Source organism: Malaclemys terrapin, chromosome 3 (genome assembly GCF_027887155.1).
Source record: "Malaclemys terrapin pileata isolate rMalTer1 chromosome 3, rMalTer1.hap1, whole genome shotgun sequence".
Classification (NCBI taxonomy): Eukaryota; Metazoa; Chordata; order Testudines; family Emydidae; genus Malaclemys; species Malaclemys terrapin.
Window position 1 is genome coordinate 48,674,969 of NC_071507.1, and position 72,089 is coordinate 48,747,057.

The window sequence follows — 72,089 nt, forward strand, 5'->3', positions numbered from 1 at the left end:
CCCGGGCTGCACCTCCCAGCCCCAGTACCTGCACAGGCTTTTATCAAGGCCTCAGTCTGGAGCATTGCCAGACTGGAGCTCCCCAGCACCTCAGCTCCTCTTGCCCTTCCCCAGCACTGCTCTGCTTCAAGTACCCTATTCCCAGGCAGCTAAGTCCTGCTCCCTCCATGGCTGGAGAGAGACTGTAAACCAGTGCCTCCCTTAGGCCGTCTTATACTCCCAGCCCGGCCCCGATTGGTTGCCTCAAGCCCGTTCCTGATTGGCTCCCTGGGGCAGCCCTTTCCCCAGGGCTGTTTTTAACCCCTGCCACACTGGAGCGGGGTGACTGCCTTGCTACACCAACATTTTTTTACCAATACAAAAAACTGGGGGTAGACCAGGCCTAATTAATATCTAGCAGTATTTTAAAATCCTAGTACATTTACTATCATCAATGGTACAGCTCAGAAAAACAGAATATGGGATTGAGAAGCAGCATTGAGCCAGTGCCAAGGGTTTTTGAAAATCCCATTTTGAATTTTTTTAGCCCTTCCAGTTCTCTTCTCCCTACTATCCTCTCATCTTTGAAATCCTCAAGACCCACTTCTGCTCTGATGCCAAAAGAAATCAGCCAGCCAATGGTGGCTACGGTGATGATCAGTAGTCAGGTAACTGCATTATCTTGTTACAGTTATCTCACTTGTGTCTTGTTTCAGATTTGATTATAAACACTTCAGGACAAAGGTTATGTCCTGAGTGTTTGTACACTTCCTAAAAGATGGCCGCCAAGCTGGACTGGGGCATTTTGAAGCTACCACAATAAAATAATGATAATTATGGCCTTACTAGAGCTGAGCGAGAACTAGAATGTCTTTCCATGGGAAATTTCACATTTCTGCAAAAAATTCATTCTGGTCTGGGAGCTTGTAGTACTGGGGGCCCTGCCTTCACAGCACCTACCTGCTGAAATTGAAACCTTCCTGCAGAAAGTGGTTTCAACAAATCAGCATTTTCTGATCGAAAAATGTTCCATCAGAAAATTCCAGACAAAATGTAGCCCTCATCATTCATCCTATCAAGTTGATCTTTCAAAAGAAAATCAATATATTGTTTCCATTTTGCTGAGCAAAAGCAGAATTTGGGGCTTTGCAGGTTAGTGTCTTTTTAGTACACCAAATGTACACAAGTTCTGTTACTTTGAACAGGGGTTGTAACAAACAGTACACAGGCAGTTCCCTCTTGCAGAAACCTCATGTCAGGCACCTCTATTCTGTCCCCAGAAGCAGCTGTCTTTCTCCAGGGTCTTTCCCACACCCTCTGTCTGACCTGTCTATTTAGATTGTAAGCTCTGTGGTGCTAGAACCATCTACTCCTTTTGCCTAGCACAATGAGGTCCCCCACTCTTGGTTGACTCTTAGGCATCACTGTAATAAACATGTTAAATAATTGCACCATTGTGAATATTTTTCAAATTAAAGCACACTCATACTTTTATAATAACCTTATAATAACCCTTTTGAAATAAGTTCACTAGAGCAGAATTTATCCCTTATAAGCAAATGATTCAGACTTATGATTTACATTGTGATGTATTAGTTAAGACTATATTGATGCATAGTGGAAAACCACCATGAGCTAAAACAGCCCCACTGAACCCCCCACCCCACTCCCCAGTGTGGGCGTTTGGGGAAAATAGTTGCAGGTGTTTAGTCCTGCTTTCAGTTACCACAGCTGAAGGTCAGTCTAATTACCTCAGCTCCTACCAGAACTGTAACTTGAATTCAAACAGACCCCTTACAGCTAGACAGCATCTACACCCATAGCTGAGCAAGTGGACTATCAAACTCTAAGGCCCCTGCTACTCTAGGGAACTATGTGCTGAAAACTGCAATGGACCTCAGCTCTCTCACCTGGCATTAAAGCACCATACTAATAGATTTCTAACCTGGGGAAAACCACTTTACAGCAGTAAACATAGTTTCTTCTCATGTCAATAGCCTAAGAAGGTCCTGTGCTAGAAATGGAACTCCTATGTAATAAGGTTATGAATTCAATAGGAGCTGATATGTAAGAATAATGAAAAGTAACCTAGTTATTGCATGAGATTGTATAACTTACATTGGGGTAGTGGAATGTTTATTATATGTCAGAATGTTCTCCCCAAAGCCCCTATTCAAGTCAACCAAACAGGGAAGCAACACAATAGCTTCCCAGATAAAAGCATCTAGGTACACACTTGAGGGAGATGGGTCAGGCTGTTAGCTTTGAGGATCTTGTCTCCGGTGAGTTTCAAACCTTGTTTTGCCAGGCTGAGAGGCCGGAGTCCAAAAGAAGACTGAAGCATTAAGTCTTTCTGAGGGAGGGAAGACTGTCAAAAGCTGTTCATGGTGACATAGAAAAGAGAGACTCTGGACGGGAGTCTAAAGTAGTTGGGCCTTCCCAGAGCCAGGGAATGGTAAGCCTTAGGGAAAAGCTAGATATGCTTACAGTGACAGGCTACTTTATTGTTTTTAAAATATGTTTTTTTTTCTGACATACTTTTGTTCTAATCAAATAATGCTTTCAGGAGGTTGTTTGATCACTAATTACCACCGTCATTGCCTGGAGTGCGGGACAACAAAATGCAGGGTGCATTCATAAGTCAGACCTGCTGAGGTGGTTATGATTGAAACACAAGGGACTGCATCCCAGCCTTTGGTATGAGAGTGGAAGAATCATGTGATTCCATCATGAGAAAGGAGACAGGCCAAGGCCTGAGACCTAGTGGGATGTACTCAAAGCCTGGGAGGTCAGAGGTGAAGTTCACGCTGTAACTGTGAAGGACCAACTTGTTCTTTCACATTATTAATATTCTTTATTTTATTTATTAGCATAGCACTAATACCATGAGATGTGTTTTACTGACTGGTATGAAGACAAAATCCTAGCCTGGAAGATGTTGCAGTCTAAACAGATCTTGTAAAGTCAAAAGATGGGGGAATATGGCAAGCAGGGATGTGGTTGAATGTGCATCTTGTTAGTGTCAGGATTTGTCTGTGGCGGCCCAGCTAGGTTGTGTTGCCCCATAGGAAGAGGTACATTTTAAAGGTAACCTGCTAAGGATTTTTTTAAAATTGGAAATATGTCCTTCATTGCTTGTTTATAATGTAGACATGAAGGGGGTTGTTGTGCTGTTTGGTATTTTTTTCTTCTTTTTAAAAATCTGCAGAATTATAAAGAAAGCAACGTCTGCACTTTCCTAGCATTCTTGGGTGACCAATAGAAGTAATAGGGGAGTTTATTGCAGGTATTTAACATGACAGTTGAAAAGGTAAAGGTGTTGAATCTTTAACAAAGGCTTCCTCTATTGAAAATATTAATTAGCCATTGACAACAAATGCATTTTAGATGATCAGACTTGAAATCCTTTCCCTGGTCAAAAGCTAAATTTTCACTTATGATTTCACTATTAGGTTAGTTGTCTAGTTATTGAAGAGTTTTCCAGCTTAGAAAAGACCTAAATTTCTAATAATCAAGCAGGGGAAAGAAGGGAAGGGGAAAATTAAAAAAAAAAAATCTTTTACTAGTCCTTTATAGATCATAAAGAAGCAAAATAAAAGCCTGTGTTCCCTACCCTTTTGCAAGTCAGCTTCAAGGCGGGATTTGCAGGAGGCGAGGGTGAAGGTATAGCAGACCAGTACAAAGAGAGAGGTTTAAAATATTCATTTAATAATAATCACTGGGCAAAAGGAGCACTGCTTTATATATTCATTTCTCTCAGTGCCCCTTCAAGGCTGACCCATACATTGGCTCAAGAGTTTTGTAAAACGTGTTCCTGTGTGTCAAGAAACCAGACAGAAAAATCACTGTTTTGAACAAGCTGCTCTTATTTCTTTTCACAGTTATCAAAAGCATGTTAAGAAGTCATGTATTACTACACAGGAGCATACTTATTTAGTCTAGTGAGAGCACATTGGTTAATTCTAGCACACATCCTGTAACAAGTAATCTTAACTGGAAATGTATCAGAGGGGTAGCCGTGTTAGTCTGAATCTGTGCCACAGGACCCTCTGTTGCTTTTAACTGGAAATGTTCTAGTTATTTCTAAGAGATCATTTCACAGCAAACAGTATACGATTAGGTATCTGTGTTAGTCTGTATCAGCAAAAACAACAAGGAGTCCTTGTGGCACCTTAGAGACTAACAAATTTATTTGGGCATAAGCTTTTGTGGGTTATAACCCACTTCATCAGATGCGTGGATTGGAAAATACAGTAGACAGGTATAAATACACAGCACATGAAAAGATGGGAGTTGCCTTACCAAGTGTGCGTGGGGGGTCAGTGCTAACGAGGCCAATTCAATCAGGGTGGATGTGGCCCATTTCCAAGAGTTGACAAGGAGGGGTGAATATCAACAGAGGGAAAATTACTTTTTGTAGTGCTAACAAGGCCAGTTCAATCATCGTAGATGTGGCCCATTCTCAACAGTTGAAAAGAAGGTGTGAGTATCAACAGAGGGAAAATTATTTTTTGTAGTGACCCAGCCACTCCCTGTCTTTATTCAGGCCTAATTTGATGATGTCAAGTTTGCAAATTAATTCCAGTTCTGCAGTTTCTCGTTGAAGTCTCTTTTTGAAATTCTTTTGTTGAAGAATTGCCACCTTTAAGTCTGTTATTGAGTGTCCAGGGAGATTGAAGTGCTCTCCTACTGGGTTTTGAATGTTACAATTCTTGATGTCTGATTTGTGTCCATTTATTTGTTTGCGTAGAGACTGTCCAATTTGTCACAACAAAAACATTAATCCAGGAACCAATCCCTGCAACAAACCGTGTTGCCAACTCTGTCCGCATATCTATTCAAGGGACACCATCTTAGGACCTAACCACATCAGCCACACCATCAAGGGCTCATTCACCTGAACATCTACCAATGTGATATATGCCATCATGTGCCAGCAATGCCCCTCTGCCATGTACATTGGACAAACTGGACAGTCTCTACAAACCGTTCCCAGAGAATAGTTATCAGTGGTTCACAGTCATGCTGGAAGGGCATAACGAGTGGGGTCCTGCAGGGATCAGTTCTGGGTCCGATGCTGTTCAATATCTTCATCAATGATTTAGATAATGGCATAGAGAGTACACTTATAAAGTTCGTGGATGATACCAAGCTGGGAGGGGTTGCAAGTGCTTTGCAGGATAGTATTAAAATTCAAAATGATCTGGGCAAACTGGAGAAATGGTCTGAAGTAAATAGGATGAAATTCAATAAGGACAAATGCGAAGTACTCCATTTAGGATGGAACAATCAGTTGTACACATACAAAATGGGAAATGACTGCCTAGGAAGGAGTACTGCAGAAAGGGATCTGGGGGGTCATAGAGGACCACAAGCTAAATATGAGTCAACAATGTAACGCTGTTGCAAAAAAAGTGAACATCCTTCTGGCCTGTATTAGCAGGAGTGTTGTAAGCAAGACACAAGAAGTAATTCTTCTACTCTACTCTGTGCTGATTAGGCCTCAACTGGAGTATTGTGTCCAGTTCTAGGTGCCACATTTCAGGAAGGATGTGGACAAACTGGAAAGAGTCCAGAGAAGAGTGACAAAAATGATTAAAGGTCTAGAAAACATGACCTATGAGGGAAGATTGAAAAAATTGGGTTTGTTTAGTCTGAAAAAGAGAAGACTGAGAGGGGACTTAACAGTTTTCAAGTACATAAAAGGTTGTTACAAGGAGGAGGGAGAAAAATTATTGTTCTTAACCTCTGAGGATAGGACAAGAAGCAATGGGCTTAAATTGCAGCAAGGGCGGTTTAGGTTGGACATTAGGAAGAACTTCCTGTCAGGGTGGTTAAGCACTGGAATAAATTGCCTAGGGAGGTTGTGGAATCTCCTTCATTGGAAAATTTTAAGAGCAGGTTAGACAAACACCTGTCAGGAATGGTCTAGATAATACTTAGTTCTGCCATGAGGGCAGGGGACTGGACTAGATGACCTCTCAAGGTCCCTTCCACTTCTATGATTCTATAAAGATACAGATGGGCACCTAGTGGGATTTTCAAAAGGAGCTAGGCACCTAACTCCTTTGGATTTCAATGGAAATTAGACACCTAGGTGCTTCTGAAAATTCCACCAGGGGCCTGTCTGCATCTTTAGATGCTTAAATACCTCTGAATCTGACCCCTTGTTGCTACTAGAGGCATCTATGTATAAATCAGGCTCCCATCAGCGACACTAAATTCACTTCAATAAATAATATTAATTTTTCCACCTCGCCAGAAAATCATGAAGCTTGCCACCCTGTTAGCTTCCCTAACAGAGCACTGCACCCAAATGCCTTTGGCAGACCCCACCCTTTCTTCTGCAGAAACGTTCCTAAAGCTGCAAACACACATGCTGCTCCTGCAGTTGTCTCAAAGGCTGGTTAAAAATCCACATCACTTTTTCATGCAGCCGTGATGCCTTGGCAGGAGTTTAATTCCAAAATCCTACTGGTGATGGATCCTTCTTAAATTTTTCATTTAAAAGAGAAAACTCCACTTCAGTATTACATATTGTAAAATATCCAGCCCCTGGAGCACCTGGAAATGTAAAGGCTGAGACTGATCATGGTATTAAAACATTATTAATTTTCTCTTTAAAAAGAAAAGAGCAAGCATCTGTTGGCAACGGTTAGCCTATTATTTTCTTTGGCTTACCCTGTTCTCGCTGTTGTGGATGCACTTCCTAAGGGCAGTGACCAAGAAGAATCCTCTTATTGGTAGGTCAAGGTTTAACAAGAATGGGGTTAATGAATTACCAAAATGAATTCTTGATGTAAAAATCTGAGACCTGCACACATTGTTTCCAGCACGATTACAGAAGTGGAGTGTAGAATTTGCAAGGATTCAGCACCTACATAAGTATGTGAATGAATTACCATAGTCAGGAGCAGCATTGGATTGGGGGCTGGAATTTATTGCCCCCGAAAGTCTAATTCCTAATCTCTTTTTGCTGTGGGATATTTTTAAAGTAACTGGTGAATGCAATGGAAAGGAACTTCAAAAGAGTGCAGTCAGTCATCCAAAAAGTTTGCCCATTGAGGTCTCTTTCTTTCTGTTGTCAGTTTCTGTTAATGTGTACATGTGCATTTAGTCATTTCCTGAGCATCAGTCTGGTTTGTCAGGCAAACTATAGGTCTAGATTCATAGGTCCAAGTTCTGTTTGCCCAACAGTGCAGTATTGATATATTTAACTACATTATAAACTCTCTAGGACGGGTGCCATCTTTTACTCTGTTTGTACAGTATTTAACGCCTGGGGGCCTCACTCCTGATAGGCATCTCTACATGCAATCTTAATTCAAATAAGTATATAGAGCCTTTCATCTATGCATTCACCGTGCCTTACCAACATTAATTAGTTAAGCTTCACAACACCCTTGTGAGATCAGTATTATCCATATTTCACACATGAGGAAAATATGATACAGACACTTTGTCTACTCTAGAAAAATATTGCAAATTTGGCTTCCCGTGTTGCTATCACCAGGGGAAATATTTGCAAACTTTCCTGAGCAAAGAGAGGAATAGAGAGGCTACAGGCCTTATCCATGATAACACTGTGAATTGGTAGAAGAACTGGGAAAGGAACGGAACCCAGGGGAGTCTAGTTTTAGCCTCATACTCTAACCATAATACCTGTTTGACACATTTCTCAATACTGTGCTTTTCCAAAAAAAAAAAAAAAATTCTAGAAACTTGTTTCAAGTGTCCTTGTAATCGTTAATTTTTTATTCATGATTTTATATAGAAGTAAAAATAGACATCAAGTGCATCGTGCCTTATTTTGGACCTAGATTTCCCTCTGGGGCCCAGGGTTATTGTTGTCCCACTTTTTTTCTGTAATAACTAAAACAGGGTTAATTTCCCCAGGCCACAGTAACTAAGTTGAAACACAGAAATATCATCCTTTTGCTGAGTTAAGTTCACTTAAGCACACAAAATGTTGGACCGGAGTTTCACAAAACTCTTTTTTTGCACCCCGAGTCCTATCCCTATTCAGCTGCAATGTATACCATGCACACTAACTGGCCACGGTGTCTGCGCCCGCCCCCTTCTTCAGGACAGGTTTTGAGGGGATTCAGCAGCTTTTCTTAGAGTCTGTGCTAGAAGCCATCAACTGCACCATGGCACCTACTACACCTCTACCCCGATATAACGCTGTCCTCGGGAGCCAAAAAATCGTACCGCATTATAGCTGAAACCGCGTTATATCGAACTTCCTTTGATCCACCGGAGTGCACAGTTTCCCCCCACCCCCCGGAGCACTGCTTTACTGCGTTCTATCCGAATTCGTGTTATATCAGGCCATGTTATATCGGGGTAGAGGTGTATTTACCTATTGTGTTGGAGCTCACTTCAGCCCCAGGCCCAGATCCAGACCCTAACAATCAGGCTCTCTTATGAGATTTCTAGTACTTCCTTCTTCTGGTTGGGCCAGAAGGATCACACCATCATCCCTTCTTGTGGTATTTTGAAAGTTCTCTGGCTGACCATGACCAGAAATAGCTTTTCCCAAACAGCTTTTCCCATGAAATTATGGTATTTTCGGTCCTGACCCAAAAGTTAAAAGTGAAAACTTATCCCCAGATTTCAGAAATTCAGTTCAGTTCTAACGGGTAAAGGCTGAGGAGGGGAAGCTCTCACTATCAGAACTGTATTACCCCAGTCTAATTACAATTTTTGTTATGATCAGAGTTTTTTTTTTTTTAACCTATCACTAAATGCTTTTTAGCTGATAGTCTATACATGACAATAGAAGGAGAGGTTACTTACCTTGTTTAGTAACTCAAGTTCTTCAAGATTGCGTCCCTATTGGTGCTCCACATCAGGATGTGTATGCATCTGTATGGTCTAGATTGGAGATTTTCATCAATAGTGTCCTCATGTGTGCCCTAGATAGCCTCATGCTCTGGTAAGAAGGCATATGGGGGGAAGGGGAGGTGGACCCGCTGCCATTTCAGTTTCTTCTCACTGTTGGAAGTTCAGCGAAGGACTCAGAGGCAGAGAGGAAAGGAGGGGAGGTAGTGATGCACCCCTCGAGAGAGACATCTCAAAGAACTCCAATTACTGTACAAGGTAAATCACTTCTTCTTCGAGTAGTGTCCCTGTGAGTGCTCCATGTTAGGAATGGTACCTCAATTATGCAGGAGGTTGCTGAGGAGGTGGATTCAGTACAGATGGTAAAAAAAAAAAAAAAAAATCACCAAAGCACATCAGTTCTGGTAGCAGGCACAAGAGCATAATGTTGGGAAAATATGTGCACTGAAGGCCAGGTGGCTGTCCTGCAGATGTCTAAGATAGATATGTTTTTCAGTAGATAGATTCAGCCCTGGTGGACTCAGCAAACACCTTTGGGACGGGGGTGAATCCCCGAGGCTTCATAACAGGTTAAGAAGCATCCTGCAAACCATTTTGACAGTCTTTCAGTGGAAATCAGATGTTCTTTCAATTATTTCTGCACCTGAGATCAAAAGCCACTTGGAAGCCCTAAAAGGCATAGGCCTGTCAAGGTGAAAGGCAAGAGCTCTTGTTTACATCCCATATATGGAGGCTCACTTCTTCTCTCAAAGAGTGAGGCTTGGGAAAAACACCAGTCGGTAAATCTTATAGATGAATGGGGAATTCTGAAGAAACTTTAGGTAGGAAGAGAGCGTGTGGATGTGGCATCACTTTATTGCAATAGAACACCACATATGGCAAGTTAGCCATCAAGGCTCCAAGCTCCCCTACTTTCCTGGCCCAGGTGATAGCTATGAAGAATGAGGTCTTGAGGGACAAATGAAGGAGGGAACAGTTCACATAGGTTCAAATGTAGGTTTCCTCAGTGCTTTGAGGACTATGTTGAGGACCCATTGTGGAGTTGGCTCTTTGATGGGAGGGAAAAGATTGAACAGGCCTTCGATAAACTTCACAGTGGGTGAAGACAGAAAACCCCTCAATGGGGGCAATGAAAAACTGTGATGGCAGCTAAGTGAACCTTAATGGAGCTCAGTGATAAAGCTGTGGTTTTTAAATTCAGCAGGTAATTGAGAACGTATGTCAGGTCTCGAGACAAGGAATAGATCAGTGGTTGCACCAAGTCTGGAAGCATTTCCACTTCTGCAGGTAAGTTTTCTTTGTCATGCGTTTTCTACTATTAAGCAGTACTGTTCGTACACATGGAGAGCAGTCTTGTTCTACACCCGCAAGCCATATGGTAGCCACATCTTCAGGTGAAGTGCCAAGAGGTTGGGTGGCTGATGGATCCTAACTCCTGCCTGAGGCGATTCACTGTCAGGGGAAGGTGGAAAAACTGTTGCAGATGTCACAGTTCAGGGCAACTGCACCTATATTTCCCCACAGTGGCCCAGGAGAGTATCCACTCTCAAGCTTCCAGCTCCCCATCTGTTGACTCTCTTGAGTGGAGACGTGCGTCCCTCTCCCTTCTGATTGGGGTATTCCCAGGCTACACAATTTTTTGCCTTCACTGTGTATTTCCCAGAACAGACAGGTTGCTGAAGGACACCTGTTTGCTTTCTCTATAGAGAAATTGCTACAGTTATAAGTTACCATCCAGACTTTATTCTTAAAGTAAATTATTATTGAGAAAACATACTAAAAACAATAAAACAACCTACATGTATGCTAATAAGCTTACCAGAATTAACTCCAACCCTAACATAGATTCTGACAGAAGCAGTCCAAACTCCCACTCTAAGGTTTGTGGTTACCAATTCATCACAGCTTCAGCTCAGAACAAGCATGCTCATGACATGTTCAATACATCCTTTCCAGTTCTTGCGGTCTTTGATCTGGTATGTAATGGATCTCTTGCTCCAGGGAGTATCTTCAAAAGGTTGGCTTTGAGGGGGGAGAATTTGCATTCCCATCACTGCAAAGTACTTCCTAGGGAATCCAATTCACATGTTTTGTTCCAAAAATATCTTTGAAAGTCCTTATACCTTCCAGAGATTGCATTGATCTTTTCTTTCCACTAAAGAAGTTCCATACAATCACACAATAGTACATGAACATTTGTATTTTTAACACAATGAACTCCAAAGGTGTCTTAACTCAAGATATTGCAGGAAATTGTCAGTCTGTTACAGCAGAGACATGTAAACCAACTCTGCAAACCACATTTGTCTTAGCTATGCTGGTGCTATGAAGATGGCTACTTATTCTTCTGTTTCAATTTGTTTAGGACCTTGAGCAGTAAAGGCACTGGGGGATAAGCATATTGCAATACTTGAGTCCAAGAAATGATTATGGCATCTCCTATTGAGTTGTGGCCATGCCCTCCCCTTGATCAGAATAGTCTGCACTTCCCCTCGGATGGTGTCATAAAGAGATCTACCTCTGGATGACCCCAGGTAAGACATATCTCTTGGAATACCTTGCTGTTCAGCTCCCACTCATTGATTGATGTGGAAATGCCTGCTAAGGGAGTTTATCTACCAGGACTACAGAACACAGTGAAAAAAAGCTCAGCTCTATATGTGGTTTGATATACACCAGTTCCATAGGTTTATGGATTTGGCGCCATGACTGAGATCTTGCTCGTCATTGTCAATTGATGTAATACATTGCTACTCTGTGTCCAGCATTACTTTTGTTGGGTGATCTCTGACATGGGGTAGGAAGTGTTGGCAAGCATAACAAACAGCTCTGTGCTCTAATATGTTAATAGGGAGGATTGCCTCTTGAGAAGTCCATTTGCCCTGAGCTGTGAAGTTCTGAAAGCATGCATCCCAGCCTGTGATGGAGGCATCTGTAACAATGATCCTCATTGGAGGAGGCTGCAAGAACAGAACTCCCACACACGCCTTTTGTGGATCCTTCCACCAATTTAGAGAATTGAGGACCTTCCAAGGTAGGGGCACCTGCTTGGATAGATTGTGCTTATTGGTGACAGTTCTCAGCCAGGCTTGAAGACACCAAAAGTGTAGTCTTACTAATGTACGGGCTGTTGTATGACCCAGGCAAGCCCTTGCTGTGGTTTGTGGGTTCTGTCATATTGTTAAATTGAGGCTGGACATTGTGGCAAATCTGTATGGTAACTGGAGTTTGCCACATCATATATGCTGGGGCCAGCACAGCATCATTGATGGGCAAGGCAATTTTGTCCTGAGGAGAGAGATCAAGAATGTCCAAGAGGGAATGTTGGGGTTCCTGTATCTTCTCCAACACAATTTATAAAGTCTCCACTATTCTGGCCACCAGAATATCATATGAGAAAATTTGGAGACATTGAAAACTGGAGCAATAGAAACAGGATGAAATTTAATAGTGCAAAGTGCAAGGTCATGCACTTAGGCACTAACAACAAGAATTTTTGCTATAAGCTGGGGACATATCAGTCAGAAGCAACAGAGGAGGAGAAAGACTGGTCGATCACAGGATGACTATGAGCCGCCAATATGATGTGGCCATGAAAAAAGGCTAATGCAATCCTTTGATAAATCAGGCGAGGTATTTCCAGTAGATATAGGGAAGTGTTACTACTATTATACAAAGGACTGGCGAGACCTCATGTGGAATAGTGTGTGCAATTCTGGTCCCTCATGTTTAGAAAGATGAATTCAAACCGGACCAGATGTAGAGAAGGGCTACTATGATGATCAGAGGAATGGAGAATATACCTTATGAGAAGAGACTTAGGGAGCGTGGCTTGTTTAGCCTAACAAAACAAAAGCTGAAGTATGATTGCTCTCCCTAAATACCTCAGAGGGATAAACACCGCAGAAGGAGAGAAGTTATTTAAGTTAAGAGCCAATGTTGGCACAAGAAGAAATGAATAAAACCTAACCATCATTAAGCTTGAAATTAGATGAAAGTTTGTAACCGTCAGAGGCGTGAGGTTCTGGAACAGCCTTCCAAGGGGAATAGTGGGACAAAAACCCAACTTTTTTCAAGACCAAATTTGATAAATTTATGGACGAGATAGTATGATGGCCTTGCCTACAATGGCATATGGCTCATATGCAACTGCTATTAGATGGATGGGGAGGACTCTGAGCTACTACAGAGAATTTTTCTCCAGGTGTCTGGCTGGTGGGTCTTACCCACATGCACAGGGTCTAACTGATCACCATGTTTGGAGTCGGGAAGAAATTTCCCCCCGGATCAGATTGGTGGAGACCCTGTTTTGTTTGGTTTTTGTTTTTTTGTTTTTTGCCTTCCTCAGCAGTGTGGGGGCACTTGTTCATTTGAACTAGACTAGAGTAAATGGTAGATTCTCTTTAATTTGAAGTCTTTAAATCAAGATTTGAGGACTTCAGTAACTCAGCCAAAGGCTATGGGCCTATTACAGGAGTGGATGGGTGAGGTTCTGTGGCCTGCAATGTGCAGGTTAGACTAGATGATGATTATGGTCCCTTCTGGCCTTAAAGTCTATGAGTCTTACAAGGTCTAAGATGGTGGGGGAGGCATGACAGCCTCATCTAGTGAGGAGGAGGATTTGTGGGAAGGAGGTGTTCCTTCTTCCTCAGCTGGTTCTTTGCAAGATCCTTCTGTGGAGCGGGACCCAAGGGTTGTTGCTCCTGGCATGCCCTCTGACAAGATGGGACCCTGTATAACTGATCTCCATAAAGTGCCCACAAGTTCCAGTAAGCCCACTGTGATAGGGCATAAGAAAAGAGGGCAGGGCCCCAAGGTTGTCCTTGCCAGGGTTGCTAGGTATAACTCCTGCTGGGAGTTTCCTCCTTGGGGTGTACCTGAAGGGAGGGAGGCTGGAATGGGAAGGTGGAGGAACCTTGTATAGACACCTAAGAATTGGAGGAGGTGTCATCCCATGTCCACTAGAGGGGCAAGTGGCACCAATATCAGTGGTTGAGATGGTGGTAGGACCTGGGAAGGGTCCTGTAACTACATTGATCTCAAAGGTCAATAGTTGATTGGCTGGTGAAATGATACCAGAGGACATGTTGATACCAGCTAGAAATGTCTCTAGGTAAGCTCAAAGAGTTTGTGTGGGGCTGGTGACCGTGCTGGCACTGGAGGATGAGTTGCCATTGGAGATGGTAGGAGCGGAGGGAAAGTAGGCTCTAGAAGGTGAGTTGGTACTGGCAGAGTGTCTCTTCGTACCCCTCAGTAGTGGTGATTCAGGCTCTTCCAGGATTCAAAGGTCCTCATGGACCTGAATGGTACCAGGGACTCTGGACAGGGGCCCTCAGGAGTCAGCATGTTGAGTGGTAGTGGAGGTGATACTGAAGTGCAATCAGTGCACCCTTCTCGGCTGGCTACAGAAGACAGTATCAATGGTTATTTCAGCTTGGCTCTGGAGTCCTTGTGTTTCAGAACTCACAGAGGCCAGTGCTGATACTGGTACTGCTCTAGGCCGTTTTATGGGGTGTGGTCTTCTTAGATAGTGCCATGGTCTTGATACTGGAGGGGATAAGAGCCTCAGCTGTATCAGCATCAGGATGCAAGGTCTCCTGAGACCCAGAATGAGGGGGTGACTTTCCTCTTCTCATATCCTATTTGAGAGAATGGGGTATTTTCTTCTTTGAGAGGCAGGAACCTCTGGGTGTTTGTGTAGCGCGTCAGTGGAGACATTGTGGTGAGAAATTGTGAAGAGAGATTGTGGTGCAGATGCTTCTTGCAGTAAAGTTGAAAACCCAATTTTATGCTGAAAAACAGTTTAGAAACAAAATTTTCAACCAGCTCTAGAAACTGGGAAAGTCAAGCAACAGGAATTATTGTTCTATGAAAAGGAGAGTTAGGAGTCCAGTGTGTTATTGCTATAGCCATGAAAAAAGGATGTGAACAACAGTAAGTAGAGAAAAGTGAGGAAAGAAATAGCATCCAAACTTTACAAAGACCATGGAGACAGTCTGCCATCATTCAGGAAGCCACTTGTATTCTATGTCCTCAGAGCATCAGAGTATTACTAATCACTTCTGGGTTCTAACTCCACCCACTTTCAGGAGCCATCTACATTAACTCCAGCTAATAGCTATAGGCCAGAAGAAGCAATGTGTCTTGACATAGGATCTGAAGGAAGTCATGGAATTAATTTGACACAGTGAATTTATTCCAAGTAATGACGGTGAGGAGGAGGGTGGGATTATGGGAGAGAAAGATGGCAACGTGGTTGAGGGAAGAACAAATGGAGAAAAGACAGGAAGATGGGATAGAAATCTTCAAGGAATGTGAAGAAAGGATGAAGAACAAGGTGACATAAAGTAACAGAAACAGGAAGAGTGCAAGTCCAAGGAGAATTTTGAAGATGAAGAATGATAGAACTGGTTCCAGAAATGGAGAGGAGGCCAGTGAAGAATTCCAAGGATCAAGATGAGTTCCTGTGAATGGATGAAAAGATGAGCCACCATATTTTGGATACCTTGAATTTTGGAACAATCTGACAGACAAATCTTGAGCCAAGCAATTATATAAAAAAATCTGCATTTTCAGGAAGGCAGACTGGATGATCTTACAGACATCTTCTCTCTTTAATGCCTCTGATTACATTATAATACCTAATGCGGCCAGGTATGCAAACTTCCAGCTGAGAGAAGCTTAGCTCCTATGGCTTTGGCCAGGGAAGACTACTTTTTGGCTCACTCAATAGATCTAGTGCCTGTGGATATTTGGAACTTGCTTCCTCTCCAGATCTGTAATAGCTTGAGTTTGTTAGCCTTTAGAGAGTGCTGCAAAGTTCACTTTTGCTCCCTTGTGCATTAGCACATGGGTGTTGAGTAGGGCCGAGTAGCAATGGCATAAGAGTCAGGTGGGGGTTCTGTGGGGAGGCTTGCTATATTTATGCTGATGTTGGATTTTTTAATCTAATTTGATTAAAAAATTGAAAGATCTCTATATTCAACAGTGTATTTTCAAAACTGTCAAGGGAAGCTGGATCATTGGATGGGTGCTCTTTTACTGTAGTTTGTGAAAGTCCAAATAACAAAATATATCAGATAAGGACCACAGGGGTCGCTAATCGAGTCTCAGTCGTGATAAGGTGCAAGCCACAAACACAGATAAGGGATTCCACTAAGGAGCTACACCTACTCTAGTGTCTGGCAGTCACATCAGTACCAAGTCATGAAAGCATGAAGAACAGTTTTGGCAGCTAATGATTGGTATGCTTAGGATGTTGAGAGATGTTGGATACAATATAATGCATTGGCTACATTCCCCCACTGCCACCCCCTTTTAAACACTCTGCCTATGACTTCTACAAAAGAAGTATACAGTAAATCAGAAAACAAATACAGTGCAAATTCAAATAGATGGGGAGGAAAAGACACACACTGTACAACTAATAGCACTGAATGAAACCAAACCACCCGCTAATAGCTTTTGAGTCTTTATTAATCACTTTTTTACAGCCTAGCTTAGACAATTAAACAAACAAACAAAAAAAGAAAGGATTCAGGTAGCCTAAGGAAGGAAATCTATGCATAGTTCATCTATTAGTTAATATTTGCTGAAAAATCATATGTTACAACAAAATTAAACTCTTTGGCGCTACTACAAGTTTGTCTGGCCCACTAAGTTAACAAATTTGTTGCTACTCATCATTTATAACTGTTGTTTTCCCTCCAGAGTAGCTAAAGCTCTGACCCTTTGGTTATGTGTATTCCTTGAACCTTCCTCCATGAAAAGTACCATGGAGTCAGTATGTTGTCACAATGCACTCACTGAAAATGTCCACTAATGACTGAAGAAAGTAAAACAGCCCTTTGAATGGTTGAGGTGAATATTTAGGAATTCCTTCATGCAAAGTTGGGCACCCTAAGAGAAAAATGCTTTCAAGGTCAAACTGTTGTTTATTTTGGAGCCTATTTCTCTTTCTGCTTTCCTGGTGACCTAGGAATGAGCTCACAATTGGAAGCAAATCTCTCTTCTGTTTCCACTCCTAAAGAATTACCTACTCTCTGGAATCTCTCAGGATTATCGATGGCCTTGCACCAAAAATACGATTTGGAATCCTGTGGAAAACATACACACACGTGTGCTTGTGTATATATGACACTGACAGATTTAAGTTAAAAAAACCAAACTGTAGAAACATTAAAATGAAAAGTGATTGAATTCCTAGTAAATAGAAAGCTTCCCATATTCACAAATGCTCTGCTTTATGCTTAAAAGTGAGACTACCTAATCTCGCATGACTATACAGGACAGCAAAACATGCTGTTTTGTAACGTGCATATAACGTTCATACTGTTTATTAATTGGATCTCAGTTTGAGATGCTGCCAAACAAACTTTACTCAGGCTTTGAGTGTGGTTGTTGTAATATGGGTTTCTACAAGTAGGTACTTTTGACTATTGATTGCAATTATGATATTGATGACATGAACCAAAGCACTGTCTGTTTGCCCACCACACCCACACACAGGAGTCCTTCTGAGGCAAATCTCACTTGCCTCACTTCTGTCAGCCTCCCACTGGGAATTTGCAGACAATAAGGCAAGCAGGATTTGGCCCCAGCAAGGTTTGTATTAGGTATAGACCACTCTGACAACCATGTAGGGCAGGGGTTCTCAATAGGTGGACCATGGGCCAAATTCAAAATCATCCACTTTTGAATGGACCACAAAATCTTTTTATTTACTTATTATTGTTATTGCGATGTGTAGTCTGGACCTTGACTATATATTGACCAAGGAATTTGGACCTTGAAAAAAATAATTGACTTCCCTAACCTAGGGAGTTGATTTTTCAGGGGTATATCCAGCTTATTCTTCTCCCCTGCATAGCTTATGTGGGGGCCTTCCTTTTTAAGGAAACCCTGTCTTCCTTCCAGTCCCCCACAGAGCTGCAGCTAGGGTCAGGGGCCACTGCACAAATGCAGCTCCAGATCAGCCATTCTAGCCTCGGCCCCAGATAGTTTTCAGGGGACGAACGCCTAGGGTGGCTTAATGTTTAGCTCCAGCTGGCCCTGAGGAGGCATATGAGGAAATTTGTTTAAATATGAACTGAACTTGGGAAAGGTCTGACTGCATTTTTCTTTTGCAACAGTCAGCCCATTAAAATAAATCCTGACAGGAAGACTGGTATCCCAGTGATGGGCATGCTGTGTGAATAGAATAGAAACAGGAGAAAAGGCTATAACTACTGTATTTAGGAAATGCGTCATCCTACTCCACTTACCTCCAAAATCCCTGGAAAATTACTTGGTAACTGAATTTTTAAAGTTTGCTTTGGTTCCTCCTTATACACACCTCTCCTTCCCCCTTTCCTGTCTTTATGCCTCCATCCTTCAGGCATTCCAGAAGGAAGAATTATAAAACATAAAACCCAAATCTACAGATGCAGGAGAGACTTCTCTTAAGTCATTCCTTCTCTTTTTTCACTGATGTATTCTCTCAAGAGTGATAATAATCTTTTTTGAAATGCAGGTCTAAGACGGAAGGAATTTTTATCTGGAAGAGTAATATAAATTAGCTTTGACTGCCAGTTTCCACTGATTATTACTTTCCAGGCGGAATTCCTACAAATTCTTGAGGCATGACCTCTGATGAAAAAATAAACCCCTTTAAAACTTGTTGAGAAATTCCAGATAACTTTCACAAGAGATTTAATTTTAGAGCATTAACACAATCTTGGTTGGAAAGATAAAACTACAATGCAGTTATTTGGTAGGAGTCATTACTTAACAGTGAAGTCATTTGAGCTTATTTTACTGTGCTTAACTTTTTTTTCTCTTTTTTTTCCCCAACCTAATTTTATTATGCATTACTTAATGCACTTTGGATTCACCCTCATAAAAGGATAAAGTACCGCAGTAGATAACCAGTCTTATACAGTCCGTTTGAGAGTAAACTTGTGAGCATTAGCTATCTACCACCAAAAAGTCAGATTACAGGATATCATCTACATATTGTCAGTTAGCATTCATTAGCTTGTAAATCTTGGTTTTGTGAGGCTTAGGAAAAGGTAAAAGCTGCCATAGATAGAATGGAACTGTTTTAAATACCAGTGCCAAGCAGTTACTAATGGCAAATACATCTCTGAATCCTACTTTAGCTCTCCTAAGCAAATAAATAATAATTATTAAAAAAAAGGCAAACCAAGAAAGCAGCTCTATTTGCTCCGCAGCCACATGACAAAGTGAGAAACAAAGGCTGGAAGATGTTTATATTTTAATCATTGTTATTGTTTTTAATACTTAGGTCTTGAGCATATAATCCTCTGCAGGCAAAGCTTCCGTAGGCTTCATTGAGCATTACACGGATGGGCTCTGGTTCTGCACGTGTCTTATGCAGGCAGATCTTGCAAGGAGCCCTACTGCTATCAATGGAGCTGCATGCAAGCATCGGGGTCTGCCCTGATTGGGGTTAGAGAGGAGGAGATCCTTAGTAATTGTTTTCCCTAGGGTAAAGCCAGAAGTGTTCTCAGCTTTATCCTAAGTAACTTATAGTAGAAGCCCAATATTGCCATAGACATATGAACAAAAGGGATGACCATCTCTCAGTGCTCTAGATTAAAAATAACAGGGCCCCATTTTGGAGGACATTCTTTCTTCAGCCCAAACAGGACTACTGATTTAACTCTGTATATGTTAGTAATATGGGTGGGATTTTCAAAGGTGACCAAAGAAATTAGGTACCCAGGCCCAGATTCACAAAGGTTATTAAACATATAACTCCCACTGTACCCAATGGGAGTTAGGCTCCTAAGTAACTGTGTGAATCCGGACCTCAATTCCAATTCACTTTCAATAAGAGTTGGGTGCCAGGCTCTCTTAGGCCCCTGAAAATCCCAGCCATAGTCTCATCTTTACCTTCAGATAATAATACATTTAATCCTTTTCTTTCCATGTTATTTCCATCTTCACATATTTGGGGGAAAACCGGCTCTGTTCTACACATTGTAGAGTCACCAGTAATATTGCCCCCTCCTCTGCATCCTATTCATCAAGGTCATGTCCTCCCAAGAGATACATGCAGGTGCATCCCTCTGCTCATGCAGAGGCACATTGAAATCTGGGTGCCTCACTTTGCAGGATTAGGGCCTCACTGGAGCCATGAAGCTGGATAGGTCAATCAGAACTTAAATGTTTCTTTTATGGGTAAATACTCATTTAAAATAAAGCCCTGTCCCTTTTCCTACCAATAGCTGCCTACGGCATTCTACCAGGTTCAGCTATTTTACAAAGGAAATAATATTTTCTACTTTAGTAGCGGATGACTCAGAGATTTGGGGAATGGAGAATTCTGACTGAAATCTTTAACGATACCAGATACGCAGCACCTTGGGTCAGTACTCTGAAAAGTGACGCAGGTAGAATGAGAAGTTGTGTGTACTCCTCAAATTCCCCGCCCCAGCATGAGGCCCCACTAGCAGTGCTGACTGAAAGTTTTCAACTGAAATTTTTTTGGCCAAAAAATGATATTTTTCAAAGTGGTTTCCTCCTCCTCCCCCCCCCCATGTTTTTCTTGGACATTCCCATTTCTCCTTATGAAACAGGAAGATCAAAGTTTTTCCATTGGATTATTTTGGTTGCCATTTTACTATTCCTTTCTCCCCTCTCCCCACCCTGGTTCTTTTTTCACTGACAAAATGGAAAAGGAGAAAGGGGGGAGGGGCAAACTGAACCTGCCTAAATGTTTTAACCCAAAAAATGTCTATAAAAATTTGGCCAAAAAAATTGAATAAGTGAAAAACCCCCACAAATAACTTCAATTTTTTTTGCAATCCCTACCCCCCACCCATTTTTGACTGACTCTGCGGAATTACCAAACTTTGTGCAGGGGATCTTCTCTTGGCCATAGTTCACTCCTTCTCCTTTCCCTCAGTCCTAATAGATTCTGTTTAGCTTCTCCTCTCCTCACTGCATTACTGCCCCCATGAGCAGCTACTGCCTAGCCTCAATCCCTGCCTCTTTCCAGATGGAGATCCTTGCCCTTCTCACACCATTCCCAGCAGAAGCCTTGCTGAATAGACAGCGAATTTGGACTTGGCTCGTTGTGCTTTGTCTGAGACTAGACGAGAGAGAGTAAGTGGAGCCCTGATCAGTGCACTTCAGTTGGAAAATTAAGTCTGAATGCTACCCCCTTTAAGGTAGGAAGGAGGCTTGTCCAGCAGTTTAGGAGCATCTAGCAGCTCCTCCAGGTAAACCCCCCAGTAAATGTCTGTGTTTGTAGACGTACAGAACAAGGGACCATTTCCTAAACTATAAGGGTCTGGAAAGCAGCTGGATTTCATCTGGTGTGGGGGAGTCCCCAGCTGCCATAAATTGTGCATAGCTGACTCCTATGCCACCTTACTTCCTGTCCCAGCCTGGCACAAGTTCTCTGCAGTAGGGTGAATTTCATCCTTTACTAGTGTAACTGAAGTTTGCACTGTCTATGCTGTATTAAGGACAAGAGCTCAATCTCCAATGCTGTCAATCAGGAGCCTTTCACAAGAACTAAATTCACTTTAACCAAAAAAAAGAAAAAAAGAAAATTTTATTTGAAAAGTTCCTAATTTTCCAAGAGTGTCATTTTAGAGCTGTAAAGTTCTCTGTTTTATGGGTATCTCCATACGACACGTATTGGAGCTGATCCATTCCGGAACTCAACCAAACTCATTAACCAGAATTGAACTGGAGCTAGTTCCTATGAGAAATGTAGGCTTTTGTTTTTAATAAAACATGTGGGCCAAATTAGAACGTAAATAAGTGAATGACTCTCTAGAATCCCAGATAACACTTGCTGAGCAATGGGTCAGGCCAGATTTAATCTAAAAATCTTTCTGCTGTGTGTAAATGATTATGTCATAGCATTTGTCTTTAATTACTAAACTCTTTCCAAAGGCTTGACTCATAGCATGTTTCTTGGTTAACCACATAAACTTGTACTACACGATTTGTCATATAGATTTTTTTTCCTACAGCATTGTTAAGCCCTGGCTCCTGAAAAAGGAAAGTAGTGATCTCTCAGAGAGACACGCTTGATCTTTACAGTAGTAGTTTTTTGTTTTTTGTTTTTTTGTTTGTTTGTTTTGTTTTTGTTTTTTATAAAGTTTCCATATAAAGAAAAAAATTACACCATTCAACTCTTGGCTCATGAGGAATATTGTAATATGCTTAATATTGATATAAAACCGCAACAATGAAAGTGTTTTGTCAAATACATCTAGTTAAATATCTGTGCTACCTATAAAACAAAATGCAGGAGAACTGCCTTATAAATCCAAATGTAAGGATTGCTGTTCCATGTCTGGCCATTGGCCCACCTACTCCAATATCCAATAGTAGCCAGTGCCAAACACTTCAGAAGAAGGCGCAAATTCCTATGATATCCCTAAGTGTATGATCCCACCTGGCACTTAAGGAAGCATTTCTTTGTGATCCCATCTCAAGATCACTATCCCTTACATGAACTGTCTGAAAAAAATGAAATTGCGGTAAAGAAAACAGGGTAATATCTTTACAGGAATTCTGACCTGTTTTTCACCCAACTCTAAGAGGGACATGATTTGACAGCTGGGTTTGAGATTCGCAACACGAGAGTTGGGGGAAGAAAATGACAAAGGTAACAGGAAAACAAGTTTGCATGGATTAGTTGGAAACCTTCAGTGGTTTCAACCTGCATCCTGATAATTTTGGCCTGATCCTGAGAGGGGCTGGTCATTGGCCAAGGAGACTGGCAGTCAGTCAGCATGGATTAGAACCAGGCTATCTTTCTTTTAAATGAAAGGCCTGCAGTGGCTGGAGGCTGTCAGTGATAATAGAAGGGCTACAAGACACATTGAAGTGATCTATTTACTTCTCCTGCACAACGAATTACAGTGTTGCAGTTGCCAAAGATACAAAGGTCTTATGAAGATTGTTAATCTACATGCTATTTGTCCCTGAGAGAGTTAAATTTCTGGTGGTTTCTCCAAACCCTCTCCTGATTATAGGACTTACTCTCATCTAGTCAGCGAACAGAAAAAGTACCCGTACAATGTCTGTGACTCATCACAACTCAACACAGTTCAAATATCGAATAACTAGAAGTTAGTGCTCCCAGTTAGCTTCTTTAGACTGACTTGTAGAGTAAAAAACTTTTGGGGAAAAAAACATTTTCAGCATCAACTAAAATAAAAAATACCCTTGGATAAATTGCCATCTGCTCATGGACATCCCCAGAGCAGAGTAAGGGGCTAGATGCATAATGTAAATTATTCACCACAAGTGTTTTGCTCAGCTCTAAAATTCATAAAGAGATGCAGGCAAAGCTGGAAGGAGAGCAGGAGAAAATGAAAAGGCCTAGGAGCAGAGAAAAGAGAAGCCCTGGCAGCTGATTGCACAAGAGACATTACTGGGTGGAACCTAACATACCTGCCATTAGCTGCCATGAGTCTCTGCTTTTTCTGCTGCTGTGCTCTTTCTTTTCCTGCCACTCTGCCTGCAGGATTGCAAGAATCTCTCGCTGCCTTATGCTCTTTGCTTTCTGTCCTTCTCTCACTGGAAAAATGTACTGTAGGAAATAACCCTGCACTGGTAGGGGATGAATTTTGCTAGATAACCTAGCAGGGCTTTTCTATTCTAATTTTTATTATTCTCTCTGAGCAGTCTGACCTGCCCTATCTGCTGCCAGGTCAGCTTCTTTCTCTTTCTTTCATTGTATTAAATGATTCCTCTTTATTTCTAGGTCCTCTCCGTGTCCTTCCCTCCTAGAATTACCAACTCCTTCTCTTGTCAAAGCTCCACATTCTCTTTGCAGTTCTCTCTATTCCTCACTATTTTCTTTCCTCCCTACCTTCCCATCTCCCTTTCCTCGGCCACAGTCCTAGTTCTTATTTATAGTGCTAGCTTTGCTTCTCAGTCGTGCTATCACACACTGCTCAACTGTCAACTCTTTCTCTTCCCAACCATGCCTTAAGGGACAGAGCTTAAACAGAACATGAACTTCAAGTGGTTTATCTCTCCCCAGGAAATCCCTTAAAACCTTTTGGGGTGGCTTCTCTCCTACATTTTGTACCGTTTTGCCTGTGAGTTGGGGTGGGCATCAGGGAGTTGGTGACTCTGAGGCTGACCCCAGCACCACTAAGAGCTGCTATTGGGCAACTCTCAATTGCATCCGTGACATAGGATCCTTCATGGACCCTGCGCTAGTAAGAATTGATGTAGTAAGCAGAACTATGTCATATCACTTTCCTGACCGCAGTGTGTCTCTTCTATCCCCTGAGCCAAAGTGAGGAGGAAGAGGCAAAGACCCACCTTAGACACAGTTACTCCCAGCAGAGAGTTACTCTGCACCAAAGGAACTCTGTGTTGGGAATCTGTATTCAGATTGTGGTGCCTTTAAGTCTTCTGAATGGTGCAAAACAAACCAATCCACCAATCCTGACTAGAGAAGCTGGCCAATTACATTCAAGAACATTAAAGCTTTCTCCAAAATCATTCCCTTAATCTCAATCCCAACTCCTTGCTTTGTTACTGCATATTTCAAACGCTCACCTCTTCCCCTCAGAAAATGCAATAAATTGTTATTCACACAGTAAAGGGAGGCAGACAAGTGGCAGGATTCTGCAAGGGAACAGAGTAACTGACCTGGGCATGAAATACCACAGAAGCATGTTGGTTTGAGATCCTTCACTAGTTTGAGCAGACTGAATAATAAAAAGTGAGAGTCCTGAGAGAAAAATTAAACTTTCCATTCACAGAAGGTTGTTGCATGCTCACTAAACTCTTAAGTTCTGGCTGCTGTTTTGGCAAAACTAGTAAGACACACAAAATTAATTTCATGTCTCAGTGACATTACTTTCTGGAATTTTCTATTGACATAACCTCTGGAGTAAGGGTGAGAGCCAATAGACAATTGATCTGAAATCATTACTCCAACAGAAAATATTTCATACGTGAGCAGGGACACCAATAGGAAAATCATGTTGTGTTAGTGAAAAAGTTAGAACAGGAACTTTCCCGTCATCCATTAAAACATTAATAGTTCCATTACAAAAGACAATAAATGAAATAAATGTTTATACTTCTGCTAAAATACACTTCAAAGGAGAGCCATAGTTTCACTTCCAAGTGAATTACGTCTATTTTTGTTTCACAGAAATATTGTCATGAATATATACATTTCCTCATCTCTCACATACATAGAGTTGCCATGATTGTGCTATTCTTTCCTAGGTAGAACTCCCCATTGGAGTTACTAGAGAATTCTGATTAAATATGGATGGATGATATGACACAGTGGCATCTGAGATACCACAATTATCTCCTATTCTAAGTATAAAGAAGTGCTGTCTCTTCTTTCTAATATGCAATGTGCTTGTCACTGTGTTGTCAGGCTAGTCAATACACAGTTTGAGAAATTATCACTATTGACTAATTAAGAACCCTACCAGGAGGCTGAGGGAAAGTGCATGAAGGCAGACCATCCACAGGTACAACATCCTGGAAAGGTGAAGTTCAAGAGGTACTTTCATGAAGGTATACTCTCTGGCCCTTGGGCCATCGTACAGGGTCAAGGAAATCGTGCTGCTGTGACTCAGAATCAAAAGAGGGTGGCTGGGAGGGAAGTTTGGCTAATAGCAGAGGCAGGCGCTACATCATTAAACCCCCTAACCAAGCTGTAATTACTCAGCCAGCAGACTAAACTCAAGCAGTGGCTGAATGTAATGAAGTCTCCTAAAGGCAGGACATTTTGCCTGCCTCTTCCAAGAAGCCTGAAATGCAGGCGTGGTCTGAATGGTGCAAAGATTCATGAGTGTGACCACACAATGATGCACATCAGGCAAAACAAAATCATCCATGACTTTAAGATGAAGCAAACCCTATGTATTGGATAGGAATTCAAACTTTTGGCACCAGAGATACTTAACCTTCACCTGACAGCATCTTAAAGGCAGAGGTGATTACCCCATAGCAGAAAAATAAATCTGGCGTTATTCCATGAGGTAAATTGACAACTTATAGTTTATGAGTTTGTACAGTAATTTACAAACTGCATTCTGTCATTCATTGTATATGTGAACTGAACACTTGGCTTTGACCCAAGCAAATTTTGGCATGTGTCAATGACCTACAGGCCTCTAGGACTCTCACAAGAATGTGAGTCCATATTTTATGTGGCTGTGTACTGGTGAATGGAATGTTTAAATAAATAGCAAATTGAGTCACATAGCCATGAATCAACAAATAAAATGTCCCGAGACAGGTCCCAAATGGGAATCCCCTCAATTTATGACCATGTACTGTAGGACACTCATGTTTTGAAGTGACCTCAGGGGTCTCTGAGATGAAGATTGGTAACATGGCAGACAACTGCCTCTCCTTTCCGGCTCTTAAAGTGGAGCTGCTCACCGGGGCAGTGAGAAACACAGTTGTATTGACTCTGGAACCAATTCAATTCAGCCTGGACTCAAGGTTCAGAACATTCAGTGGAGAGCGATTATGTTAAGAATATGTACCAGGGTTACATAATTCATAGGATCCTCTCCCTGCCTCCATGTTTTCCGACAATTAAGAAGCCACTGATTTGCATTTTTCATAATTTTAAAATATGCCTCATCTGTTGTGCACAGCACCTTGGTTTGTTATTACAGAGATGCTAATGACTGAAACACTGCTTGCACTGAGCTATTCGTTTGGTTTGTTTTAAACAAAATAATTGTAAAGTATTATACTCAGAGCAGTTTTAAGCAAAATCTCATGTCTCAATTGGTTTCTTTTAAGTATTCTTTGTGCTATAGAAATTTAAAGGGTTGTTTATTCATTACGTTCACATCATGTTGGACCAGCTTTCCAGTCCATACATTATTAAGAGACCTAGTTTAGTAACCTTTCTTTCATGGCCTGTGTCTTTTAAAACTGCAGGGAAATGCCATTTCTGAGTGACAAATAGGGACAAATGAACCTCATACCTTTTGAAGTTTTGCAAAGCTCACAAGCTGTTTTTCTGAGTTGACATAAGATAGAGTTCACAAACTATTGCTTCCTTGTGATTTAAACCCTTGGGTATTTCCCCCAAGGGCCATTCAATTTATTTAAAAAAAATGTTTCTACACCAGGGGAAACATGAGCTAAGAATTAGGAATGGAAGAACTTCCCCTCCCACCAAATCCAGTTAGACTAGCACAAGTGTATCCAATTTATGATATATCTCTAGCTATATATCTTTCTATAAATAGAGAGGTAACAAGAACTTGTTGGGCAAATATAGTTCCACAAAACTGAAATTTTCAATCTGGAAAATCACATTGAAATATTTTGTTTCATGTCAAGCCAAATCAAAACATTTCAGTTTGTCAAACCAAATCTAAATGCCTCACTTGGGGGTCAGTCTGACATTAATCTGTGTCCACGTGAGCTGCTGTGGTGCCTCATTGGAGTTGTAATTCAGAGCCTCGTGATCCTATTCTCCCTTAGAGGCTAGGCTCCCTGGTTGGGTTACATCTTCTACAATGCACCATTCAAAAACAAATGTGATGGGAAATTTTTAACCAGCCCTAACCTCAGCATATTGATTAGCACCTCCCACCTGAAGATAGAAAATGAAATCCTGCCCTTACTGATGTGATCCTGGGACTGAGGAAGGGGAGGGGAGTGAACATTTGGCCAAGCATAGGAACCAAAAGCTATATTGTCAATGCAGAACAGAATTGCTCAGGGTGTGCCTGAAACAACATGCTGATGCTCTGCAAAGGAGCTGCGTGCAACATTGGCTAATGCCTCTTCCCAACTGATAGTGCCAGCTGGTGGCCTGGCCATGCCCTGTAGCCAGCAGACCAAATCACCTCATGGCCATGGTGTTCTGACAGCCAGTAGATGGATTTATCAATACTGCCCTCCTGTTGCACAATGGGATGGGAAGGATCCATGTGCTGTCTTTGCCCCTACAGTACATGGATCATGTCTGGATGAGGCAATACATGGAACGAAAATTAATCTAAGTTTAATGCAAGAAACATGAAAGGATCATGCCTAGTTAAAGACACTGTTGTATATTTCATACATGTGTGAACCTTGCATTTTTGCTAGTATGAAGGCATCTACTGAATCCATTAAACACAGGGCAGGATTTGGCCCATAGCATTCTAAGTCAAATCAGTAACTGCAATGAGAAGTCCAGACTTGAGCACTCAGGGCAAAACTTTTGAATGCAGCTTTTTCCATTGCAGTTCACAGAAAAAGGTATCAAACACGAGCAAATTCCACATTTTTGTCATTTACAAATGGCTCTTTTGCCTACACACATATTGCAAACCCTCCACTACTTCCCTGAGGGCTACAGTCAAACCTCAAAAGGGGTCAAAATATATGAAGCAGAGCTATTCCTTGCTCAAAAAAGCAAACGAAGAATATTCCACTCCTTTTTTTTTTTTTTTTTTTTTTTTCCAAGGTGGGGTTGCTGAAGTTGCAGAAATTAAAGCGGGCTGGAAGCAGCTGGCACACTGGGTAGCTATGTGGATTTTTCACTCCATCATTTACTCTTTAAAAACAAAGCTACTTTATGTCCATTAGCATCCCCTGCCTTAGGTGATAATGCATGTGGCTGTGTCTATTAAAAATCCTAATATCAATGAGACACTTTTTGCAAATTCAAGAGCTGCATAATGTCTGCCCCATAGGTATTGACTTGTTATGTGTTGCTGGAGGAGGTCAGCGGTGAAATAATCCCCTCCACCACTAGTGTGTGATCCAAAACTCATTGAAGACAATGGGAGTCTTTCAGTTGACTCCAAATGGGCTTTGGATCAGGCCCTCAGTATTTTCTCTCCTCTGGATTCTGGGTGGGATCGAATATAATTCTGCTTTCAGTCTTCTCCTGGGGCTGTCTCCAGACTTAAACACTCTTTGTTCTTCTCATTTCCCAGCAAGCCTAAAATGTCATGTAGGAGTGAACTGGAACTTCTCGTGAAACAGGAGAAACTGAAGGTGGTTGTGGATCCCATCTGGAGGATGGCAATCATTTAATATAAAAATGGACCTCTGTGTGACATTCACAGTGCCCCATTTGTAATGGCTTTCACAACAGGAAACACTGTACCATGTGCAAGAAACTCTTCCTTAACTGAGTGTCCATTGTGTGCCTTCACCTCTTCTTCTTCTGACCTCATTATTGCTTCCAATGCTCCTTTTCTTGGTTCCCACTCCATCGTGTCTTCCTGTTTCCTTCTCCCCTCTTTTCTGTGTTTCACTTCCTTTCCATTTGCTCTTCTCTTTTTCCTCTCCCTTCCCTTCCCTTTCCTTATTCTCCTTTCACTTTTCTCCTCCTCTTCCCCATCTCCTGTCTATTTTGGCATTATATCCCCCCCCCCCATGCCCTCCTCTTTTTTCTGTTAAAATAACTCTTGTTCATTCTCTTTTATTGTATTTTTATATACACTTCCCTTTTACAATCCTGAGATAAAGAGAAATCAGAGAGCAAGTTTATCAACCACATAAAACAGTCCTCTGCACCGTAAGGTGAACTTGTTACCCACTTATGTTTGAAAGGAATGACTGAGAAATATTCAAATTTTATCAGTCGACTTTAACAAAAATAGTTTGTGGTATTCATATCCCTTCAGATGCTGACTGGTGCTCATGTTTTTCCTTTTATTGGATTTGACATAAACATCCACAACTGCAACTCTTGCCAGCTTTTGTTTTCCCTTTTGTACAAAATGAAGAACACAATAATTTTGCCAGTAGATTTTGTGATCAGCAAAGTATTTGCACAGCCTAATTTATTTTTTTAAACAAAAGAGGTGGGGCTAGAATGATTCAAAGAACCCATTACACTCTCTCCTCTTAGCTCTCCTGCAGTCTCACATGAAGTCAGTTAAATGGACTCAGCTTTACTCCGAGGGACCACATCACTGAATGCGACAGGTCACTTCAGTACACAAAGCACATTTTCCCTGCATATGTATTTCACACAGGATCCAGGGTTTCCCACTAAAAAAAAATCACCAGGCCCATGAGTTGCCTCTTGTGATGCAGATGAAGTAAATATGTCCTTCGGCAGAGACCAAACACTCCTGTTTCCCACAGAAAAGGAAGAAAATTCCTCATATTGCATGGCTGGGGCACGCGTGGTTCTCAGGAGAAGTGTTCTGTATTTGGGAGTAAGGGTATAGGATACAATAGTTACCACTGTTAATAAATGACAATCAGCAAATACTGCAATCGAGTGAAATATCACAATCAGGCCAGAGAGCACGTTAAGGGCCAAACTGTGCCCGTAGGCCTCCTTAGCACTGAGGTGAGTAGCTGCGATTGCTGAGCAGAGGTGACGTGAACTCGGTACAATTGCGACACAAGCAGAATGCCATGAAGGTGGGAGGCTGAGAATAACAGCCGGGAATGCAGACTAAGCCTTAGTGCTCATCACAGCTCATTCAAGGAGCCACTGCATGCATTTTCCTGCACACCTGCTACTGGGTGCTAAGAGGCATGCACCAGGGTAGGACACTGACTCAGTTTGACAATCCCTGCTTAGTGCATAGAGTGCCAATGGCCGCACCAGCTGCCCACTGCTTGTGCTCAAAGAGCATTAAGAAAGCACACTGTGTAAGTCCTGCATGGCTGGATACGGGCCAGGGTGGAGGTGGGAGCTATGGGGAAGAGGCTTCTGTGCCAATTTATCTCACTTACATACCAACACACTTGTTCAGGAAGAGCCACAAGTTATCCCTAACTATGGACATATTAGTGTCCTGTCCTATTCATCCACCTGGATGTGGCTGTATGGTATCTCCTTACTCCCCTGTTTGAGCTACCCATTTTGCAGGTTATGGTGTGGGTGGGTGAGCAATCTCCCTAGGTCCACTCCTCCTGCATACATGGATAGGGAATGGGCAGACCTTCCCCCAATATGATGGCATGGGCATAAATGATCTGGCACCTGTTTAAGGGCTGTGTCACAATCTGATCCCTGATCGGCTCCTGGGGCAGTCCAACAATGTGCTGTCCTTTCCATTAGGGCTCATGGCAAAGCCGCAATCTCCACCTATGTGAGTCTTATCTAGAGCTTAATCCAAAGACCATTGAAGTCAACTGAAAGACTCTCGGACTTCAGTGGGCTTTGGATCAGGCCCCTGTTCACTCAGATGTTTGCAGTGAAGTTTTGCTGGGGTGAACGTAGTGAGGACGTGGGGCTATCTTGGGGGGTAGAGTCTATTTAGTTACTATCAATGAGCTGTGCATTTTTATGAGCCCTTGAAGCATGAAGAATAATTGCATTTTATAAATAAAATAATTAAATTAAAAAAATGTTCCTGGCAACAATAACCTGTTGTCTAACATGCCAAGGATATCTGCACTTGATCTCACTAGAGGTACTGTATGTTCTGACTTTCTATTGATTTCTTTTTCAACAGACCATCACTAGGACACAGTAACACAACTGCTGCAATGGAGTTTTACACAGGGGTATTGTAGATTATAGAGAGCAAAACAAAACCTCTGATAGAAAATAATCCATCTTCTCCCTCTCCCACACCATGACAATCATTTAAAGTTATCCTGATCCTGATTCTTGGAGCTCCAAAACTGCTTCTGGTGTCCCCACTGCTGATAGTTCTGAATCTCTGATGCTGGCTGTAACTGTGTCTTAGTGGGTCACAACTGCGGATGCCAATTTCTGGACAAACTGCTGAAAAATAGGGCAAACACAACCCAAACTGGTGGTTATTTTTTTATAAGATATACCAAACCAACCACAAAAGTAAACTCCTGTTTCACCACACTGGCTAACCAGAAAACATAAAGGCAGTTTCCTCAGACATTCCAGTTCTTATATCACCACCAAAAACACTGGGTTCAGAGATGAGTGGTTCTTTACAACCAGTCTGATCAAATAATAGGTTGTTCTGATCCCAAAGGACCAGCCACACACCCAGGTCAATATATAACTTAGATCTTACCCAAAAATCACGCTGATGCCAATCCCTTAGTAACTAAAATCTAAAGGATAAAAGAGTTAAAATTGGTTAAAGGAATCAATTGCATACAGTAATAGCAAAGTTCTTGGTTCAGGCTTGTAGCAGTGATGGAATAAACTGCTGGCTTTCATCAAGTCTCTGGAGTATATCCACAGCTTGGATGGGTCATTCAGTCCTTTGTTCAGAGCTTCAGTTTGTAGCAAAGTTTCTCCAGAGGTAAGACACAGGATTGAAGACAAAATGGAGGTGTTTCCAGGGGCTTTTATAGCTTTTACCATGTGGAGGGCATCCCATTGTTCTTACTGTGGGAGATTACAGCAACAAGATGGCGTTTGGAGTCACATGAGCAAGTCACATGTTCATGCCCAATTTCCCTCAGTCATTGCAGGAAGCCATTACCTACACTCCAGACAGCACCTTTACATGACAGTCCACTCAGTGTAAATGGGTGTCTCCCATGAGCCATTGTCAACCAAATGTTTCTTGATGAACCACTTAATTTGAACAGTTCCTCCAAGATGTGCTGGCTAGCTACCTTGTGGGTGTTACCCCAGGAGCAAACATTTGAGATCCAAGTATAGAGCCAATACTTATAACTTCACTTACAAAAATGATACATGCATACAGATAGCATAATCATAACCAGCAAAACATACCCTTTTCATAGACACCTCACTCAAAAACCTTTGTACAATATTTGCTGCAAATATATAACAGTGGTTGCAACAGTGATCTATTTGGTTATATTTTAATTAGATAACATCACACTGGCATCAATTTATTTTCTAGCTAGTTAAGCCAAATGCAGCCTGTTTTTGAAAAGGCCCACTGTTCATTTGGCTGCTCTGCCAAATGCAGCAAGGCATATCCCAATGAAAGAGGGAGGAATCATTCAGGGTCCTTTCCTTCCATTACTCCTAATTGTAACTAGAGCTGGTCAAAGAAATGGGTTCTTTGCAGCAGAATATTTTCACTTCTGTGGAAAAATCAAAAATGAAACTAATGAAAACCAAAACATTTTCAGTTTTTGTTTTTTCAACAAAAATTTGAAATAGTCTCTCCACTGTTAGCCTCGTTTTCCCTTCCCCCACTGCTCCTCTCCAGCCTGTCCTCCCTACTCTGCCCCATATTTCACCCCCCTTCTTTCCCTTCCTCCTTCCCTCTCAATGTCTCTCTCCTTCTTCCTCCCCTTCTTTCCCATTTCCTTATCCACGCCACCCCCCATCATTTACATACATAAAAAAGAAGGTGAAATGGGGCCAGTAGAATGTGCCCATCATCACCCTAATCACTTTACTTCTGCATTATACCCCATTTCACCCACATTCACCTGGGCTTGGGGATTGTTGAGGGGACTTTGCTGTTTGTTTGTTTTGTTTTTTTTGCTGCATATGTGGGGTCTTCTTACCCAGTGAGCTCTTTGGGGCAGGGACTGTGCCTTCTGGGGCACCAGAAAATATGAGGATAATGAAATAAACCCTGATCCCACCAACCATTAGCCCTCCCCCACCCCTAAAGCTCTGGCAGCAGCCCCCACCCATTTACAAAGCAGGAGCTCCAGCGCAAGTACCACCACTGATCACAACAGCAGCAATATGGGCAGAAGGAGAGGTGGACTCTCAGGTAACCAGGTCCCAAACACTTTAGGTCTTTATATGCAACCTCTTATCAAAAGTCCCTCAGTTTATTAAACTCCTCCTATAACATATGCCAGTGCTCTCTAGGTACTGGAGGACCCAGGGGTCTGTGTTTTCAGCTCCACAATAGGCTAACTCCGTGACCTCAAATGCCACCTGGAAAAAAACGGTTACTTACCTTGCTGTAACTGTTCTTCGAGATGTGTTGCTCATATCTATTCCAGTTAGATGTGTGCGCGTGCTGCATGCACGGATGTCGGAAACTTTTTCCCTAGCAGCTACTCATTGGGCCGGCTGGGGAGTCCCCTGGAGTGGCGCCTATATGGTGTTCTATATAAGACCCTGCCGGCCTGACCCCACTTCAGTTCCTTCTTGCCGGCTACTCCGAAACAGGGGAAGGTCGGGGGGAAGAGTGCGAAAGTGCCCTCAACTACTAAACTATGCTTAATACTACAGAAAACACTTAACAGTAACTATTAACAATTAACTAACAATGGTAACTATTAAGATAAGAGAAAACTAGGGATTAGTGGAGCACTTGAGAAAACAAGCGACCACTGTTCCAACAACCATCATGGGCGGTAAGAAGGAATTGAAGTGGGGTCGGGCCAGCAGAGTCTTATATAGAACGCCATATCGGCACCACTCCAGGAGGCTCCCCAGCCGGCCCGACGGGTAGCTGCTAGGGAGATACAAAAGAATGAGCATGGACGTTTTATTGGGGCAGGCAACACATTACAGGATTGAGCCCTATATTAGAAGTGAGGTGAGGTGCTGCCTTCTGAGTTACCACTGGAGTCACAAAATTAAATACTTACAAAATAAATTCATCACAGACACAAGTCATTAAGAGAAAAAAAGATCCAAACCATGGACAATATTACATAGCTCAGATAAATCAGATAATAGGGGATTTTCCAGTGGAAGAAACCTTACCTCATGCTTAAGCAAGCAAAATCCTTGGAATTGCATTTACTCTTAATACAAAAGGAGACATAAACTACTAGTTACATTTCTGGCTAATTATTAGTCATGCATTGTAATGCTGCAAACTTATTCCATAACAGTGTCCTAATCTCAGCATTGAATTAGTACTTTAGATGTTTAAAATCAATGTCTTACGAGACTCACTATTTCCATAGGACAATACATTTTCCTCTCTCAGCTATTCCTGATGTTTTACCCATTATTGAACATTTTATGAACTTCCTCAGAGAATAAAATAGCAGCTTCATTTATGAACAAACAAGTTACTTATGAAGCAAAGGGGAAAATAAGGGTTACATCTGAATAAAAAATCCACATGCCAGACACAGTTAGAGACATTTCCTGTATTCGGAAAAACAACAACACTCACCAGATTTTACATCTGAAGGTCACTAGTTAAAGATTTCATGGTTTAGTGTTAATGGCCTGCTTCTTTCAAATAAACACAGAAGGCAGAAGAAATTCTGTACTGTGTTCATGTGAGGTGGAAAAATCATACGCAGACATACAAAAGAAATTGAAGTGTGACTGAAGGGATAAACTGTTAAATAAAAGAGAGAGAGAGAGAGAAAGAGAAACCTCCAAAAGCTGTTGCATACAACACTCCTGAAAACAAAACCATCATTTCAAAGGAAAATGATCTGTGTCAGAAATCTGTGTAATGGTAGATAAATGAGCTAGGAATATTGTGTGATGCATGCTATTGACTTACAACATGCCCGTTAAACACTATCTGTTTGTCTGATGTATTACGCAGTATTTATTACTTTCCATTGTTGAGCATTGGAGATGGCCTGAGAAAACTGAGTTTTAGCTGTGCAAAGTTGTAGATTTACAAACCCAGAAACAGCAGCTGTTCTGATCCCAGTTCAATTTCTTCTGAACAAACCAAAGTCTGTGGGGAAGAGGAGGTGTTTGGATAAAGCCAGAATGCTCCTGAACTCCTGTTCCACCAAGATCCAAAGTGTGTGTGTGTGGGGGGGGGGGAGGGCTGCAAATTACCGCAGTCAGGGCCGATATGCCCCCTACAGGGGTTGGGAGGCAGTGGTCACAGGAGCTAGATACACGAGCTTTATGCAGGTGGCCAACTATGGCCATATTCTGTCCCCTTTTACACCACCTGAGTGGCACAAAGGAGCTTGTCAGGGGTGGGGGCGGAGGGTGGAATCTAGTCCACAAAGTTCAGATCAGAATCTGATCTTCTGTAAAGTACAGAGAGACTGAGGGAGAATTTGGCAAAAGCAGAGTGAGACCTGAGCCACAAAAGTTCAAATCCAAATGCAAATTTCCCCAAATGTTGGCAGCATTCAGCTTAAGGTCCATTTCTAGATAAACGACTCCAGTTTTGACCCAGCTCTATTAAAAAAAAAATATTTTTTTCTGCCTTGCCCCTCGAAAAAGAAAATCAGCCTAAGTATTCTGGTTGCTATGCCAGCATTAACAAGATGGTAGCTGATGTTGTTTTGATAACATATACTACTTGGCCTCATTTTGGGTCTTTGCAGACTGTCAGGTCAGAACCGCACATCTTTTATGATCATTGCGTGTGTTGCCTTTCACTAACTAGCAGGGAGGGCTTGATAGAATGCTGCTATGACAGTCTTCCATTGAGTTCAGTAGGAATTGGATTGGGCTCAGAAAATCATTCTGATCCACTGAAGGAAGATATTTTTTCCTTTTTTAGTTTATATTTTTTGTTCAAAAAGGAAGACGGGGAAACAAGTGGGGAAAGAAGAAAGGGATTATTGGAAATATAGCCATCTATAAACTATCGGCTACAAATGTCATATTTTACCATATGGCTTATTGCTAATTATATAATTTATTGTCCAACATTCAAATATCTCTAAGAAATCTAGCAAAATAAGATAAATTTATCCCTATTGTACCTTCACTGAAGTAGACATAAATTAGGCCTTATATTCCTAAATATATGTACCCTGTCATTCATTTGGAACAATATTTCCCAAATTAGCCAGATCATTATAATCATCATTCACTACTAGTCAAGTGTGTGATAAGGCCTTTCATACTTTTCCATTTTTTTCAGTAGTCGTGTTTATAGTCATTGGACTATATATAAATTGTATATGTGATTTACATTCAGTAGTCTTCCACAGAAGTTGAAAAGGTATAGCTGAAGCTCTTATTTGAAGACAATGAAGATGCACGGTTGTAAATGAGGGAATAATTTGGCCTATAAAAATCTCTATTGATGTTGATGCAAAAGAAGGAAAGAATCAGCTTGATTTTTAAGCCTTGGTTGTGTTTGCGGAGCTGGCAGATAAAGAAAATATCATTTTAATGTAAATGTTTAAAATTTTATATGGAACCAGTGACAATAAAGTGGTACCCTGCAATGCCATTTTTACGGTCACTTTTCAGAGCAGAACCACACCTTCCAGCCCCTATTATGGGTTTTAGTGAATTATCAGAGCAAGTAGATTCCAAAGGCAAGGGCCCTCTACTGAGAACACCCTGATACTGGTTCTGGACAATTCAGTTCCATGACCTGAAATCAAGAGTATCCCAAGATGGGAAACAGCACAAGAATCTCTCTCTTTCACTCTTCGACTAAAGAGCCCAAGATGACATTTAGCCTTGGACCCATAAATTGTGTAGTTCAAGAAATGTTCTTGAACTTCAGAGACTGAACTTAAAAAGCAATGGATAATATCCCTCTAGAAGAATATGGAAGGAAAAATTCTGTCCTGGGGTGAATATGTGGGAAGTTAATGTCTCTGAATCTTTAATATATATTGCCTTTTAATTCACCCACTCTGACCTTTCTACATAATACATATTCTGAATTCTCTTTTTTTGCTCTCCATCAATCTGAGCTTATTAGTAGTTGTGTAAAAAACATCGAGTTATGTTAAATGTAAGTATTAACTTGTCATTTGGATTTTCTTCATAAAAATATTCACAGACTCTCCTTTTTGATCAGATCCTTTGGCTTTGTAAGCTGTTGGCAATAACCCTTCTGCCAACACACTGCTGGAAATGGGAAAAATAGAAAAAAAAAGTGCAATACTACTGACCAGGTAATAGGATCCAGCTGGCTACCTCAAAGTATAGGTTTCAGACATTTCCACCAATAGAGCCCACCCTGAAGAATGATAAATCTATCATTTAAACACATTTTCCAAATGGTGGTGTATACCTGCGGCTCTCATTGACATCAATAGGGTATTCAGCACGTCTGAAAATTAGTCCCAGGTGTGATATTACCCTTGGCTACAGTAATACAACAGGACAATTCAGTTTAGTTTCTACATTTACATTTTGCATGGTGGATTCATCTTCTGCCTGCTGGACACTCGGGGTTTTCTTGATTTTAATTCTTCTTCCATTTAATTTTTCTTCATAATCTTAATTTTTCTTTCACGATTGAAGAGCAGAAACACACATAGTGTAGCAAACAAACTGTTGTTCTCATTCTTGAATTTGTGAGGTAAACTAAAATCCCTAAAACATGAGAGTCTGGGTTTCATGAGGCGTATGTGCAATGAGCTGGTGGCTGCAGTCCAATTCCTAGTGCCAATTGTGATGTTTGTTGTAGTAGCAAGGACTCATGTCAACACCTCTTGGCACTGGGCTGAGAGCACCACCTCATTTCATATGGGCCACAGAAAAACGTCAATTGATAATAACTCTGGGTGACCCAGGCTGGGTTGGAGCTGGTGACCTAGATGTGAAAAATCTCCTTATCCCTTTTACAGTTTCCTGAACTCTTCTTTATTTGAAGTGTACAGCTGCATCCCTTCTGTCTTGATGTCAGCTGGCATATGCTGTCCAAGAACTTGATCTGGGCAGAGAAAGCAAGACTCTGAATGAGGGAATAGTTACAGCGTGTTTCTGTTCACTCAGACCAGAACAGCAGGCAGCCTGGGAGCTTTTAGACATGCAGTATGTGCTAAAATTCTGTTAGGGATTGGTTTGTTTGTAAGAAGGAGTTAGGAACGTGACAGAAGTTGGATGATATCAGAGGGAGGATAAGCTTACAGAAATTGGAAATGCACCCAAAAATATAATTTCTCTCTCTCTCTCTGTACAACAGCAAGGCTGCCACCCCCAGGCCAGAAGGATGCACATTAGCATCACTTCCCTTCCCTGCAAAAAAAACCCACTTGTTCTCAAGTATGTCTTGTTTTCAAAACTTGGAAAGATCCAGGCTACCGTCAAGTTCTTTTATTCACATATATTAGCATGCTCATCTTAACTATTATTACAGAATGACTGTGTTACTTATAGCAGGTCATGGATGTTTATGGTGCTTCATAAAACAAATGGAAATGGAGTCCCTGCTCCAAAGATCCTAAAACATCCCCCAAACTTCAGGGCCTATACAAAGGCCTTTCCCAACTGCAGTCCCTGGGGTCCTCCTCGTGTGCCCCTCCCCGGTCACATGGCTTCCCAGTGGGGACAGAGATGGGCACGAAGTCATCATTACCCTGCAGCCTGAGCAACCCTCCTGTGCTGCTCAGGCAGAAATGTCCAGCGGGGCGGTGGGGAAACTCCCTATGGTACCGACCTTCCCTGAACTCACCTGGCAAATCCACCCTACTTCCTACTTGGGCCACTGGCTAAATGCCACAAAGCGCAAGTGGGGAGTTAAGTGTGGATGAAGGCAATGAGACCATGCAGTTGTTTGGGAGAGTAATACATGCACCTCATGGGTTTCTTGAATTTTAAATATGGAATATAGCTTCAGTGCCACCTCGGAGAAGAGAATTTTGAGAAGGGATATGAAGGAAGAGGGTGGAGGTAGGGAATATGGGGCCCGGGAGGATTTTCTAGGAACAAAGAACTACATGAAAGAAGGCACTAAAGGGACTCACATAGGCAGTATTTTTATGGCACAAGATGTACATCCTGTTCTTTGAAGACAAAGTTTTCACACAGCAGGAGTGACAGGTTTTTCCAGATACATAAAACAGTGGACTAGGGTATACCCTGTGCTGTAAAATTCGCCGCCAAGTAACAGATTGGGGTTTTTTTCCCTTAAAAAAAATTATGAGTTTGGGACTCTCAAAAAATATAATAAACATATTATATAATATAACCACACACACATAATCCACAGACGGAATGAAGGGGCTGTATGCACCACTTAAACCTTGCCTGGGGCTACATAAGGTGAAATATGGGTGGAGTAGTCACACAGGGTGTCTGCACACCCACTGTATGCCAAGGAAAGGGTTTCCACATTGGCTTTAGATAAGTCAAGGTTACAAAGGTCACCGTGGGCTGATGTTAAGCAGGGGACACAGAGGGACTCCAAACTGATTTTGACACAGAAGGGCTCCAGTGTCATCAGCTGGAATAGCAACTACTGGGGACAAAAAGAACAGGAGTACTTGTGGCACCTTAGAGACTAACAAATTTATTAGAGCATAAGCTTTCGTGGACTACATCCCACTTCTTCGGATGCATATAGAATGGAACATATATTGAGGAGATATGTATACACACATATAGAGAGCATGAACAGGTGGGAGTTGTCTTACCAACTCTGAGAGGCCAATTAAGTAAGAGAAAAAAAACTTTTGAAGTGATAATCAAGCTAGCCCAGTACAGACAGTTTGATAAGAAGTGTGAGAATACTTACAAGGGGAGATAGATTCAATGTTTATAATGGCTCAGCCATTCCCAGTCCTTATTCAATCCTGAGTTGATTGTATCTAGTTTGCATAACAATTCCAGCTCAGCAGTCTCTCGTTGGAGTCTGTTTTTGAAGTTTTTCTGTTGTAAAATAGCCACCCGCAGGTCTGTCACTGAATGACCAGACAGGTTAAAGTGTTCTCCCACTGGTTTTTGAGTATTATGATTCCTGATGTCAGATTTGTGTCCATTAATTCTTTTGCGGAGAGACTGTCCGGTTTGGCCAATGTACATGGCAGAGGGTCATTGCTGGCACATGATGGCATATATCACATTGGTAGATGTGCAGGTGAACTGGGGACAGCGCAACATCCTTGTACTCAAGCCCAGATTAGAAAGGGATGATTTCACCTCTCAAACCTTCTGCAACTTACCTCACAGAGTCTGAATACTTGAGTTTTGTGTGGGTGGAGTGATTTCAGTGTTGTGAACACTTTTGATTTTATTGCAGTGTGTGTGACATTAGCTTTGTTTCATAAAACCCCAGCTTCTTTTGATTTGATTACATGAGACTCTCAGGCTTTATTTAAAGCAAGAAGTCATTTTCTAGTCTTCATGCTTGTGGAGAAAAGCTTGACAACTAAAGTCTCAAGGAAAGATAAAAATTTTATTCAAATGTATTATTTTAAAATCTCATGATTTTAAAGCTAACCTCGTGACACTTGGAGGGGGGAGGAGGGACAGACTCATTATTTTTGAATGCTTGAGGTTTGTACCACTATAATTTTCACTGTATATGAAGTAGGCACCACCAAAGCACTTGAGCATGTGCATAACTTTAAGGAGGTGACTAATCCCAATGGTCTGTGTGCGCTTATGTAGGGGTAATCTACAAGTTCTGTTATGTTTAGGAACTTCGCCATTTTGTTTGTGAATAGTTGTTGTTTGTCCACCATGTTGGTGACCTTCGTCTTGAGATAATTGGCACCTTTTTCCTCTAAGGCGGGAAAAGAGCAAGGATCACGTGTCCTGTGTTCTGCCCAGGGCCGGCCCACAACATTTTGGCACCTGAGACAGGGAGCTCAAATGACACTCCCATGCCCCCTCACTTGTGCCAAAACTTTGAAAGGTCTCAATTCTGCCTTCTTCCTGTTCTACTCCTCTCATGGTACTGCTCTGCTACCTACCCCAATAAAGGAGAACTAACAACTTAAAATGTCTTGTTCAAAAATTTTAGGTAACACTTAACTTTCAAATGCCTGAACAGCAAATGTAACTTTTCTTGTGTGCATAGTAAACACTGGCATTTTTATCTGTTTGATTAGTCAAAGTGGTGCTTTCCATGCCTTCTTGGTTTGAACTGCTTCCTGAAGGTCCACAGTCTGGGCCAGCTCATGCTCTGTTGAGATGGTCGCAAGGCTGACCAGCCTTTCCTGTGTCATTGTGGAGCGTAGATGTGTTTTTATTAACTTCAGCTTGGAGAAGCTGCGTTCTCCACTAGCCACTGTTACAGGAAGTGTTAGAAGTATGCGCAGAGCAACAAAAGCATATGGAAAGAGGGTGGTCATCTTATTTGTGCACATATATTCCAGATAGGGTGACCAGACAGCAAGTTTCAGAGTAGCAGCCGTGTTAGTCTGTATCTGCAAAAAGAAGAACAGGAGTACTTGTGGCACCTTAGAGACTAACAAATTTATTAGAGCATAAGCTTTCGTGGACTACAGCCCACTTCTTCGGATGCATATAGAATGGAACATATATTGAGGAGATATATATACACACATACAGAGAGCATAAACAGGTGGGAGTTGTCTTACCAACTCTGAGAGGCCAATTAATTAAGAGAAAAAAAACTTTTGAAGTGATAATCAAGCTAGCCCAGTACAGACAGTTAAGAAGTGTGAGAATACTTACAAGGGGAGATAGATTCAATGTTTGTAATGGCTCAGCCATTCCCAGTCCTTATTCAAACCGGAGTTGATTGTGTCTAGTTTGCATATCAATTCTAGCTCAGCAGTCTCTCGTTGGAGTCCGTTTTTGAAGTTTTTCTGTTGTAATATAGCCACCCGCAGGTCTGTCACTGAATGACCAGACAGGTTAAAGTGTTCTCCCACTGGTTTTTGAGTATTTTGATTCCTGATGTCAGATTTGTGTCCATTAATTCTTTTGCGTAGAGACTGTCCGGTTTGGCCAATGTACATGGCAGAGGGGCATTGCTGGCATATGATGGCATATATCACATTGGTAGATGTGCAGGTGAACGAGCCCCTGATGGTATGGCTGATGTGATTAGGTCCTATGATGATGTCACTTGAATAGATATGTGGACAGAGTTGGCATCGGGGTTTGTTACAAGGATAGGTTCCTGGGTTAGTGGTTTTGTTCAGTGATGTGTGGTTGCTGGTGAGTATTTGCTTTAGGTTCGGGGGTTGTCTGTAAGCGAGGACAGGTCTGTCTCCCAAGATTTCCTGGACACTACTGTGCTAATAAGCGATGGTCACATAAATACCACCCTATACCGGAAACCTACTGACCGCTACACTTACCTACATGCCTCCAGCTTCCATCCAGGACACACCACACGATCCATTGTCTACAGCCAAGCTCTAAGATATAACCGCATTTGCTCCAATCCCTCGGATAGAGACAAGCACCTACAAGATCTCTATCAAGCATTCTTAAAACTACAATACCCACCTGCTGAAGTGAAAAAACAGATTGACAGAGCCAGACGAGTACCCAGAAGTCACCTCCTACAAGACAGGCCCAACAAAGAAAATAACAGAACACCACTAGCTTTCACCTTCAGCCCCCAACTAAAACCTCTCCAGCGCATCATCAGAGATCTACAACCTATCCTGAAAGATGATCCTTTACTCTCACAGATCTTGGGAGACAGACCTGTCCTCGCTTACAGACAACCCCCCAACCTAAAGCAAATACTCACCAGCAACCACACATCACTGAACAAAACCACTAACCCAGGAACCTATTCTTGTAACAAACCCCGATGCCAACTCTGTCCACATATCTATTCAAGTGACATCATCAAAGGACCTAATCACATCAGCCATACCATCAGGGGCTCGTTCACCTGCACATCTACCAATGTGATATATGCCATCATGTGCCAGCAATGTCCCTCTGCCATGTACATTGGCCAAACCGGACAGTCTCTATGCAAAAGAATTAATGGACACAAATCTGACATCAGGAATCAAAATACTCAAAAACCAGTGGGAGAACACTTTAACCTGTCTGGTCATTCAGTGACATACCTGCTGTATGTCATGCCACAACACTAAGCCACACAGAAATTTGGTGTTATGTATGTTTCAGGTGATTCCATTTCCCTCTGCCACTGTTCTCCCACAAACAGTTCCTGTCATAGCATTATCCTCCATAATGGCAACTATGGCATCATCTAGCTTCCCAATTTGGTGTCTGATAGGCTTTATTGTCTCCACTCGACTTTCCCGTCATGTGGAATTCAGTGGTTTCAGTGTCAGAGAGGATGTTCCCAGATGTTGCTTCAAAATTTGCCATTGATGAGTTGATGCAGAGAAAAATACATAGATGCTTTGAATTACATTAAAAAATTCAGCAGCCTCACTAGAAGCTGATGCTCCATCACTGACCACCAAGTTCAAAGAATGAGAAATGCATGGGATAAAAAAAGCTTGAGGGTTTAACTCTCAGATCCGTGTCTGCACTCTTCTGTTCTTTCCTCTCATGTTAGCACCATTATCGTAGCCCTGACCGCTCATGTCAGCTACCACAATTCCCGTATCTTCTAGCTTTTTAAGAAGCACATTTGTCATACCAGCTCCTGTAGTATCATCAATGTCAATAAATTCTAAAAAATGTTCTCTGACAGTCACCATTGCAGGGACATTTTCACTACGTTCTGTTGTTGTTACAAAATGCACCATTAAAGTAATTTGTTCCATATGGCTGATGTCAGGTGTGCAGTCCAGAATAACAGAGTAATATCTTGCTGACTTCAGATCTGCCACAATCTTCTGTTTGACTTTTGTTGTGAGTAATTGTATGATCACATTTTGAATTGTTTTTCCAAGGTAGTGGTATGTGTACATTTCTTGGGTGGTGTCCCTTCTTAGATGCTCCTGGAGTACAGCATCAAACTCAGCCATCAGCTCCACAATTTTAAGGAAGTTTCCATTGTTTGGCACATACAGCTGATCTGAAGTGCCACGAAGTGCTAGGTTTTGGGTAGCAAGCATTCTCACAATGGCAATGAGCCTTTTCAGAACATTTTGCCAGTAAAGAGACTCTGATGCAATCTTCTGTTGAGGCTGATCATCTATGGTGGCCTTTAACCTTAGTCTCATCTCAAGCTCTTTCCACCTATGGAATGCTCTCTGGTGATTTGCTGCCTTCTCATGGCATACCAGATTTCTAGCCAGATTTTTCCAGTCCTTTGTTCCTGTAGAACCCAATGTGGCTGGAACATTAGACTGGAAGAGTTTGCAACAAAAACAGTATGCAGCATTCTGGGTTTTTGAGTACATAAGCCATGGCCTCTCCACTTTGTCTCTGTTGGGGATTTCATGCCAGTAATATGTTGGATGGAAACTTCTATTTTCATTGTCTTTGGGGAACATGAAGTTTTTCACTTGCTGTGGCCCATGAAGTCCCTCAGGCTACTGCTCAAGTGGGTCCACAGTCCTGGATCATCTAGACTTAAGGAACTAAACTCAGCAGCAGCTGTTTCTTGCGCCTCCACCACACTCTTCTCTGATCTACACTTTTCTTCAGGAATGTGCATGGTTACATCCATTTGAGATGGGGATATGGATACTACAGTAGTTGCCAGGTCACCTGTACTCTGACTAACTGGAAGATCAGGCATCTCCTCACCACTCACATCCTCAATGGGGCCGGAAGGCTCACCGTGAACATTTGTGTCTATGTGTCTCAGGAAAGCTCCTTCCTGCTTAGATAGAAAAGCTTCCTTTGCTTTCTTTCTTTTTCTGAATGCTGCTCCAGAGGGACGTTTTCTTATTTCACTCATGACTGCTGTTCTGTGCCAGCTAGAGTGGCTCTCAACATTCAATTGAAGGGGACCAATAAACAGGCTAGTAGCAGGGCCTGCGGCCTGGTCTACATTACGAGTTTAAGTCAACTTTAGCAGCGTTAAACCGAATTAAGCCTGCACACGTCCACACGACGAAGCCCTTTTTTTCGACTTAAAGGGCCCTTTAAACTGGTTTCTTTACTCCACCTCCGACGAGGGGATTAGCGCTAAGATCAGCCCTTGCGGGTCGGATTTGGAGTAGTGTGGACAGAATTCGACGTTATTGACCTCTGGGAGCTATCCCACAGTGCTTCATTGTGACCGCTCTGGACAGCACTCTCAACTCAGATGCACTGACCAGGTAGACAGGAAAAACCCCGCGAACTTTTGAATTTCATTTCCTGTTTGCCCAGCGTGGAGAGCACAGGTGACCACGCAGAGCTCATCAGCACAGGTAACCATGATGGAGTCCCAGGATCACAAAAGAGCTCCAGCATGGACCGAACGAGAGATACGGGATCTGCTCACCATATGGGGAGACGAATCAGTGCTTGCTGAACTCCATAGCAGTAAACGAAATGGCAAAATATTAGAAAAAGTCTCCAAGGCCATGAAGGACCGAGGCCATAACAGGGATGCACAGCAGTGCTGCGTGAAAATTAAGGCGCTAAGGCAAGCCTACCACAAAGCCAGAGAGGCAAACAGAAGGTCTGGGGCAGAGCCGCAAATATGCCACTTCTACGCGGAGCGGCATGCCATTCTAGGGGATGCAGCCGCCACTACCCCAACCATGTGCTTTGACTCCATCAATGGAGAATCACGCAACAGGGAAGCGGGTTCGGGGTACAAGGAAGATGATGATGATGATGAAGACAATGAAGATAGCTCACACAAGGAAGCGGAGAAACTGGTTTCCCCAACAGCCAGGATATGTTTATCACCCTGGACCTGGAACCAGTAACCCTCAAACTCACCCAAGACGTGCTCCCAGAACCTGAGGGCACACAAGGGACCGCTGGTGAGTGTACCTTTGTAAATATTACACATGGTTTAAAAGCAAGCGTGTTTAATGATTAATGATTAATTTGCCCTGGCAATCGCGGCCAGTACAGCTACTGGAAAAGTCTGTTAACGTGTACGGGGATGGAGCAGAAATCCTCCAGGGACATCTCCAGAAAGCTCTCCTTCATGTACTCCCAAAGCCTTTGCAAAAGGTTTCTGGGGAGGGCTGCCTTATCCCATCCGCCATGGTAGGACACTTTACCACGCCAGGCCAGTAGCACGTAGTCTGGAATCATTGCATAACAAAGCATGGCAGCATATGGTCCCAGTGTTTGCTGGCAAGCAGACAACATCCATTCCTTATCTCTCTTTGTTATCCTCAGGAGAGTGATATCATTCACAGTCACCTGGTTGAAATGGGGTGATTTTATTAAGGGGACATTCAGAGGTGCCCGTTCCTGCTCAGCTGAACAGAAATGTTCCCCGCTGTTAGCCACGTGGTGGGGGGAGGGGTGAAGTGATCATCCCAGAGAATTGGGTGTGGGGGGTGGGTAGTTGGGTTTGTGCTGCATGTTAACCCGGAAACCGCAGCCCCGCCTTTTACATTGCAAATCCATTTTAAATGGCCAACCCAACGGATCCTTGGTATGGGAAATGAGGGCGCTGCTGTTTGAAACCATTCCCACATGTTATGAAGGTTAAAAAAGCCAAAAGATTGTGGCTGCCTGCAAGCCGAATTCTGTTGCCTGGCACTGCATGAGTGATCTCTCACACTAAACCGGCAGGCCCTCAATATAAGAGGAAAAATGCGACTTTGTAACGAAAGCACATGTGCTGTGTAATCTGAACAGCAAAATTTAACGTGAAAGAGTGTACCCATTGTTCTCTAAAATGTGTCTTTTTTAACCACCTCTCCCTTCTCCTCCACCAGCTGCAAATGTTTCTCCTTCACAGAGGCTAGTGAAGATTAGAAGGAGAAAACGGCGGACTCGGGATGATATGTTCTCGGAGCTCCAGATGTCCTCCCACGCTGACAGAGCACAGCAGAATGCGTGGAGGCAGTCAATGTCAGAGTGCAAAAAAGCACAATATGAATGAGAGGAGAGGTGGCGGGCTGAATCGCGGGCTGAAGAGGATAGGTAGCGTCAGATTGCTGACAGAAGGCAAGAGTCGATGCTCCAGCTGCTGGAGCATCAAACTGAAATGCTCCAGCGTATGGTTGAGCTGCAGGAAAGGCAGCAGGAGCAGAGACTGCCGCTACAGCCCCTGTGTAACCAACAGCCCTCCTCCCTAAGTTCCATAGCCTCCTCACCCAGATGCCCAAGAACATGGTGGGGGGGCCTCCGGCCACTCCACCCCAGATGATTGCCCAAGCATCAGAAGGCTGGCCTTCAATAAGAGTTAAAGTTTTAAAGTTTTAAACTGCAGTGTGTCCTTGTCCTTCCCTCCTCCCCCACCCCTCCCGGGCTACCTTGGCAGTTATCCCCCTAGTTGGGCAATGAATTAATAAAGAATGCATGAATGTGAAGTAACAATGACTTTCTTGCCTCTGCAAGTGGTGCTCGAAGGCGGGAGGGGAGGGTGGTTAGCTTATAGGGAAGTAGAGTGAACCGGGGTGGGGGGGGAGAGGGTTCATCAAGGAGAAACAAACAGAAGTTTCACACCGTAGCTTGGCCAGTCACAAAACTCGTTTTCAAAGCTTCTCTGATCGCACTACGCCCTGCTGTACTCTTCTAACTGCCCTGGTGTCTGGCTGCACGTAATCAGCGGCCAGGCAATTTGCCTTAACCTCCCACCCCGCCATAAATGTCTCCCCCCTTACTCTCACAGATATTGTGGAGCGTACAGCAAGCAGCAATAACAATTGGAATATTGGCTTTGCTGAGGTCTAGCCGAGTCAGTAAACTGCACCAGTGCGCTTTTAAACATCCAAATGCACATTCCACCACCATTCGGCATTTGCTCAGCCTATAGTTGAACAGGTCCCGACTCCTGTCCAGGCTGCCTGTGTACGTATTCATGAGCCATGGCATTAAGGGGTAGGCTGGGTCCCCAAGGATAACGATAGGCATTTCAACATCCCCAATGGTTATTTTCTAGTCCGGGAAGAAAGTCCCTTCCTCCAGCTTTTGAAACAGACCAGAGTTCCTGAAGATGCTTGCATCATGTACCTTTCCCGGCCATCCCACGTTGATGTTAGTGAAACGTCCCTTGTGATCCACCAGTGCTTGCAGCAGCATTGAAAAGTACCCCTTGCAGTTTATATACTTGGTGGCTTGGTGCTCTGGTGACAAGATAGGGATATGGGTTCCATCTATCGCCCCACCACAGTTTGGGAATCCATTGCAGCAAAGCCATCCACTATGACCTGCACGTTTTCCAGAGTCACTACCCTTGATATCAGCAGGTCTTTGATTGCCTTGGCTACTTGGATCACAGCAGCCCCCACAGTAGATTTGCCCACTCCAAATTGATTCCTGACTGACTGGTAGCTGTCTGGCGTTGCAAGCTTCCACAGGGCTATCGCCACTCGCTTCTCAACTGTGAGGGCTGCTCTCATCCTGGTATTCTGGCGCTTCAGGGCAGGGGAAAGCAACTCACAAAGTTCCATGAAAGTGCCCTTACGCATGCGAAAGTTTCGCAGCCACTGGGAATTGTCCCACACCTGCAACACAATGCAGTCCCACCAGTCTGTACTTGTTTCCCGGGCCCAGAATCAGCGTTCCACGCCATGAACCTCCCCCAGTAACACCATGATTTGCACATTGCTGGGGCCTATACTTTGTCAGAGGTCTATGTCCATGTCAATTTCCTCATCACTGTTGTCGCCGCGCTGCAATCGCCTCCTCGCCTGGTTTTGCTTTGGCATGTTCAGGCTCTGCATATACTCCAGGACAATGCGCGTGGTGTTCATAGTGCTCATAATTGCCGCGGTGAGCTGAGCGGGTTCCATGATCCCAGTGCTATGGCGTCTGGGCTGAAAAAAGGTGCGAAACTATTGTCTGACGGAGGGAGGGAAGGGGGGCGAGTGACGACTTACAGGTACAGGGAATTAAAATCAACAAAGGTGGCTGTGCATCAGGGAGAAACACAAACAACTGTCACACAGAATGGCCCCTCCAAAGATTGAACTCAAAACCCTGGGTTTAGCAGGCCGTTGATTTCACGGAGGGAGGGGGAAGCAAATGAATACAGAACAAATCTGGTCTATCTATTTTTTACATCTTAAGCTGGCAGCAGACGGTGCAGCATGACTGATAGCCATCGGCATCTTCTGGGTGCTTGGCAGAAAATGATGTACTACAACTGCTAGCCATCATTGTCAAGATGGTTCAATAGGCCAGGAGACAAAACATGTCTGCCCAGGTGCCTCTGATTGAACTCACTGAGGAATACAACGATGACAGATACCAGTTGTAATACACCATCCACTGCCAAAAGGCAAGAAGCTGCTGCTATGTAGCAATGCAGCCCCACGTCTGCCAGCACCCAGATAGCCGATGACGGCTACCAGTCATACTGCACCGTCTACTGCCAAAAGGCAATTAGCTGCTGCTGCGTAGCAATGCAATACCACGTCTGCCGGCACCCAGATGACATATGGTGATGGCAAGCTGAGCTGAGCTGAGCGGCTCCATGCTTGCCATGGTATGTTGTCTGCACAGGTAACCCAGGTAACCTAGGTAAAAAGGCGCGAATCAATTGTCTGCCGTTGCTCTGACGGAGGGGGAGGGGCCTGACGACATGTACCCAGAATCCCCCGCTACACTGTTTTTGCATCATCAGGCATTGGGATCTCAACCCAGAATTCCAATGGGCGGCGGAGACTGCGGGATAGCTACCCACAGTGCAACGCTCCAGAAGTCGATGCTAGCCTCGGTACTGTGGACGCGGTCCGCCGACTTAATGCACTTAGAGCATTTTATGTGGGGACACACACAATCGACTGTATAAAACCAATTTCTATAAAATCGGCTTCTATAAATTCGACCTAATTTTGTAGTGTAGACGTACCCTGAGTGAGGGAAGATATCAGCGTCTTAAGGGCCTAACTGGCTCCTACTACTTCAGTTGACTGCCTGTTCTCCTCAAGTGGGTTCAGGGAAGCAGCAGGAAACAGGAAGCTCCCTGAGAAGCTGGTGTTAATCAGTCCAGGCTCCTGGGGGTGCTAGAGAGGTACATAAGAGGCTCCTCCTTCTCTCTCTCCTTGCAGCTCCTGCTGCTTTCTGTTATTCCTTCTCACCTTTTCTCCTGCCTGCCTGTTATGTCTCTTGTGCCCTCCTTCCTCCAGCACAGCACTCCACCATCTCTGTGCATCTAGAGCAGAGAGAATACATATGCACCAGCAGCAGACACAATTTTCTACACTCTGGGTTCTAGTGGTGCCCCCTGACCACAGTCTGGCACCTGAGGCAGCTGCCTCAATTCGCCTCATGGTAAGGCTAGCCTTGCTTTTGCCTAGTAACAGGAGAACATAAAAGACTGCTGCACCGGAGAAAAGGGTGTCATATGTCCTTCATAAGTACGGCCATACTGTGTCAGACCAAAGGTCCATCTAGCCCAGTATCCTGTCTACCGACAGTGGACAATGCCAGGTGCCCTAGAGGGAGTGAACCTAACAGGCAATGATCAAGTGATCTCTCTCCTGCCATCCATCTCCATCCTCTGACAGACAGAGGCTAGAGACACCATTTCTTACCCATTCTGGCTAACAGCCATTAATGGACTTAACCACCATGAATTTATCCAGTTCTCTTTTAAATGCTGTTATAGTCCTAGCCTTCACAATCTCCTCAGGTAAGGAGTTCCACAAGTTGACTGTGTGCTGCGTGAAGAAGAACTTCCTTTTATTTGTTTTAAACCTGCTGCCTATTAATTTCATTTGGTGACCCCTAGTTCTTGTATTATGAGAATAAGTAAATAACTTTTCCTTATCCACTTTCTCCACATCACTCATGATTTCATATACCTCTATCATATCCCCCCTTAGTCTCCTCTTTTCCAAGCTGAAAAGTCCTAGCTTGTTTAATCTCTCCTCATATGGGACCCTCTCCAACCCCCTAATCATTTTAGTTGCCCTTCTCTGAACCTTTTCTAGTGCCAGTGTATCTTTTTTGAGATGAGGCGACCACATCTCAAAAAAGTATTCAAGATGTGGGCGTACCATCGATTTATATAAGGGTAATAATATATTCTCTGTCTTATTCTCTATCCCCTTTTTAATGATTCCTAACATCCTGTTTGCTTCCTGGTGGCAGCACAGTGCATGTCCTAGCCAAGACTGCGAGGGATCTACAGAAGATCACAGAAGAAGATCCAAACTCCATAGTTCCAGTTACCTGTCCCTGATCAAGTCCTGTCTTACCTGTTGTACCCAGTTCATAAAGTCCATTGTCGTGGGTCCATTCCTCTGAACCTGGTGTAGTATGCTGTGTATACCTGTACCTTTCCTGTGGTAAACCACCACCCCCTTGTCTTGTGGGTTTGGGACCTTGACTTCATGCCAGTTTTTTAAGCCAATCTGTACCTGAATACTCTTTGTGGTACTGTTTATTTGGGGTCCTATCAATTACTGTTTAGTCTTTGTTAAATAAATTAATCTGTTTTATAGTCAAGCCTGTCCATAGTTTTCTTGCTGATGATAGATGTGGGTTGGGAGAACAAGTCTGCTGGGTGGGGCTTTAAGGTGTGGAACCTAGGGCACATCCAGTTAACCACTGGAAAGATATAAGCAAAGATTATTCCTGGTTAACACATATATCTCCAATAGGAATACCCATGTGCTTAAAGTTAATCATGAGCTGATGTGTATTGCTAGATCAGAACCTTAGGAAACATACAGGACAATGAGGTAGGGTTAAAAAACCCCAAACATAAGAATGACTGGCTGGATGACAGTTATTGGTACTGCATTATATATAGTTCAATCTTTCCCAGCCTTTCAGAAAAAACAAAGTATTTTGTGACCATTTCTGCTAAGACCTCTAACCCTAAGTGAACAGCATCTTGTGTTAAGGCATTGGTGATCCACTTCTTCCCCCTCTGTGGGTCATAGGAAAGTCACGTAGCCTCTCCGTGCCTAAGTATACCCATCTGTAAAATGGGGACAATATTTCTTCACTACCTTTGTAAAGTGCTTTGAGAACAATGGATAAGAAGTGTTGTATTTATGCGGTCAGCATTTGTATTGTTAATTAGCATTTCATACTTTTTAATTGGGGGGATTTTCTTTTCTTGCTTTGAAATATTTCAGAGGGTCAAAGTATTTTTCCCCTCTGACTAAAGTTGTCTCTTTCCATTTGTGTTTTCATTGATTTTATTTTCCCTGCCTGTGATTTGAATGGAGCTGAAATTAACACAATTGTTGTAATGATGAGCAACAACTTCAATGAACTGCATATTGTGCCTTTGTGGTTTCATATTATTGTGCATTTGACTTGATGTTAATGTATAGTTCTCAGAAAAAATGTTTGTTAGTCATTTGCAAATACAAATCCAGCCTAAGCATTCCAAACATAGCATTGGGTCAGCAGTATTGCCAACCCGAAGCGTTCAAAAATCACGAGTCAGGCAACAAAAAATCATGAGATCGGCTTAAAATCATGAAATCTGAAAGATAATAAATGTTGCATTCTTTTTTATTTGTCTTCTGGTGTGGTCACATGTAGAGTTCCCATTTTCAAGCTTTCCTCCATAACCACAAGAGCTAGGAACTTGCTTGTTTTTAAACAAAAGCTGAGATTTTCTGGTACCAATCTGATTTCAGCAGCTGGGGCTTTATGAAAAATATGTTTAGTTGAAACTGAGTGGTATTAAGGACCAGCACTGAAGCCACTTCTGTGATACCCAGACCTCCAAACCAGTTCTATTAGTGGAGGATGAGCCCCTATCTTCCCCACCTGGTGCCCCCTATCCCTTATCCCCCCCAACAATGGTAAATGGCACCCCAAAATAGACTTCTGGCATGCCAACTGCAGTACTTCGGGTAGGTCAAAGCTTCTACATCAGAACTGTCGTTTGACAGAAAATTAGTGCTTCAACTAAGCAATCTTTTTGTGAAAAGTGTCTGCTTTCTGTGGAAAATTCAACTTTTCATCAAAAAACTGAATACCCCAAAACCCATCTAGCTTTCAAATTTTGGTAGAAAATTTTAAAAAATTGATTTGTAGGTGTAATTGGGGAGCATCATGCCTCATTCTCATTGGTGAGCCAAGCTCCCCAGCCAGACTTCATCTCCCATGATGCACCACAGCTATGCTGCACCACAGCGGCTCAGCAGAGAGGATATCCACAGGGCATCATGGCAGATGTAATCTGGCCAGGAAGCCCAATCCAAAAAGGAGAACTGGGGCAAGAGGTAACCAAATTAAACTCCCATGAGGCATTGCAGTTGTATTTCCTAATTGAAATTTTTGGTTTTTAGCCAAAAATATCTGGTTTCCATCAAAAGTTGAAATTTTCTGAGGAAAATTTTGACAAAAATGATTTTTTTTGGGGGGGGGGTCAATGTTCTGTGAGAGAAAAACCCATTTTTGGACCATCTCTAATCTGGGGTCTGATACAAAGCCCACTGAAGACAAAGGAAAGTCTACCCATAGGCTTTGAATCAGGACTTAACTATACGTACTGCATATCATGCTGCTCTCCACATTCTCTCTCAGTTTCAGGTAAGTATGGTAAGACCAGGGTGCTCATGCTGAGGCCAGATATAATCACCCTTCCATTAATATAATAATCTCCTTATAAAATATAAACATGTACCACTGAAATTCAAAAGTAGATACTTAAGCATTGTAAAATGTTTGGATTTTTCAAAATAAAGGGTTCTTGCATCTTAAACTAGTGGTTATGGTTATGGAAGGGAAAGCAGGTGGGAATTGATGACTCTATGGCTGGCTTCACTCGGGGTGTTGAAATAAGGACTGCATGACTAGGCCTTTATAACATGTTCCTTCTCCTTAGTGTTGTTCCTGTCTCAAAAAGGGTTCTTCATTCTTTTTAATATCAATTATTTTCAACACATAACAACCTAATCTAATTCCAATCTTCTCTAGAGATTATTTGATTAAAATATTATGAGGACCAAAAGATGTACATTTTGCTGTCCTTTTTCTATGTCATATCTTAAGACTTACACTGGAAAAGCTTAGCAACATTTGGCATCTAACTACTTTTTAACATAACACTTATCCATGCTTCTGTTCACACTCTGAAAGGTGATGTTTGAATGGCTGAAGCATCTGGATTCCATTATGAAAAAGTATAGCACTCAAAATGGATTTTTTTATATATATATTTTGGTGGAATTCCGGCAGCTGCCTTAACCACCCTTAGGCCTAGCTTTTTCAAAGAGGTTTGCTACCAGCTTTAGTCAAAAATGAAACAAAATGGTCCAAAAAAATCTTGGAATTTCTTTTGGAAGATCATTAAAAAAAATAGTAAAACAACACAAACATTTCTGCCTTCACATTTTTAATAAATGTTATTGCAGTAAGTATTAAAACTCCAAAAAGTCTTTTCCTTGTGTGGTCAAGCACTGTTTCCACTTTCTTGTCTGTTTATATAACATTGGTTTTACAATGCTGCAGTTTACAAATCAAATGGTTTCTCTCAGTGATAGTGTGTTTTTATTCCATTTGGCCCATTTACAATAGTCCAAACCTCTGTGGTTTTGTCATTAAAAATCTGATTGGCAGAGATATACTGAATCTTTATGTTTTCCAGCTGGGCAACTACCAGTTACACATACTCATTATCTATATGATCTTGTAGTTTTCATAACAACTGTGGATGATAATTTCATGTGGCCTCTAGAGTCAATGTTCATTGATCTATAGTAGAAATTGTCCAGAAACCCTTGGAATTGGATATCCCTGAGTTTTGAGAACATTTAGATTTAGATACAAGAGTCATGACTTGCCCTTTTCTTGATAATAGAACTAAAACTCTAGTCAAGATTTCTAACGGCGCTTCCCAGTGCCTTCGTTGTACAAGCCCACCTGGCACCCTGGGTATATACTCAAGCAGTTGGCTAGCCCATGCTGCCACCTATGGCTGCTGCTGTCTAAATCAAAGCTGGCTCAGGTATGTCTACATCTGCTGCAGTTACACTGTTTTTTCTAGTACAGACATGCTCTTACACTGATTTTACCAGCGTATAATTCCATTAGCTTCACTGGAGTTATACTGGTGTGAGAGCAGAATCAGACTTCAAAAACACCACTAGTCCATATTGTGGATGTGCAGAATTCCATGCTTTAAATCAAAGCTTTTTCATCAAGGGAATGCTTGTGTTCATTTTAAACAAAATGTGATTTACAAGGTACTTGTGCATAAAGAAGCATGCTGTGGCTCACCACCCTAGGAACATTCTAGAGAAGGCCAGGGGGAGGGGTGTGAGCTCAACATGTGGAGTGGAGAAGTATAAGCATGTGATGAACAAATCCATATATGGAAAGGTTAAATATGATTGGTTAGAGGGTTGTGTTATGTAACTTGTTATGTAAGTGCCATGTGCTATAAAATAGCAATGGGAGGGGCTCCTTGCTGGAGGGACTCTGCCTGATTTTTGTACCAGGGGCTCTCCCTTTGTGCACATTGAATAAAGCCTTGTTGAATTGAATCAAATTGAATGGAAGACCCTTGATTCTGCCCAGCATCTGACTCATTGGGAACCACAAAATCCCAACATTCATTTGATAAAAAGATGAAGTAAAAATCCACAAAGCCATCTTTTCCCTCCTTGCTGGACTTGCAAATGGCCACACAAAGAATATTCAGTCCTGGACTGAGATTTTACATGCCAGGTGATAAACCACTGAAACATGTAACAGAAGGTGAGCAGTCCCTAAACTATAGCAGTGCTTGCGGGTAGCACTATTGCACTAGGTTAATTCAATGCAAAGCTTCCACTGAGATGATCAAATTCCTGGTGTCTGACAGAGCTGGAGAAGTTTATGAAGGATACCAGAACTTTTCTATTTAGTCACTTCCTTAGTATTCATAGTGTGACCCTTCAGTATATGAAAACCATGAATCTGTGAAGCATAGAAATATTAAAAGACCTAGATTTGGAGCTATTACTAATTTTTAACTGTTTTTTTATGGTAGGAAGAAAGAAGGTTGTTGCATGTAGAACAAGGGGGAAAAGCATATTACAGCAATATTAAGGGCAACATTCTGGCATGTCTTGTGCTGTAGGAAAACAGGAAAGGAAGTTTCTTCCCTTCCCGTGCACTCAAGCCCAAGTTCTGCAAGCGCTTTAAAGTCCGACATATGCTTAAGTATCTTGCTGAATCAGTGTCCCATGCAGGAGCAGGGCAGGATGCAGATGTCGATAAATCCCAGTGAGCACCAGGATTAAAGGCCTTCTTGCTCACTCACTATTGCTCCACTCCGTCCTGACTGCAGCCCACCTCACTTTATAAATAGCCTAGGATAAGAAGTGTGTACCAAAAAGAGGAAATAGATAAGGACCAGAATAATACATAGCAAGGGTGACAATGTTAATAATTACCCCTAAAACACAGAGGAAGTAAGACCATCAGCAGACTGGATACAAGCTGTCAGAAAACTTGCAAGGGCAAAATTATGAGGAATTTGGTTGGATAATGATTAGCTAAAATCATTAAAGTATCATCATTTTGCTTCCAGTTCAAATGTATTATTGTACTTTAGGTCAATATACCGTAGTTGGTGTTCTCAACTCAGAAAAATGTAAAAGACATATCTGATGGCGTCCTTGGCAATTCATTTGATTACATTCCCTGATATTCAACAGATGTCTGCAGCCCACATGGCATACAGATCCGTCCAGTCAGTAGTTCACCATAACGTTTGATATGACAGAGCCATATATAATATTTAATAAAAATGAACTATTATGCATCCAGTACTCCCACAGCTCAGTGTTGTACAAAAATTGTCTCTTTGGGATAGCTTATAGCACAGGACCAAGTCAATTTGTATTCCTCATCAGTTTTCATCTAAATGTTTGGCATTTCAATTTCAGGGACCGTCAGAATTTATGGTAAGTGGAATGATTTAGAGTATCATTTCTGTTTGCAGATAGTTTAATCACCCTGTAGCAACAGCCCTGACCACAAGTGGAATTTTTATTCTTATCTTTCATGTGAGATGTAAAACTGAGGTCCTGACTAGAGCTGGGAAAGCAGTGAGAAATACTATCCACAAACATGTCAGTGCCTTCTAAACAGATTTTTCACTTCAGCTACATTTGCAGCCCTTTTTGTTGTTGACACTTAAACTGGGCCGGAAAGATGTTGAGGCTTGCCTAGGAGCAAGTCTCCCATGATTCTTCATAGTTAAGATGAAGCTAACTTTAGAGAGAGCGGAATTTTACCATTTACCCTTAGCATACTTTGAAAATTGTTGGAGGAGATATCTTACCAAAGCACTAACTGCAAGAGATGAAAGGAATTGCAATGGAACAGGGAACTTTATAAATAGCCTAGGATAAGAAGTGTGTACCAAAAAGAGGAAATAGATAAGGACCAGAATAATACATAGCAAGGGTGACAATGTTAATAATTACCCTTAAAACACAGAGGAAGTAAGACCATCAGCGGACTGGATACAAGCTGTCAGAAAACTACAGAGAAGGTCTTTCGCAGCTGTTGGTAACTGTATGCCTCTGTGCAGGGAGAGGAACCATGCAGCTCCGCAGGCGCACAGTGCCCCCACCTTCCATGGAAAGCCCCAGCATCCGGCTGCATCCCCACAGCCTCCCCTCCCAGCCCACAGTGTCAGGGCTCTGGTAGGGGCTCCCCCATTAGGTGGGGGTGCTGGGGCCCCAGCCTGTAACCTCCTGTGTGGGCAGGGGGTCCCTGGGGTCCAGGCAGGTTTCCGGGGCTGCAGCCACAGAAGTAAGTGCTGGGGCATGCCGAGCGCTGGCTGCAGCCAGGTTTGCAGGGATACAGCCAGGGAAGATTTGTCCTCATGCTTCCTTCCCTGGATGCACCCCCGCAAACCTGTCTGCAGCTGGGGCCTTTTTTCCCCCCAAAATGTTCTCAATATGCAGCATGCTGTCGCCAATATCTGAATCCCATTAACATTAAAGTCAGTGGGAAAGGACTGGTTCCCAGCAAAATGTTGCTGTTAACTGGAAGTTGTTAATATCAGGATTGCTATTAAGCAGAATCTACTCTATGTGCTTAGTAGAGCTATGCAGACAACGGTACGTCTGTTTCACAGAGGATTTCAGTACTTAAAAATGTCTTTGTTTTGATTTGAAACAACCCCCCAGATTCTCAAAATTCTCTGTGAAAGGGAAAAGAGCCCTGCTGCTGGAGCAGTCCACCTCGCGGGCTGCCCTGGAGCCAGGAAGCCCTAGGGTCCGAGGTCAGGTGCAGTCCACATGACACCTGTCCCAGAGTCATGGATCTTGGTATTCCGGAGAGTCTGCCTTTCATCCTGCCTGGTGGGCTGAAGGGGAGCTGTGAACCTGGAAGCCCTGAGATCCCCACCCTGTGGCAGCCCACAAGGTGAAGTCTGGAGGAGCCAAGGAGCATGGGAGCTTATGAACTTGGGAGCTGGTGCTCCCAGGATTTCCAGGCTCTCAGCTGCCAAAGAGGAGGGAGCCTGAAGCTTGTGCTCCCATGAAGTCCATCAGACAGGCTAATGAGAAGCCAGTCGGGCGAGGAAATCAGACAGGGTTCCTGAGTTCTGTCACAACTTCATCAAGATCAAACCATCTCTGCAAAGTGTTTCAATTTCAATGAATCAGTATTCTCCAACAGAACAATGTTCTGTTGTAAAATTTCTAACAAGCTGTATTGGTTAGGCCTTGTATGTGGTATATCGTTAGTAAACATGGCTGTCTGGACCCCACTATCCCCACGAGATTCCTTCATATTAGTTTTGTTGTGTAAAGAGCAAAAGACAACACAGGTCTTCAGCCAGTATTTTTTAATTCGGACTCAACATTCTGTTTTTAAAGAAGTGAAATTCATTTTGGGAGGAAATGGAAGTCATCTGTAGGGCCAAGTCATGGAATCAGGTAACAGAAACACCACCAAGTGATTTAGGTACCCAATCAAATAGCTCAGGTGTTGAATCACAAATACAAAATACTTAAGTGATACTCTCAGCAAACAGTTTGTGAAAAACACAAAAAAGAGGATATTGTTGGCACAAAAAAATTAAAACAAATTTAAAAAATATAGAATTATGAATACTGAATAAATTAATAAAAACTGCAGTCTATTAACAGACAATTAAAGAATATGAAAACAAACATTGTTTGTTGGAGCTGATTGATAAGATCAACCAAATAGGTATGGAGCTAACTAAAAGAAAATTCCATCCCTGACCAGATTGTTCTATCTGCCTAAGTTTGGCCCTATCACACATGCTGAAGTTCAAAACGCCCTGAAAAATACTAGAACCATAGCTTGTGAAATAGATCCATGCCCCTCCAGACTAGTAAACATAAGTTAAGAACAACAATGTCCACTTCTTATGGAAATAGTTAATACCTCACTCCCTACTAAACTCCTTGAAAAATGCAAAAGTTTTCCCAATTCTCAAGCTAACACTCGACCCTGAAGATATCTCCAAATACCATCCTGACTTTAACTTCCCATTCTTGGGCAAAATAACCAAGACAGCAGTAACCACCAGCCATAAACATGTGACATCAGCCAGCCTATCCTGGATGCCTCACAATCAGAGTTTAGATGAGGGCATAGCACAGAGATAGCTCTAGTGTCACTAAAAGACAATCTCCTCATGGCCATGGAGACAGGAAAGTTCCCCATGCTCTGACTGTTGGACCTCTCTATAGCCTTTGACACAGTTAACCGTTAGGTACTACTAACACATCTACATGACATAGCAGGAGTAGATGACCCAAGCTCAGCAGTGGCTCCAATCATTCCTCTCAAGCAGAACTCAAAGAGTGATGATGGGCAACTGCTTCTCTTCTCCAAAGGTCTTTATCTAATTTTAAGCCAAATTCCAGTTTGTGCATTCGCATCCTGATTACCTAAAATTTACGAATCACTTTAATGTTTTTTTCCCCATTTCCTGTCCTAAACAGTTGTTTCATATCTGAGATTCAGTAGCAGTTGGAATTACTGATGATTCTGAGATAACAATGGTATGGTAACTGTTGTCAAATGGTACTTTTTAACGTCAACCTCTGTGTGGTTAGCTTGCTTATTTGACTGTTTTTTTTATGACATACACTTGAATTGTGTGTCATAAGCTGGTGCACTTAGAGATACAGAACCACTGAAAAAGTTTTTAAAGCAAGACGACTTTGAAAATAAATCATAAAAAAAATCAAGAAAGACTTAGAAGTCTGATTATTTCAATATGGCAGAACCCATGCCAAAAGGCTCCAATTTTTCTGTCAACAAAATAATTCAAGAGCTCACCAAATATCTTTCTAAACTTTCAGAAGTCAAAGATGAAAAATATAATATTCTCAAGGAATTTTTGTGACATTTTCCTGAGCATACCTTAGAGTTTTCATTAACTGAGTAGAAACATACTCTGGAAAACATACTCCAAGACTTGAGGAGACAAACTAATACAACTACAGTACAGTACAGTGAACAGATGAATGAGAAAACACATCCATATTTCTAAATTTCAGAGAGATGTTCACACAGATCTACCAGCTACCTAAAATTGTAAGGCTCATCTTTATTTATCATGCATAATTTCTTACTAGAGTCTGTCCTACAGTGTGGTAGTTGTTGGCAATTGTTAGCTTTTTATTGGTGACCACATTAGGTGTATCTATGTACTTCTGTGATGTCACATGGTAGAGCCCTTAAATTTGGCTAACTGTACTAAAGAAAACAAGCATTTTCTGAATTATCGTTTAATGCAGAGTTGATAAAAAAAATCAGAATTTGCAGTGAATTTTTTCTTAAAAGATGTGTCTTTTATTGAAGAATTTCAAAATTATTTTTTTTGTCTCTAGTAGCTCTAGTATAAATAAAACTTATTTCATTTGAACTTTATTTCTAACGGCCAATACAGTCAAATACAATTCTGATGATGAACAAGATCGACAGACTTAAGAACACTTAGGATCCATCAGCTTTATAAAGGGGCCTTATTGTAGGACTTTGAATTTATTCAGTCTACACGCTAATAACTAATTCCATCATTTTGACCTGCTCTTCTAGTCCCCTCCATTTCAGAACATTGGCAGAAGCTGAGTGGAAGAAAAACCAGGCTAGAATTTATTCCTGCTGTTACTCTATTTTCTCCATTTATTAAGTTACATCAGTGATGGAATTTGGCCAATTATTTCAGAATGAACAATTGAAGAGATTCATATTTCTCCAATTTTGAGGGCTTAAGACGTAGATGTGTCTTGTGCAGGGCCTCTGCACACAATGAATTTCAATCTACTAAGAATGAATCTGTAGGATGAGTGTATTTGATATGTATGGATGTCAATTATAATTTAAATGCAGCTTTGTCTTTTCTTTGGCATCCCACCTATCTGGTATCATGGTCTATTTTTGAATCAGCACAGAGTCAGGATCTCAGTTTTCCTTTCTCTGTGAAAGAAGGCACCCCTACCCTGCTACTTTTTATCAGCATCCACATAAGGCCTGACCCAAAGTCCACTGAAACCCAAGAAAAGAGACTGTCACTGACTTCATAAGACTTTGGTTGAGGTCCATACTGTTGGGAAATTTGATTTTGGTATGTATTTTTTGTTGGAAGGCAAGCATAATTCATTTGAGCATATAGAATCATAGAAAATGTAGGGTTGGAAGGGACCTTGAGAAGTCATCATGTCCCATCCCATGAGCTGTGGCAAGACTGAGTAAATCTATCCCTGACAGGTGTTTGTCCAACTTGTTTTTAAAAGCTTCCAGTGATGGGAACTCCACAACTCCCTTGGAAGCCTATTCCAGAGCTTTTCCTAATATCTAAATCTCCCTTGCTGCAGATTAAGCCCAGATTAATATCTGTTGCTATTTATTCTAATTGAAATTTGACTATATAAAAGAACCAATTTGCATGAAATATACCCAGCCATCTTAAAATGTATACCAGTTAGAAGTCATAGACATGTTGGTTTATGAGTCTAGGTATTACATGTGGGTACTCAACTTGATGTCTAGGAATGTTTCTACAGTCATCGGGGGGAAAGAAAGTAATCATCTCCAATTCATTCTTTATCAGTATTTTGGCTTCAGCTATAGTACCAGGGGACAGTAATGGAACACTAACTACAGTTTCCTCTCTCCAGTCATTATAAAAAGTCTAATCTTGTAACCAGAACACTTTTATGGACTGACAGTCACATAAGCAACAATACACAGAGGCATTTGGTTCTTGACATTCACAACTTGAGACAGGCAGCTTTTACCCAGTTCTGTTTGCTATTGAAGATGACTGGTACATCCTGTGAGTAATATAATATTGCATTTGTATAAACTAATTAAACACAGATATTTTATGGATTACATTTAGCACTTTTTGCCAGCCTTTGTTTTTGATATTTATATCACCACCACCACCTTCAAAAAAAATGTCTCTGCTCTTAACATGTTTGGCTACTTGTTTTTCTTGGGATCACACTTAGAATATTGTGAAAGGTCAAGACCAAATGTTTGAGAAGTTTGGTCATTACCAACTGTGGTTCGCTATTAGCATTTCAAAAGCTTAAAATACATAGGCATATTAATCAATTGTCTTAACTGAAAGTACATAAGGAATTCTGTGTTAATGAAACCATATTTCAATCCAATTTTTTCAAAGTATGCCAATCCTCTATGGAGCTATATGTAGGAATTTTGTTGTCCAATCTTTGTACTACCCATTTTCATTCCTGGTTGTAAGTGTGACAGGATAAATCCAATTTGACCTCCCATAGTAAGTAAGGACTTTTCAAATGCAAAGTCAATTTTAAAATGTAGTGATGTGGATCAGGTCAGAGAGGGTGAATCTTTGTGCCCTATTTATTAATAGTGAACTAGAATACTATGCTTGGGCCTGATCCTGCGCTCACTGACATCAACAGCAAAGCCCCATATCTGTGTAGATGTCGTGTGAAGGGTCACCACGTACAACACAATGGACAGATTAAACACTGATAACACTGATAAGTGAGTTATAAAGGGAAGGGATCTCAATTTAAACCAGAAATGGCTAAAATACATCTTTGACTGGATCTATGAATAAATCTATGACTGGGTTTGGACAGTACTTGTTTTTTAGGCAAAACAATGAATGATGCAATCTGAAGCTGGTATTGCATCATACATGATATGAATTGCATCATGTTATTCCTAGAAGTCATGGATGATGTAATCATAACGAAGCTTACATCACTCTGCTGAACAAATTGCCCTATATCAGCTCTAGAAAGCATACAGTGTCGTGCTCTCTTATTTGTCAGTGTTTGATTTTGCAAAGGGACACATTTCTGTTTAGCCAAAGTGAGCAGAGATGCCTCGTACTTGTGTGAACAGTGCAGATAACCTCTGCTATGTTTGTGGTGAAGTGACTTTTGCATCACAAAAGTGCAGTATAACCACTATGGTTAAGAAAGCCTATCACCTTTATTTTGGCTTCAAAATTGGAGATCAGGACAAGAGGTGGGCCCCACACATATGCTGCAATACTTGTGCAACAAATCTTTGCCAGTGGTTGAACAGGAAAAGGAAATCTATGCCTTTTGCAGTGCCAATGATTTGGAGAGAGCCAACAGATCATACCAGCAATTGTTACTTCTGCATGGTGCCTCCAGTTGGGAAAGCTGTGTCAAAGAAGAAAAAGTGGACTGTGCATTGTCCAAACATTCCATCAGCTATACGCCCAGTACCCCACGGAGAAGGACTGCCGGTTCTTGATGCACCAGAATCATTCTCACTTGAGTCAGACGAGGAAGAGGAAGAGGATGAAACTTCTGGTCCTGAGCCATCAATGTCACAGGACCCACATTTTCTCCCATCCTCCTCCTCTGAACCACACCTCATAACACAAGGTGAACTAAATGACCTTGTCAGGGATTTGGAACTACCCAAGAGTAAGGCAGAGCTGTTGGGCTCCAGACTACAGCAGTGGAATCTCCTGGCAGGTGATGTTAGGGTTTCCATGTTCCGTGACCGTCAAAAGGATCTTGTCCCATTCTTCTTCATGGAAGGTGATCTTGTAGCCTGCAACAACATCGATGGTGTGATGGCAGCCCTCAACATCGTTCACGATCCAGATGAGTGGAGACTGTTCATTGATTCATCGAAGACGAGTCTTAAAGCTGTTTTACTGCATAATGGCAATGTTTTGCCATCAATTCCAGATGGTCATGCAGTCCATATGAAGGAAACCTATGACAACATGAAACAACATTTGAGGTGCATAAACTATAACCAACATCAGTGGCAGCTTTGTGGCGATTTGCAGGTTGTTGCTCTCTTGCTTGGTCTGCAGACTGGATACATAAAGTACTGCTGTTTTCTCTGCGAATGGGATAGTCGTGCAAGAGATTCCCACTACATCAAGAAAGATTGGCCACTCCGACAGTCATTGGAGCCTGGGAGGAAAAGTGTTCAGCATCCACCACTTGTTGAATCAAGGAAGATTTTGTTACCACCCTTACACATCAAGCTGGGTCTGATGAAGAACTTTGTCAAGGCCATTGACAAAACACAAGCAGCTTTCAAGTACCTCCGTGGAAAATTTCCAAGGTTAAGTGAAGCTAAGATAAAGGAAGATGTCTTTGTTGGTCCTCAGATTCGTGAACTTCTTCGAGATGATGCATTTGACCATGCACTGCGTGGCAAGGAAAAGACGGCATGGAAAGCCTTCCAGTTAGTGGCAATAAATTTTCTCGGAAACAACAAGGCAGACAACTACAGGTTGTTGGTGGAAAACCTCCTCAAGACATACAAAAGCCTTGGTTGCAACATGTCACTAAAGATACATTTTTTGCACTCTCATCTAGATTTTTTCCACCGAACTGCGGAGCAGTGAGCGACGAGCACGGCGAGCGATTTCACCAGGACATTGCAACAATGGAGAAACGCTATCAGGGCAAATGGAGCCCATCAATGTTTGCAGACTATTGCTGGACAGTGACAAGAGATGCTCCATTTAATGAATACAAGAGACAAGCCAAGAAGTGCCGAGTAGACACTGAATAGGACTACACTATGTACATAATAGTTTTTTGCCTTTTGTTTCATAATACATTTTATTTATATAACCCTTTTGCTGATTTTTAATGTGTTACATAAACAGGACTGGTGAAATATTATCATGTAAAGCAAACAAACACATGAAAAGACCTAGGTTTACAATTTATGATTAAAACTCTATCTACACAATATACATAGACATAAAATGTAAAAACTTAAATATCTTAGAAACAGTAGCCAATCAGTTGTTTTAATTGTCATATTTGAATTCAGCACATCAAAATACTTAATAAATAGCACATTTTATCTCTGAATCAGACGACTTCTCAAAAATTGTAGACCAGTGTAATGAAAGGTTTCAGAGTAGCAGCCGTGTTAGTCTGTATCCGCAAAAAGAACAGGAGTACTTGTGGCACCTTAGAGACTAACAAATTTATTAGAGCATAAGCTTTCGTGGCCTACAGCCCACTTCTTCAGATGCATATAGAGTGGAATAAATATTGTGGAGTTATATATACACACATACAGAGAGCATAAACAGGTGGGAGTTGTCTTACCAACTCTGAGAGGCCAATTAAGTAAGAGAAAAAAAACTTTTGAAGTGATAATCAAGATAGCCCAGTACAGAAGATGCACTGATTTCACACATCCCTTGGGTATCTCTATGGAGCCCCAGCTGCAAATTAGATTGTTCTCCCTAGCAGAACCTGCTAACAGAGTACAGTAACTCCCCACTTAATGTCCTCTCACTTAACGTTGTTTCGATCTTACGTCCCTGCTCAATTACAGAACATGCTCCATTTAAAGTTGTGCAATGCTTTGCTATAACGTCGTTTGGCTGCCTGCTTTGTCCACAGCTGGCAGCTCCCCATCAGCTCCCCTACTGCCCCCGCACCTCCCAGCGACTCCCGCCTGCAGGCAGACTCCGCGGATCAGCGCCTTCCCCCGTCCCTCCTGCCCACAGCAATCAGCTGGCTTGCAACATTCAGGGTGCAGGAGGGAGTGGTGGGGAGCGAGGACTCGGCACGCAGGCTCCCCCTCCCTCCCCCGCCTCCCGATCGCCGCAAACCAGCTGATTGCCGTGGGCAGGAGGCAGGGGAGGGAGGGGGGAGCCTGTGCGCCGAGTCCTTGTTCCTCCCCCCTCCCTCCTGCACCCTGAACGTTGCAAGGCAGCTGATTGCCACGGGCAGGAGGGAGGGGTGAGGAGCGAGGACGCGGCGCACCTCCCTCCTCTGCCTCCTGCCCATGGCAATGAGTTGGCTTGTGGTGTTCAGGAGGCAGGGGAGAGAGGGGAAGCCTGTGCGTCGTGTCCACACTGGTAAGGTGGGGGCACTTCCCAACTATAGTACTGTACTGTATGGCAAAAAAAAAAAAATCCCTGGAACCTAACCCCCCCATTTACATTCATTCTTATGGAGAAATTGGATTTGCTTAACATCGTTTCACTCAAAGTCGCATTTTTCAGGAACATAACTACAACGTTAAGTCAGGAGTTACTGTAGTAGTACACAGGCTCCTACATTCCCCTTTGGGTGACCCATCCCTCCCACAGTACATCTGCACCTGCTAGCCCAGTTGATAGAGAGTGGTGAAGCTAATCCTATGTCTGTACAGTGTACTGGTAACACATCAGAAGGAAATATTACTTAAAGACTGAATGGAATTCAATACAGGTTAAATTTGTAATATGCAGTTGCTTATGAGGCATCAAGTTAATTGGCACATGGAGATCCCTCAAAGGAATATTTTTACTGTCAAAAATATTTGCACTCAATTCTACATATGCTTTATAGTTGAGACATGTCTTTAGTAGCTGTAATACGATCTTGTTACCCGTGTTTTATCATTTGCCTTTAATGTTATGATGCAGAAATTTCCAAAAATCACCCAGATGAAACAAAGTTGTATTTTTTTCCTTTCTCCTGGGTTTTGCAGACTTTTCTTCTGTGGTACAACCCTGCTGAAGGAGCATATTAAACAATATTTTTCTTGCATTCACACTGATATGATATGGTCTGTCCTCTAGCGACAGTAGAGGTGAATTACTGAGTGGTGCTGTTAGCTATTAAATACCACAGTGATAGGTGTAGAATAATAACCTAGAGAGACAGACAATGGACATTTTATGTTATAGTAACCAGTCTGGACAAATCCTTGAGCTGAAATCCAGCCCCTTCGTGCTGCTCTGGTGGTGAAAAGCGGCTTGAATGCAGACAGATTTGCCAGGCTCTTTTGCATATACCCATTGACTCCATTTCATGCCAGGGAGATGAACATAGGAATGCTAGGCATTCACCTGCAGTTCCAACTTCATTTTCCACACGAGCTGCTGTGCAACTTTGCTGTGAACTCAAACAGTTGCCATGTTTCACTCCAGAAGTGACTGCACGTCACTGGTATTGTATACCCTGAGTAAAGTTGGTAAAGCACTTTGGGATTAATCAACGTGAAAGGTTCTGTATAACTCTAATATTGTTCCCATCACCACTTTTCCTTCCTGGCCTTTTCTCTTTGTTTCCTTATCTTTAATTTCGAACAAGAGCACGGTGCTTCTTATAGAATACTCTTGCAACCTAATGCGAACAGCTTTGACTAAGGCTTTAGCAAATACCTTAGAAGATTTACTATTTTGATGACTACTGTCCAGAGTTTGCTATGGCAGATCCTAGACATGTCATATTCAGAGATTACTAAGAGTCATTCTATCTGTCTATGTCAATGGGGATCATATTAGTGCATCTTCCTTTGATACACTCAAAGCTAAAAGTTTTTTTAGTCCTTTACATTAAATAGACATACATTTTGAGGCAATCTCTGCCCTTCATTAAACTTCTCTAAGTTTGTTGTATCCCCACTGATTACAATGGAGTTTGAAATGGGAGCAAAACAGATACACCTGTATGATATTTTTCTGCCAGTTAAATTCAGAATTCAAGGTCCTGATGATGAACCATGTCTCAGCAACTGACTCTTTCTTCATGTCCAGCGTGACAGCCGCTTTGGCTATAGAATTCATACCTACTGGAGATCAGGTTGACACATTTGGGTCCCAGCGCAAGAACCATCTAGCCACGCACGGGTTTTCTTAATGGAGTTGAGCTCTCCAGGCAATGCTCTCCCAAGGCATACCATCTTGATTTGCAGGTGTTGTCCTCCTGACCATGGCCATCTCTGCTGGGAAGAGGTGTGGCCTAGTGATAAGTGAAGCTTGGGAGTCAGGTCGCCTGGGTTCTCTTCCACTGGCAGTGTGTATATGGTATGTAGATAGTTAGCAGAGAGGTGCTTTCTGAACAAGGTATACATGTGTAGGCTGCCTTACTTTTCATATTTCTTATCTCCATCCGGGTTCACACAGTCCCTTTACTCCACTTGGCTCTATCCTATACATTCACTTTTCTGAGTGGTGCTGAGTTTCTAAGACCATAATGTTCATTCATCTGTGTGCACAACTTCTATTGGCTCATGCATCCAAGGTGCCGTAGTCCCTAAAACAAATTTTGCTTTTAATTATATTATAGTGGTATGAGAAATATTTAATAATATATTACAAATAACTTTGTGAGTACTACTTGTCTGCCAGGACTAGCACATTTAACAAATGAAGTGAGAGGGTCTTGGGATGTAATTTTTGTTGCAGGGAATACCGTGCCTTCCACGTGTGTAGTTTTTGAATCACTCAGCCTATGTCTATTGTGCTTAATGAGCTTGGGAAACAGATTTTTTTTTAAATGGAAAGGAACAAAAATATACAATTAGATCTTTTTCATCTCTGTGAGTTTAACCTTTGTTCTGTGATATCTGTTTCTGTTTGGAAAATGTGAAATGCCAACCTTTTATGCAATGATGTCACTGTTATAAAAATCATTTAAAAAAAATCTTGAGTTTGTTTGGTTTCGGCTACATGCTGAACTTGGGCATCTGAATCTGAGGTCTATCAGAAAGCCCTCAAAGATCTGAGAGTTTTACCTAAAAATAGGACAAGATTTCTCTAAGTGTTGTGTGTTATTTACAGACCTGAAAGTTTGTATCTTATTTAGGTGCACAAAGAATCTAACATGTACAGGAGATTCAAAGAAGGTTGAAACAGAAAAACACATCATCCTCCAACTTGTTCTGCTCCTCTCAAAATGGATGCAAGTTCAGGAGTTTTGGCCAAAGAAGAAGCAAATTCCAGAGCCAAAGGGCACTCAAAGACCTTACAAAGAAAGGAAAGGGGCTCTTACTAGCGAGCTTCTGATAGCCACAGCTGCAGCAGTATGGTGCAGGGAGTGAGGTAGACTCTTGGGTAGGAAGGTCCCAGGTCATTTAGGATTAGGAGGGTTACAAAGCTGAACTCCTTCTAAGAGGAACAATTCCAGGGGAACAAATTAACTAAAAATACAACTTTTTTTTTCATTCTGGAAATTTCTAAGGGACTAGCTGTCTCATCTCCACCCTTTTAGGATTAGAGACATTTTCTGAAATATAATTTATGTGTCACAACAACATATAAAACAAATCCACTTGTTCATTTCATACTCTTATTACAATAAAGGCAAAGATTCCACAGTTTATCTAGAGATGGGCCAGCATACAGGGCAGTTTAGATCAGTTGGTGCAATACAGTGTAGAGAAAGGATCAAACTTCAAAAGACTTTTGAGGGTATTCAATTCAAGGGGTTTTTTTTCATACCCATCTCTGTAATTATCACATTCATTATTCACAGATGAGCAAATACAGAATAACTACAATAAAATAACACGAATAAAAAGGTAACTGAGAGACAGCTATCTCCTTTGTCCTCGGCTGGTTTGTGCTAGGATACTTTAATTGCTGGGAGAGGCCATTCCAACTATTCCCTCTGTTCGCTGTGGCTCTGTCCCATCACACACAGCATCAAGTCAACTAACACAACTTTTTTACTTAATGCCTCTTGATTTGGTTCTTCTCAAAGAGGAACCAATGTAAAAAATGAGTGAAGATAAATGTAACCAATCTCCATGACAATAAATCACTCCATGAACCTGTGCCATCTTCTGGAAGTAAATACTGTCACATAGATAGGAACCTGTCCATAGCTACCTTATTAGGAATGCTCTAGGAACTTGTTCCCTTATGTACTGCCAGTATTGACAGAATCTAGCAGAGGTGCAGGAATTTCTCAGGTGGTGATCAACATTAGCGCGGGTCAGGAATTCTTCAATGAAACATTTTTTTCAGTAAATCCCAGTTCACGGAAACTGAAACTTCCTGCAGGAATCATGTCAGGTTTGACTAATTTTTTTTTAAATAAAAGTTTCAAACATGTCATAGTGCTCCAGGTACTCTACCCCGATATAACGCGACCCAATATAACACGAATTCAGATATAACGCGGTAAAGCAGTGCTCCGGGAGGGGGGCGGGGGAGAGAGGCGGGGCTGCGCACTCCGGTGGATCAAAGTAAGTTCAATATAACATGGTTTCACCTATAAAGTGGTAAGATTTTTTGGCTCCTGAGGACAGCGTTATATCGAAGTAGAGGTGTATTTGGAACAAAACTTTTGATTTTTCAGTTAGAAACAAGTCTTTGTTTCAAAATGTATACTTTATATTTTTAAATAATTAAAGATGTCAAAATTGAAGCAAAACATTTTGAATTTATCAAACCAAAATGTTATGATTGCCCCAAAATTATTTTTTTTCAGCTCAAAGATTTTGTTGAGATTTTAGCTTTTTGTCCTGATTCAGGATGGGATTTTTTTTTTTATCTCAAAATTTTGGGGAGGATGGGAAATCTGTTTCCTGACAAACTTTCGTCAACTTCTATATAAAACCATGCTCTCCAGTTACATGCTTGCCAGTTCTTCTTGGTTCATTGAAATAGTCTCTGTTCTGCAAGGACAATCTTAAAATATCAAGGTTTTGTTATTCCTGAGGGGAAAACAAAATTTGATCTTGTTGAATGTAAAAAGGTTTCAATATTGTTTCCACAAAAAATAATTGTTCTGTAGAAATATACCTGCATAGAAACCATCAAAGATCTTTCCAAGCAAAGCAGTACGCAGTGCACAGCAATTATGATATAATAGTCTAAGGATAGGTTTGTAGGGGGATTTAAACTTTCATCTCTTGATTTGAAGGCAAGAGCTCTGCCATTTGAGCTAATGTAGCATTTTTTGCTGGGTCAGCCTAGTAGACGGTCTTTATATCTTTACCTTCAGCTCCTAATACAGTGTTGCCTTTCACTTCTGTAACAGAAGAATTCTCAGTAGACCCTTCTCTGAAACATTAACATTCTCCAAGAAGTTCCCGGAACAGCACATTACTATAACTTGACACCAAGTTAGAAGCTGCCCAATAAATGTTTGCAAGACTGCAATAAACTCCGTCTCTAATAGTGTGCTTCATGCTGTGCTAGCAAAGTGCAGAGGAAATGACCAAGCGGAAAGCTCATATACAGTACTCAAAAACTGCACCAACAGTGTTCCAAGTATAGTACCTCTCCGTAGATTCTGACTCTCTACTTATTCTTTTCCACAGCAAATATTTTGCTCAGCTTACCTGATTGTACAGTACACAAAACTTGAATAGAATGCTAAACATTCCACAAGGCAAATTTGGAGCAGTTGTACTATTTGTTGTAGTTTAGGAGGGATTTTAGGTGACTGAGGTTGGTTTTAGAAGGTTAGAAAACATTAAGTTCCTCAAAAGGCCATAAAAGTTCTATAAAATAACTTTTTTCTGAGTCCCTCTTGAACGTACTGCACAGTCCCTGTGAAGTGAGCCTAAGCAGGCTATTGGGCCATTTAGTTTCCCTGCCTATCCTGTCTATCTTCATTCTGATCCTAGAAAGAGAACCATGCATCAAGACCCCTTTAGGGAATCCCATTAAAATCAATAGTCCATCAGGGCTCTGCATGGGCACAGGAGTCTT

At 42.0% G+C, this 72,089-nt stretch overlaps 1 long non-coding RNA gene across 1 annotated transcript; it reads left to right on the plus strand.

Annotated features, from left to right (window-relative positions):
- Window positions 1-9,709: 9,709 nt before the first annotated feature.
- On the plus strand, window positions 9,710-51,609 carry LOC128833603 (uncharacterized). The gene is made up of 4 exons (XR_008444291.1): window positions 9,710-10,110; window positions 11,189-11,357; window positions 11,675-11,857; window positions 51,320-51,609. It is a non-coding gene; the product is annotated as an uncharacterized LOC128833603 (long non-coding RNA).
- Window positions 51,610-72,089: the final 20,480 nt, after the last annotated feature.